The 67,901-nt window shown below is 39.6% G+C and overlaps 3 protein-coding genes across 3 annotated transcripts; 1 reads left to right on the forward strand and 2 right to left on the reverse strand.

Moving 5' to 3' along the window:
- The first annotated feature begins 22,798 nt into the window (after positions 1–22,798).
- Positions 22,799–24,366, forward strand: LOC108345294 (BAG family molecular chaperone regulator 2). Its single transcript, XM_017583883.2, has 2 exons — positions 22,799–23,176; positions 23,890–24,366. Exons 1-2 carry the CDS (start codon positions 22,918–22,920, stop codon positions 24,114–24,116), a joined length of 486 nt encoding a protein of 161 aa, XP_017439372.1. The 5' UTR covers positions 22,799–22,917; the 3' UTR covers positions 24,117–24,366.
- Positions 24,367–30,589: 6,223 nt separating this feature from the next.
- LOC128193709 (uncharacterized) lies at positions 30,590–32,127 on the reverse strand. Its single transcript, XM_052867790.1, has 2 exons — positions 30,786–32,127; positions 30,590–30,633 (listed from the first exon to the last, which is right to left on the reverse strand). The coding sequence occupies exons 1-2, from the start codon at positions 32,125–32,127 to the stop codon at positions 30,590–30,592; spliced, it is 1,386 nt and encodes a 461-aa protein (XP_052723750.1).
- A 19,106-nt stretch (positions 32,128–51,233) lies between these two features.
- Positions 51,234–52,646, reverse strand: LOC128193710 (uncharacterized). Its single transcript, XM_052867791.1, has 2 exons — positions 51,939–52,646; positions 51,234–51,860 (listed from the first exon to the last, which is right to left on the reverse strand). The coding sequence occupies exons 1-2, from the start codon at positions 52,644–52,646 to the stop codon at positions 51,234–51,236; spliced, it is 1,335 nt and encodes a 444-aa protein (XP_052723751.1).
- Positions 52,647–67,901: the final 15,255 nt, after the last annotated feature.

Genomic DNA, 67,901 nt, shown 5'->3' on the forward strand with positions numbered 1-67,901 from the left:
CTTTGGTTATTGGGTTAATGGGATTTAGTAGTTTTGCTGATTTTATTTTGCTTGATGAAGTTGACCGTTCGTCACTCTTTTTCGACAAAGTATATATGTACTTTGAACGAACGCTTGACAGACGAGCATCGGTCATTGATTGCGAAGACTCCATTTGGGTGGTTTTTAGATGTGAATGTGAATGTTAAACTAGGTAGAAATATATTGAGTGAGTTATTGGGTAAGTGGGACGACTCGAGTAGTGGTTTTGTAGTTGGAAATAAAGTTTTGAATATAAATGAAAATGATTTTTATTTAGGGTTGGGATTGAGTACAGATGGTGAAAATATTAACTTAAAGGAAGAAATGGGAAATATTGAATGTGTGAAATACATAGGCAAAGGAACAAAGGAATTGAATTCGATATACAAAATTCTAATGCAAAAACACAAGAAAAAGATCCCTTGTTCTCATTTTTGTAGCCTTTACCTATTGGTAGGGATAAGTGAGATTTTATTTCCAAAACGTAGCGGAAAAGTGTTTCCCGTAATGTTTAATATTGTTGACAACTTAAGTGGTTTGGGTAGTTATTGTTGGGGTAGTCTAGTTTATCGTTTTTTGTTACGTAGTTTGTGCAAAGCCTCAGAAGGCTTGAAGAAAGGCAAAGGTACAACTAACGTTTACGTGGATGGTTGTGTTTACATGCTGCAGGTAATTATTACTTGATGATGTAAAATGTAAATTGTTATTTTATTGTTGTGTGATTTTAGTTTCTTACTAGAAGTTAAGATGATTTATTTTTGTTAGGTATGGTTTTTTGAGCTATTTGTTCCACTGGAAGGTCCAATTGATAAATTTCCACGAATATTGCATTGGATGAATAAAAGTGTTGGAGACAAGTTCGTAAAACGATGTATGGAGACAGGTTTGGTATGTGGTCTGTTATCGGAAGTTTTGTTATGTTTTGATATATTGTCAAAAGTTGTGTAGTTTGTAATGTGTGGTTAAATTTCAGGTTTTTGACGATGTTTATGTTGATGCTTCAACGAAGGATAAGAAGGAATACAGACAACCACCAACAAGAAAGGATGGTAAACCAAGACCAAATAAGAAACAAAAAAGAAATTGAAGAGAAACTCTTATGCGTGCCTTAGAGGATCAAGAATTTCTAATTAAAGAACTTAAAAGGAGGGTTGCAAGTTTGGAGGCACAATTGGCTGAAAAGAAGGCAAGACGGCAAAATAAAGATGACGGTGGACAAAGTGTGCCTCGTACAGAACCATCCCTGAACACTGATTTTGTATCCCCTACTGACATTGACAGAAATGAACAACCTTTGAAGACGTATGTTAAGGTTGGATCACGAAGGCGTTACAAGGGAAGAGCACTTAGGACTCCATACACCAGAACCATAGTGCTTAGAATAAAAAATGATTGATATGTGTATTCAGTTTAATAATGGAAAGTAAATGATCATTGTAAATAGATTAAGAAAACAAATTGTAATGTATCGGATTTAGTTGAATGATATAAAATTTGAGTTTTTGGTTTGGTTGGTCACATATTTTATTTTTTCAATACCATTGTTATTATGATTTGTGGGTTTGTGGATTTGAGAATATGGTGAAGTTTTGTGTTTGATAAGTTGCATGCTTGTTTGCAAGATGTTGGTGTTTGAGTGGTCATTCAAGGTAACATGGGTTACCATTGTCAAAACCAGTTCATTTGAATCACATTTTGAGTGGGGGAGCAAGTTGTGCAAGGGATGAGTGATAGTGTTGAAAAAAGCCTGTGGTAATCGTTTACACAGGCCTGGTAAACGATTACCCGAGAGAATTTCAGGATTTGTACAGAAAGTTGAACTGAGGTAGTCAGTCAGGGTGACAGGGGTGACCATTGTCAAAAGAAGTGAGTTTGAGTGACTTTTGCACTTGTGTTTGGAAGCTCCTGGTGTTTCAGTGGTGGGAGATGGTGGTTAGTGATGTGCTGTGACCCCAAGGAGTGTGGGGTGAGCCCTCATGAGTGGGGGACCAAGTTGTGCAAGGGACGAGTGAGAGTGTTGAAGAAAGCATGTGGTAATCGTTTACAAAGGCCTGGTAAACGATTACCCGAGAGAATTTCAGGATTTGTACAGAAAGTTGAACTGAGGTAGTCAGTCAGGGTCACAGGGGTGACCATTGTCAAAAAAAGTGAGTTTGAGTGACTTTTGCACTTGTGTTTGGAAGCTCCTGGTGTTTTAGTGGTAGGAGATGGTGGTTGGTGATGTGCTGTGACCCCAAGGAGTGTAGAGTGACCCCTCATGAGTGGGGAGACCAAGTTGTGCAAGGGATGAGTGAGAGTGTTGAAAAAAGCCTGTGGTAATCGTTTACACAGTCCTGGTAAACGATTACCCGAGAGAATTTCAGGATTTGTACAGAAACTTATACTGGAGGAGTCAACTGTGGTAACCTAGGTGACCATAGTCAAAATTTTTAATTTTTTGGCATAAATCAACTGGTTTTCACTTAATTTTAGTGTTTGAGTGTGAGTATAGGCTAGAAAGTCATGTTTGGGCACCCCATGATTGAGGAAATGAACAATGTTTATGAGATGAACAACTTAGATGAAGTCTTGAAACTTCTGCACCAAAAAATACACTTGTAATCGTTTACAGATGCTTGGTAAACGATTACACGAACAAAATCTAGGATTTGTACATAAACTTGTACTGGAGGAGTCAGTTGTGGTAACCTAGGTGACCATAGTCAAAATTTTTAATTTTTTGGCATAAATCAACTGGTTTTCACTTGATTTTAGTGTTTATGTGTGAGTATAGGCTGGAAAGTCATGTTTGGGCACCCCATGATAGAGGAAATGAACAATGTTTATGAGATGAACAACTTAGATGAAGTCTTGAAACTTCTGCACCAAAAAATACACTTGTAATCGTTTACAGATGCTTGGTAAACGATTACACGAACAAAATCCAGGATTTGTATAGAAACTTGTACTAGAGGAGTCAATTGTGATAACATAGGTGACCATAGTCAAAATTTTTAATTTTTTGGCATAAATTCACTGGTTTTCACTTGATTTTAGTGTTTAAGTGTGAGTAGAGGCTGGAAAGTCATGTTTGGGCACCTAGTGATGGAGGAAAGAAACAATGTTTATGAGATGAGCAACTTGGGTGAGATAACATGCTGTCAACTTTGACCTTTGCTAGCTATTTTACTGATAACTTTTCCCACCGACCTCCAAATGATGTGATTCTTTTTTTATGAGAAACTAGACTCAAAAATATTTCCATGACTACTAATTTATAATTGTTGGACATCTGAGTTGGTACAGTTTATTCTTTGAAGTTAGCGTTTCATATATTCTTGCCAACTCTGACCTTTGCTTGTTCTTTTGCTCATAACTTTCTTCACCGAACTCCAAATGAGTTGAGTCTTGTTTTGATGGAATCTAGACTCAAAAACCTTTCAAATTATGCCTTGGAAATCAAGTTTACACCTTTTTTGACCCTGTAATCGATTACAATGACACTGTAAACGATTACACGAAAAGAAATCTGGTTTTGTACAAAAACTCGTGCTGTAGGAGCTAGTTGTGGGCACACAGGTAGCCAAAGACATTTTATGTTATTTTTCCATATTTATTTAGTTGATGAGAGTTGTTTTTAGTGTTTAAGTGTGAGTAGAGGGAGGAAACTAGGGTTTGGGCAGTCCATGGTGAAGGAAAGACCCAATGTTGGTGTCAAGACCAAGTTGGTTCAAGTATTGAAACAAGTGCAAGCCATTTTGTGTCTTGTAATCGATTACAAGATCCTTGTAAACGATTACATGAACAAAAGTCTAGTTTTGTACAAAAACTTGTGCTGCAGGAGCCACTTGTGCGCACATAAGTAGCCAAAGGCAATTTGAGTTAGATAACATGCTGTCAACTTTGACCTTTGCTGGCTATTTTAATGATAACTTTTCTCACCGACCTCCAAATGATGTGATTCTTTTTTTATTAGAAACTAGACTCAAAAAGCTTTCCAATGACTACTAATTTGTAATTTTTGGACATCTGAGTTGGTACAGTTTATTCTTTCAAGTTAGCATTTCATATATTCTTGCCAACTCTGACCTTTGCTTGTTCTGTTGCTCATAACTTTCTCCACCGAACTCCAAATGAGTTGATTCTTGTTTTGTTGGAATCTATACTCAAAGACCTTTCAAATTATGTCATGGTAATCAAGTTTAGGCCTTTTTTTCCATTGTAATTGATTACAAGGATCCTGTAAACGATTACCACAGTGTTTTTTTCTGCAGATTAGCTCTGCACTTGTCCAACTTGGTCCCCTAAGTAAGAATGGCTTCTTCTCCACTTCTTAGGGTCTCCTCCCATCACTTACCACTCTCTACCACCACTGAAACACCAACACCAAGTAAATACAAGTGGACTTGTGCCTGAAAGTAACAATTTTTGCCAATGATCACCCATGACACCACAGCTGACTACTTCAGTTCAACTTTCTGTACAAAATAGTGATTTCTCTCGTGTAATCGTTTATCAGGCCACTGTAAACGATTACCACAGTGTTTTTTCTGTAGATTAGCCATGGACTTCTTCAACTTGGTCCCTTCAGTAAGAATGGTTTCTTCCCCACTTCTTGGGGTCACCTCCCATCACCTACCACCCTCTATCACCAGTCAAACACCAACACCAAGTAAATACAAGTGGACTTGTGCTTTAAATTAATAGTTTTTGCCAATGATCACCCAGGACACCACAACTGACTACTTCAATTCAACTTTCTGTACAAAACAGTGATTTCTCTCGTGTAATCGTTTACGAGGCCACTGTAAACGATTACGACAATGTTTTTTCTGCAGATTAGCTGTGCACTTGTCCAACTTGGTCCCCTCAGTAAGAATGGCTTCTTCCCCACTTCTTGGGGTCACCAAACATAACCTCCCAACCAGTAATGACCCTTAAATTCACTTGTATGGTTTTTTTGGTCAATAAATTCCACAACTTATATTCATTTCTGAAACCATTGCCTACATTTTAAATACTTATTAATATTCTGCGTTCTTTTTTCAATATAACACCTTTATTCATTATAACACACACAACGTAAAAAGAATTAAATTCATGACACCCAAACCGCCACCAGACTTCGAATCAGAAAAAAGATACAAGAATAGGGTTAGAACGACAGAGAAGATAGAGGTTAGATCGAGAGAGAAGATAAAAGGGATGAAAGAAGTGTAGAGGTAAGAGCGAAAAAACGAAAACGAAAACCGCGAAACCAAAAATGTTAAACTTGTAAACTTTTCTTCCAATTTTGCCCTTAGTCTGGTAACCTCTCTCTATTTTCTTTTTATTAAATTTGGCCAATGTAAAGACACCACCTGGCGTTGTCAAATTGTTGGCAAAAAATCGTTGTCGACATACCATTTTCCTAACCCAATATAAGGATAGGGAGTCAATTGCTTCAATTTAACTTAGAAAATAATTACAATGTATATGACATTGAAAAACTTCAAACTCTAACGTTTTATAGCTCGTGAAATCCTTGGTTTTTTCCTCTTTCTCTATCCCTATCTCATAGGTAGAGCATTTGAATCAATAGAGAATCATTTCTTCTCTATTTGGATGAATCGATCTTATTACATTCCAATTCCTTCCCGATACTTCGGAACCGAACTGAATCCAAAATTGACGGGTCAGTGTGAGCTTATCAATGCGGTTATGCACCCTTCGAATAAGAATCTATTTTTTGAAAGATCCTAGCTTTCGTGCATTGGTGGGTCTTCGAGATCCTTTTGTGACCTCTGAAACTAGGGCATTTGACGTCATACGTGGGTACATTTTTACCTTTGCACATTTTCATGTATTTTCTCAATATGATGTCAGAAATTGAGAATTTCGATGTCTAATGAGCATATGACATCGAAAAAATATAAATTTTGATGTCAAAATTGAACATTTATTTACAAAAATGTCACTGATAATTTTTAACGTTGACTTTTTTGTATTCTGACGTTGAACGTGAGACATGGAAGGCTTATTCACACTAGTGAGTGCTATCATTACCATTGAGGTACTTGTGGTTGAAATGCTTTCAATTGAGGTGAAGTATAACAATGAGAAAGGGATTCACCATAAAGGAGAAATTATTTGCAATTCAAGTATGAGTCTAATTCCTACATTGAATAGATATGAGAAAATTTAGCACCATATAAACATATTGTCCCAATGTTTTGGGTTGAAGATATTATTAAGTCTCTTATATGGTTTGACTTAGGTTTCATTCACATTGTGTCTCATAGTAAATTTTTTTCTAAAAGATCCATAAAACATGTAAGAAAGAAAGGAATTCAAATATTTACAATGAAGAAGGAAGAAGTGTAACCTTTATACATATAAGTTGTAGGGTGAAAGTTAAGATAAACATGATTAAAAATTAAGGATGATTAAGTTAACAATATATCTTTAGGAATAAATAAAAATAATAAGTTGCTTAATATAACTTAAATTATAATTATTTACATAAATTTATGAAAATCTCAAAAAAAGTATAGATTTAGATATTACAATTCTTGGTATAAAACATATAATAGATAGTAAGAAATGGAAAAGAAAAATAAGGAGCATAAAATAGTTAATAAGAAAGAGAAAATGGATGTAGACGTAGTGAAAAGAATCGAAGAAGGATCTTTATAAGAAAAGAATATTATTTGTTTTTTTTATTTAAAGTAACATTTTATGAATATCGGGTGTTTGAAGTAAAATCAAGGAAGTAAAAGATAAATTGAAGTGTTTTAAATTGATGAAATAGTTTATTGATAAGTAGATCGATTTATCGAAGTACAGAATCAAAATTGTTAGCTAAAACAACTATGTTAAAGAATATTATAATCTAACAAGGAATGGGTAGAACTTTAAACTTAATAAAAATCATAAAGAAAAAAGAAAAATTATTATTGTTTCGACCGGATCTGGGAAGACCCTGTTAAAACACACAAGTTTGTCGAAGACCGGGCGGACGATCACGAACGGTAAAGGCTGGCGGGCGAGCGATGAAGCTGCTATGGACCGGGCAGACGGTTACCTCTTGGCCGAGGGTGGGACGCGCTGGGATGGGTTTCTCCTTATGCACTCTAGGTGGTCATCCTCCTACTCCAAGTCGGGCGGTCGGGTACCTGCCAAAGGCACTCCGATGCTCAAGTCAGTAATATGACAGAGCGCTATGTAATATATGTATATATTGCACTGTAATAAAAAAACTCCCCAGAACTCATACCTGGAACCTTTATTTATACTGATTGTAATGGGCTTTTACCTTTCGTGAGCCTGAAAAAGGCTCAATCATACCTTAATCTTCATTAAGGGCTTTAATGAGTCATTAGTATTTAACCGCGTAGTCGACACAGTGAGGGACAGTTGGGAAGGACGGTCGGCCAGGGATGTCAATCTGGGCGGACGGCCATCTGGTTCCGCTGTCTGGTCACATTGGGCGCATGGTCTTGATTGCCGACCTGGATGGACGTTCGGTTCCTGAATGGTCGGCCATGGAGGGTCACTCGGTCCATGTGTGGTCGGGCAGCGTTAACATGGACGTTCGGCATTGTCGGTCGTCACAGATGGACGACCTTAGAGAGCCGCTCGTTCTATGTACGGTTGGCCAATACGTCACCCAGATCGGACGTGCGGTCTTGATTGTGGCCGAGTGGGCGGCTTTGGAGGACTGTCGATCTATGAACGCTCGGACAACGTTCGCTAGGATGCTCGGTCTCGATTGTGATCTGGATGAGCGGCATTGGGTTATCCGCTCACTCGGCCTAGGTGTCGGGAGGACCGGTCGGTACAATTATTAAAAAAAAGAAAGGAAAACTACATTTAAAAAAAATGTAAATTAAAGAAAACGGGATGAATTATAAGAAGGGAATTGTCGTTCCATTACAAAATCTAGAGTACAAGTTATAAAACATAAAGTCCAAACTAATAAATAATTAGACTAGAAACCCTAATTCCTGTAAGAACACTATTTATAAAATATAAAATATAGATGTATCTAGAAATATCTTTTCACTTTAATAGCACTCTTCAAGAATTTATGCTTCAATTTTATAAAAACTGAAACATAAAAAGACGCGGTGACATTTCTGTAATAATAGCAAAGTTATATACCTCGGTTCAAAAAAAACCGTAGCAGAAAGATAATATTGCCTTGGTTTTAAAACTAACTGATGTCTATACCCTGCCAAAAGCATCTAGACATGTAGTAGATTGGTAAAAACCTCAATGTTTCAACTTTCTTTGTTATATAAATGTATGCTAAAGCAATTTTTTTTAATAGTTCCCTTACAACACATATGATGTTATCTGGGAGATCTACTGCTACAGCTAAAAAGCTTGCATGGGTTCCCCTTAAGGTTTAGTATTTTAGACCATACTTTTTTACATTTTGTTCCATTCCAATGATGTTACTTAACATTTTATAATTATGATGATATATTATAGTGTAATAGACAAACGAGATCATATGAATGTGGTTACTACATCATGTTTTGGATGATGACCATTATTTGTGCACATTACACCAATAAATGGCAAACGGTAATATTTAGGTTTGAATTCTATTTTCTCTATAGTTTAGATTTCATATACACTAATTGAAATCATTGTGTTTTATGCGGAGATTCAATATGACTGCTCCAATTCCAGAGAAGTCACTTAAACTCGTGAGGAAAGCACTGACTAAATATGTAATTCAATTATATAATAGTATGTAGTAGATATTAGGATATAGTAAGTTCTAAGTTTATGTTTATAAGTTGTTTTATGTTTTTGTACATTATTATTAGTTTAACTTTGTACATTACGTTGATTTATGCTTCAAAGTTGATTTATGATTACATTGGATTGATTTATGCTTCTAAGAAGTTGATTTATGATTACATTGAATGTATTTATGTTTTAATATAATTTTCATTCAAAATATATGCTTCTGGATTATTCTGAACTGTTCTGGATGTAAAGTTATATGTAGGTCTGTTTCTGCAGCTGGGAATGTAGTAGAAACAGACCTGATTTAAAAAAAAACAGGGAAATATGTCTCGGTTGAGACCATAATCGAAGTAGAAAACACCCGTATGGCATCGGTTAACGTCACAACCGAGACACAAATGTTGGTGGATGAAGCAAAAAAAAACAAAACAAAAAAGGACCCTACTGCCTCGGTTAAGATGTCAACCGAAGCAGTAGAGTGAGACATACTACCTCGGTTTAGAGGGAACCGAGGTATAAAGTCCTGTGAAAAAGAAATTAAAAAAATAAAAAACCCTACTGCTTTGGTTAACTTTGAACCGAGAAAAAATAAAAAAATATTACCACTTTTTGCCTCGCTTGGATATGCCTCGGTTCGGGAACCACTGCCTATTGGCGAAAATAACCGCTATCGTTTTCCTTGACTGCACTAGCTAGTGCTGTTTTAAATTTAATTTTTTTTATTCTTAAATATAAAATACATAAAAATAGACTATAAAAAGTAGTGTTGTCAAAATGGGTCACCCGGTCTAGCTCATCACAGGTTGATCAATTAGTGAGTCAACCCAATTCGACTCATTTTTTGGTGAGCCAAAAAAATGTAAACTCAGTCCAGTCCATTACGAGTTGGTGAATTAAACAGGTTGTCTCATTTTTTCACTTAATTACAAATTTATTTTAATTAAAAAATTTATAATGTTTTTGTAATTATAATATAAATAAATTTCACTATAAGATGATGTTAAACTTCAAAGATAATTAAAAAAAAGTGACATACAACTCAAATGTAATCCAAAAGCAAACTAAAAAAAGGAGCAAAAAGTTTCTAATATTGATAATTTTTATCTCATTTATTCATTTATAACATAAGAGTCTTGAATGAATAAATCTATACTATTTTGTTCTTTTGAAACATCTTTTTCTTTATTCTTGTTTACAATACAATAAAAAAATGTTAACTAATATTATTGAAACACAAAATAATAAATATAAAAATTAAACTAGGTAGATTGTTAAATCAATCCAACTCACCACCGGTTCAATCTTGATGAACCGAATTCTAAGTAGACCAAATTAAAAATTAATGCACATAAAAAAATTACATATTTTTAAAACCCAACTTAATCCAAACCTACAATAAATCGGATTGACCTATACCTTCTAATTTTAATGGTACTTAAAAAAGGAGTTTAAAACTAAGAAAATCAAATTATATGTGATTTATATGGTCGGTCCCATTGACTCGCTTTTATTTTAGACAAAAAAGAAAAAAAAAAGCTGGAATACATAATCTTATCGGAATCTAATCTTTTAAACTAATTAAATCAGTTGGAGTCAGCATTTGTATTATTACACATTAATTTATCTTTTGTACAAAGGAATGAGATAATTTATATAACATTTCATTCATACTGTATAACCGAGATCTGTGGAAGATGTTGTGGTACATGATATTTTTTTTAATTTTAACTTCACATGATTAATATAAAACTCAGTATATAAATACTCTCTTCGTCCCTATTTATAAAACAAATTCAACTATTAACATAATTTAAAAGTTAGTTAAACAAGATAAGAATAATTTATTCAATAGTTTGTATTATAATTTCAAAACTATTTTTATTATATTTAAATTTAAATTATTTGAATATAAGTTTATATCTTTTATGTATTTGTATTCTCAAAAAGAAAGAAAGAAAAAATATATACCTTCATTTTAAATATTTGTTATTTAAAACGTGTCAATTTATTAAAGACGTTTAAAAGAATTAATACATTATTCAATCATGAAGGATTAATAATATTTTTAAAAGTCTTATCAATAATTACTGTAATACAGTATTTTGTCGTCTTACATATTGGATAACTCAATAGTTTTCTTCCTCCAGATAATTTAACTGCTAGATGGCATTGTCATGTTTCGTTAAAATATACTTGGTTTCAGAAGAAAAATTAAACTATAATAGAAGAAGAATAAACTAAGAAGTTTCAGAAGATGATTAAGAGAAAAGGGTAAAGGACAAAATGAGAAGAAAGTTTTCAGTTTTTATTTCATATATATATATATATATATATATATATATATTATATATATATATATATATATATATATATATATATATATATATATATATATATATATATATATATATATATATATATATATATATATATATATATATATATATATATATATATATATATATATATATATATAAGGTTTAGTATTTAAGATGCTATATTTTTGTCCAATAAGTCTAATATAATTTTACTCTCATCCAGCCACAAAGTATCCTTGTGAGTTTCAAAATAATTATCATAAAAATTAATAAATTTACTGTGCGATAGTTTATGATGATAGGATGATGGTTTAACTTTTTTTTTTCTTTACCAAGTATTAAGTTTCATTTCTTTCATTTAAGATTATATATAACAAATGAATAAAAATAAAACATTTTGATTTTTAAAGTGCATTGTATTTTTTGAAAATACTAATTTCATTTTGTTTTGATTTTTCATCTATGTATATATATAACACACATATTAAAATGCGTAATTAATATATAAAAGAATTGTATTTTCAATAAATCTTTTTTTCTTGTATACATTTTATCATGCTCATTTATAGAAGTGTAAAATTAAACAATCATCAATTAAATGTCATCTTACATTTTCGTAATGATTGATAATTAAAAATATCATTTTTTTCTGCAAAAGGTTTGAACATAAGATATTATAAAATATCATTTTTACTTCACAATTTTGGCATGACAAGGCTAAAAAAATCATGTAGTGAATACGTTCTTCTTATAAAATACTCTGAGTTTCGTAATTCTCAACATGTAAACTTTATTAGTTACAAGATACTGGTATCAAGTATCAGTATAAGATATCCTAATGTTTGGTTAATCAATCATGTTATGTCATATAGAAGTGAAAGACTTTCAACTAGTACAAAAATATATATTATTTTGATAATAAATCAACAGTTTTACATATTATAAAAAACAGAAAGGTAAAGTGATAAAATTAATATTAGTTTATTTTTTTAATACTATATCCATTTAAAGGATTATATAAAGAAGAACAATTTTAAGAAAAAAATAAGTTAAAATGTGAGATCCCGGTAAATTAGAAGCGTAATTAGGTGTCAAATCAGCATTTATTACGCTGCTGAATCACCTGGCTGCTTCCATGAATGCGCCGCGCCACACGTCCCAGTGCATTAAAAACGCACAAAACTCTGCATGCACACACGCCACTTGTCGTTGGAAGCTTCTGTTTCAGAGTTTGGTATGCAGGTGTCCGTTTGGGAGACGTTCGTTCAAACGAATGTGAGTTAAACAAAAATCAGATTTTCGAAAACCCTTCCACTCACCTGCATCACTCACCTTCTTTCTCTGAAACCTAAAATCTTCCATTTTCTCTGATCTCTCTCTCTAGAACCAGTTGCCCTCTCTCTTCTGTAACTCATCTTCTTCTTCTCCGATTCACTTTCCAGAACCATAGGAACGTTCGTCCTGCTGTGATCTTTCATTTGGACCGAACAGAACTTGGATCGGAACTGGTAAGTTTTCCTTTCTACACGTCGTCTCCTCTGGTTTCATGCGAACCCTGGTTTTGGTTGCATGCATGAGTTCTAGGTCTGAATTATGTTGATTTTTGGTGTCTTAGATTTACGTGGGAACTGTTGAGCGAAGCCTGGGTGTAAGACGTGGTTAGAGGAAAACCTAAAATCTTGTTATTGGAAGTTCACTGCTATCCAGGTAAGGGAAGCTTATATATTTAATTTATACTGTATGTTGTATGATCTGAGTTGTATGAATGAAAAATATAAGGTTTGAGTTGTATGGATGATCACTGTTATTGTGCATGTATGAACTGCATGATGTTTGAGCTGTATGGTTGACCACTGTTATGGAATCTGGTTTTCTGATTTTGATTTATCTGTCATGAACGATCACTGTTTGCATGGATTGTATATATTATTGGTGGTTTGAAACGCATGTTGATTTGATTATGGATGAATGGAGTATGGTTATGGTAGAGTTGGAATGATTAAAATGTTGAAATCTGTATGAGAACGATGTTAATGGTGAATTAAATCTGGAATGAAAGTTATAAAGTTTATAAATTTGAAATCTGGAAAATTCTGTTAAACTTAGGAAACCTGGAATTTTAAATCTTCCCCTTTGATAAATGACGCTCGTCACTGCACGGTCTTAGACCGTTCGGTTTTCATTAAAATAACAGTTTGGAATTTATTCATTCGGAATGAATTCTGCTCAAGAACGAGCGTCCCCATTTTAGTGAATGAGCGTTCGGTTCAGCTCAGTTTAGATAAATATTTGAAACTTTATAAATACGTGACGTTCGGCCTTAAGTCGAACGTTCGTCCTCAATGACGTTCGACCTCATGTCGAGCGTTCGTATTTGATTACGTTCGACCTTATGTAGAGCGATTGCCTTTGATAGCGTTCGACCTCATGTCGAGCGTTCGTCCTTGAATTGCGTTCGACCTTATGTCGAGCGATTGTCTTTGAGAGCGTTCGACCTCATGTCGAGCGTTCGTCTTTGAGAGCGTTCGACCTCATGTCGAGCGTTCGTCTCTAAGAGCGTTCGACCTCATGTCGAGCGTTCGTCTTTAATTTCGTTCTGTCTTGTATCAAACGTTCGTTCTAAATCGCGCAAGGTCTCCTCTCAAGCGCTCGTACAATTGAATAATTATCTGATATCAAATAGCGTTCGTCCATACAGTTAATTAACGTTCGTCTTTTTGTGAAAGTGGAACATAGAATGAAAATGTGAATTTATGAAAGAGTTAAGGTGTGAGAACGATTTAAGAAATGAAGTTATGATATTGATATTTGAACGAGCGTTCCAAGGAGGAACGACTCTGATTTCTATATTGGATATTAACTTTGGTAAAGTATGACTGTGGATAAGTTAAGACTCGCTGTCCATCCTGATGTTCCGTGATACGCCTCTTCAAGTAGAAGGGGGTATTCATGTGTGGGAACGGCAGGAGGTCCTTAGTCCATAAGTTAACATGGGCGACGTAAGAACGGACTTACCTCGAGTGGCAGCTGTTTGGTGTATCCCAGTTACTACATCACTCGGGTGCAAGGACGCTTGTAACTACACAGATTCATACAGTCCGGACGGTCGGTCTAGTATTTGTAGATTCATGTGCTGATTGATGTATATGTATATGTGTTGATCGTGTGTTTGTTTGAATAGAAATGTTGAAGTATGAATTTAAATATTATAAGCTTACCCTTGCATTTCCATTGTGTTGTCTACTGTCCATGTTTAATCCGTCTTGTCAAAATGCAATGATCATCCGTTGTGGATGTGAGCAGATGGTGATGCATCCCTTGAGCAAATGCTGGAAGAAGAAAATTTGGATGAAACAAATCTGGTGGAAGTTGATGTGAAGGCCGAGCCTTAGAGCGCTCGTTAGAATAGATCTGTGAACGTTAGTGTAGTTTAAACGTTCGGCCAAGTATTTTGTAAGGTCGTTCGTCTTAAGCTTCAAATTTTTTTTATTTTGTCGTACGTTGTTCTATACATTTAAGAACGTTCGTTTCAGATTTCTCATGGCCTGCGTTTATGCGCCTTCTTTTGTACTGATGCCGTTCGGCTTTTAAATCCTAATTTTAATGCAAAGACTGTTTATGTTACTGTTAATTGTAATTAATTCTGAATTATGGTAATTACTGTATTTTGGGATGTTACATTAGTGGTATCAGAGCAGTTTTGTTCTCTTAAGGACGTTGTAGGGTTATGAGTGCACTGTGTTTTTGCTGTGTGCTTATTGCATGTTTAATGAGTTATTGTTATTTAACTCTTGGACATATCTAACGCTCGTTTTTTTCTCTGTATCCAGAGAACGAATGGCACCTAGACTCCCTCCTCCCCCGCAGCCTAACGAACCTGATGCGTCCAACAACGCTAGGTTGTTGGAGACGGTGATAGACCGCTTACAGCAACAAAATACGACCCTCATGGAGCAGAACGCCACTCTGATGCAGCAAAACCAAGCTGCTATGCAGAGTCTGGAGGCCTCTCGTGCGAATTCTGAGACCACGCAGAGGCAGTTGATGGAGATACTTGCAGCAACTAGAGGTGCGTCTGGAGCATCCTCTTCAAACGCTGCTCAACCAAATGCTGAATGGAGCTTGGAGAGTTTCCTCCAACATCATCCGGTTAAGTTCAGTGGGAAGGGTCTCCCAGATGAAGCAGATCAATGGTTAAGAGATATAGAGAAAATTTTCAATGCCAAGAGATGCCCAGACGAGAATAGATTAGCGTACGCGGAGTATCTGTTGACGGGAGAAGCGAGTCATTGGTGGACGAGCGCGAGAGCCATTCTCGCAGACGCACGACAGCCAGTCACTTGGGAAGTGTTTAGGGCTAAGTTTTATGAAGAATATTTTCCGGACAGCGTTCGGTTTGCGAAGGAAGTGGAATTTTTACAACTGGTTCAAGGAGGTATGTCTGTTTCCGAATACACCAATAAGTTCAAGCATCTCGTCAGATTCAATACCATGGCCACAAGTGAAGTATGGCAGTGTAGAAAGTTTGAAAACGGATTGCGGAGCGACTTGAAAGTGTTGATATCCAGTTTGTGTATCCGGACGTTTCCCGCTATGGTTGAGAGAGCCAAGGTTTTGGAGAGGAACATGGCAGAAGCGGAACGTCAGAAGAGGTCGCAACAAGTGAGTAGAGGACCGGTGGTGTCCAGGGGAGGTGCTGTACAGAGGAGACCTCCTTACGCTCGTCCAAATCAGTCTTCTCAGACGAGCGGATCTCAAGCAGTAATTCCTGTCGGACAGTCTGGGCAGGGAGGTGTTGTTTGTTTCCGGTGTGGAGGGCCACATTATAGGTCTTCATGCCCTCAATTGGTGGGGGTAAAGCAATGCAATCGTTGCGGGAGAAGCGGGCACTTGGATCACGAGTGCAATATGAGTGGGCGTGCGGTGATGAGGCCACCCAATGCTGGAAGGAATCAGGCGAGAGGAGGACGAGCCCAAGCTAGTGGGCGAGTATATGCTATAACGAGCGCGGAGGCAGCTAGCTCAGGTAACCTTGTAATTGGTGAATGCATGCTGTATGGTAGATCATGCTGTGCTTTGTTTGATTCGGGGGCGACGCACTCCTTCATCTCGAAGGCGTGTGTTGAAAAACTAGGATTAAAAGTGAGTGAGATGTTGTGTGATCTGGTGGTGTCTACCCCAGCAGCTGGTGAGGTTAGGACGTCCACTATGTGCGTCAAGTGTCCTACAGAAGTGGAGGGACGTAAGTTTAAGGTTAGCCTCATCTGCTTACCTCTTCAAGGTTTGGAGGTGATCTTAGGAATGGATTGGTTGGCTGCCAATCGTATTCTTATTGATTGTGGAGCGAAGGAGTTGATCTTCCCTGGTGAAGAAGAAGAAGTTCTTTCAGTGACGCTCGGTCAGCTGAAAGAAGACATTATGGAAGGCGCCAGCTGTTTCCTGATTATGACTCACGAGGATCAGGAATCCAGAGAAATGGTAGAAGAACGATCGTCCACTAGAAACGGTAATGGACGATCGGTTGTGGACGAGTTTGCGGACGTTTTTCCGGAAGAGATCCCTGGACTTCCCCCTCAGCGTGAAGTGGAGTTCACGATTGATTTGGTGACTACAGCGGCTCCCATCTCAGTTCAACCATATAGGATGTCGCCTGCGGAGTTAGCTGAACTAAAGGAGCAGATTGAGGAGTTGATAGAGAAGAAATTCATTAGGCCGAGCGTATCACCTTGGGGAGCGCCCGTGCTGTTAGTAAGGAAGAAAGATGGCAGCTCTCGGTTGTGTATTGACTACAGGCAATTAAACAAGCTGACCATCAAGAACAAGTACCCTTTGCCAAGGATAGATGACTTGCTGGATCAACTACATGGGGCTGCAGTGTTCTCGAAGATTGATTTGAGGTCCGGATATCATCAAATTAGGGTTAAAGAAGATGACATCCAGAAGACAGCATTCAGGTCACGGTATGGGCATTATGAATATGTAGTGATGCCTTTTGGAGTAACGAACGCTCCAGCCGTGTTCATGGAGTACATGAACCGCATATTCAGGCCTTATTTGGATAAGTTTGTGGTCGTCTTCATAGATGATATCCTCATCTATTCCAAGACCGAAGACGAGCATGAAGAGCACCTTAGACTTGTACTTGGAGTGTTGCGGGAGAAAGAATTATATGCCAAGTTGTCTAAGTGTGAATTCTGGATGAAGGAGATTCAGTTTTTGGGTCATGTGGTGTCGGCTGGAGGCATCTCGGTGGATCCAGCGAAAGTGCGAGCGGTACTGGATTGGGAGAGTCCGCGTTCGGTCACGGAAGTACGTAGTTTTGTTGGACTGGCGGGCTACTACAGACGTTTCATTGAAGGTTTTGCTAAGATAGTAGCGCCGCTAACTCAATTGACCCGTAAAGATCAGCCGTTCGCTTGGACCGATCGTTGTGAGGCCAGTTTTCAGGAGTTGAAGGTGAAGCTTACGAGCGCCCCAGTGCTGGTTATTCCGGATACGTCTAAACCGTTTGAAGTCTATTGCGACGCTTCTCATCAAGGTCTGGGTTGTGTTTTGATGCAAGAGAAGCGAGCGGTAGCCTATGCGTCTCGGCAGTTGAGGATTCACGAGAGGAATTACCCGACGCACGACCTGGAGTTGGCAGCGGTCGTTTTTGCGCTGAAGATCTGGAGGCATTTCTTGTATGGATCCGCGTTCCAAGTCTTCAGTGATCACAAGAGTCTCAAGTACCTCTTTGATCAGAAGGAGTTGAATATGAGGCAGAGGAGGTGGCTTGAGTTCTTGAAGGATTATGACTTCGAACTACTCTATCACCCAGGAAAAGCGAACGTGGTAGCAAACGCCCTAAGCAGAAAAGTGGTGCATATGTCGTCTATGATGGTGCGCGAGCTTAGCTTGGTGGAGAGTTTCAGAGATCTAAGGTTACAATTTGAGTTAGAACCGAGCAGCATCAAGTGTTGTAACCTTAGAATATCTAGCAATGTGTTCGACCGAATCAGAATGAAACAGCGAGAGGACGAAGAGCTGGTGAAGATCTTAAGCGCGCTCGGTACGGATCGAGCCAAGTGGTTCAATACAGGAACGGACGGCATGCTGCGTTACCAGGGTAGGACGTGCGTTCCTAACGATGGCGAGCTGAAACGGATCGTTTTGGAGGAAGCTCATCACAGCCGTCTTAGCATGCACCCGGGTATGACTAAGATGTATCAAGACCTCCGGAAATCGTTTTGGTGGCCTGGAATGAAGAGTGATGTCGCTCGTTTTGTGGCATCATGTCTGACCTATCAACGAGCGAAGGCAGAATATCAAAGACCTGGCGGATTGCTTCAACAGTTGGAAATTCCCGAATGGAAGTGGGATAGCATATCTATGGATTTCGTGACTCATCTACCACGCACAGTCAGAAATCACGATTCAATCTGGGTGATCGTGGACAGACTAACGAAGAGCGCCCATTTCCTGCCCGTGAACTTGAAGATGTCAATGACTAATTTGGCCAAATTGTATATAATTGAGATCGTTCGTCTGCATGGAGTGCCTTCAAGCATAGTTTCTGACCGAGACACGAGATTTACATCTCGGTTTTGGCAATCCTTACAAGGTGAATTGGGAAGCAAGCTGCAGATGAGTTCAGCATATCATCCACAAACGGACGGCCAGTCTGAACGTACCATCCAGACGCTGGAAGATTTACTGAGGACGTGCGTCCTAGACCACTTGGGCGCATGGGATGAAGTCTTGCCACTCGTGGAGTTCACGTACAACAATAGCTATCAGTCGAGCATAGGTATGGCGCCGTTTGAAGCTCTCTATGGGAGGAAATGCCGAACACCACTTTGCTGGTTCCAAGAGGGAGAGAAAGTGCTGACTGGACCCGAGCTCATCCAACAAACGACCGAGAAAGTCAAGCAAATCCAGGAGAGATTGAAGACGTCCTTGAGCAGACAGAAGTCGTATGCAGATAAGAGGAGAAGACCGTTGGAATTCGCTGCAGGAGACCATGTGTTTCTTCGACTCAATCCAATTACTGGTGTAGGACGAGTCGTTCGACCAAAGAAGCTGTCTCCCAAGTTCATAGGGCCGTACCAGATTTTGAAGAAGATTGGACCCGTAGCGTACGAGCTTGCATTGCCGCCCCAACTATCCAACCTTCACCCCGTTTTCCACGTCTCTCAACTTCGAAAGTATATAGCAAATCCGACACACGTACTGGAGTTAGAAGACATTCAGCTACGTCCAGACCGAACGTTAGAACTGCATCCAGTCCGTGTTGAAGATAGACGCACCAAGTACTACAAGGGCAAGGAAGTTCGCTTGGTGAAAATGGTGTGGGACGCTAAGACGGGTGATTCAACGTGGGAAATTGAGAGCGCCATGAAGGACTTGTATCCTAATTTGTTTCTGGGTGAGTCTCTAATTTTCGAGGTCGAAAATTTTTGTAGATAGGTGGAATGTGAGATCCCGGTAAATTAGAAGCGTAATTAGGTGTCAAATCAGCATTTATTACGCTGCTGAATCACCTGGCTGCTTCCATGAATGCGCCGCGCCACACGTCCCAGTGCATTAAAAACGCACAAAACTCTGCATGCACACACGCCACTTGTCGTTGGAAGCTTCTGTTTCAGAGTTTGGTATGCAGGTGTCCGTTTGGGAGACGTTCGTTCAAACGAATGTGAGTTAAACAAAAATTAGATTTTCGAAAACCCTTCCACTCACCTGCATCACTCACCTTCTTTCTCTGAAACCTAAAATCTTCCATTTTCTCTGATCTCTCTCTCTAGAACCAGTTGCCCTTCTCTCTTCTGTAACTCATCTTCTTCTTCTCCGATTCACTTTCCAGAACCATAGGAACGTTCGTCCTGCTGTGATCTTTCATTTGGACCGAACAGAACTTGGATCGGAACTGGTAAGTTTTCCTTTCTACACGTCGTCTCCTCTGGTTTCATGCGAACCCTGGTTTTGGTTGCATGCATGAGTTCTAGGTCTGAATTATGTTGATTTTTGGTGTCTTAGATTTACGTGGGAACTGTTGAGCGAAGCCTGGGTGTAAGACGTGGTTAGAGGAAAACCTAAAATCTTGTTATTGGAAGTTCACTGCTATCCAGGTAAGGGAAGCTTATATATTTAATTTATACTGTATGTTGTATGATCTGAGTTGTATGAATGAAAAATATAAGGTTTGAGTTGTATGGATGATCACTGTTATTGTGCATGTATGAACTGCATGATGTTTGAGCTGTATGGTTGACCACTGTTATGGAATCTGGTTTTCTGATTTTGATTTATCTGTCATGAACGATCACTGTTTGCATGGATTGTATATATTATTGGTGGTTTGAAACGCATGTTGATTTGATTATGGATGAATGGAGTATGGTTATGGTAGAGTTGGAATGATTAAAATGTTGAAATCTGTATGAGAACGATGTTAATGGTGAATTAAATCTGGAATGAAAGTTATAAAGTTTATAAATTTGAAATCTGGAAAATTCTGTTAAACTTAGGAAACCTGGAATTTTAAATCTTCCCCTTTGATAAATGACGCTCGTCACTGCACGGTCTTAGACCGTTCGGTTTTCATTAAAATAACAGTTTGGAATTTATTCATTCGGAATGAATTCTGCTCAAGAACGAGCGTCCCCATTTTAGTGAATGAGCGTTCGGTTCAGCTCAGTTTAGATAAATATTTGAAACTTTATAAATACGTGACGTTCGGCCTTAAGTCGAACGTTCGTCCTCAATGACGTTCGACCTCATGTCGAGCGTTCGTATTTGATTACGTTCGACCTTATGTAGAGCGATTGCCTTTGATAGCGTTCGACCTCATGTCGAGCGTTCGTCCTTGAATTGCGTTCGACCTTATGTCGAGCGATTGTCTTTGAGAGCGTTCGACCTCATGTCGAGCGTTCGTCTTTGAGAGCGTTCGACCTCATGTCGAGCGTTCGTCTCTAAGAGCGTTCGACCTCATGTCGAGCGTTCGTCTTTAATTTCGTTCTGTCTTGTATCAAACGTTCGTTCTAAATCGCGCAAGGTCTCCTCTCAAGCGCTCGTACAATTGAATAATTATCTGATATCAAATAGCGTTCGTCCATACAGTTAATTAACGTTCGTCTTTTTGTGAAAGTGGAACATAGAATGAAAATGTGAATTTATGAAAGAGTTAAGGTGTGAGAACGATTTAAGAAATGAAGTTATGATATTGATATTTGAACGAGCGTTCCAAGGAGGAACGACTCTGATTTCTATATTGGATATTAACTTTGGTAAAGTATGACTGTGGATAAGTTAAGACTCGCTGTCCATCCTGATGTTCCGTGATACGCCTCTTCAAGTAGAAGGGGGTATTCATGTGTGGGAACGGCAGGAGGTCCTTAGTCCATAAGTTAACATGGGCGACGTAAGAACGGACTTACCTCGAGTGGCAGCTGTTTGGTGTATCCCAGTTACTACATCACTCGGGTGCAAGGACGCTTGTAACTACACAGATTCATACAGTCCGGACGGTCGGTCTAGTATTTGTAGATTCATGTGCTGATTGATGTATATGTATATGTGTTGATCGTGTGTTTGTTTGAATAGAAATGTTGAAGTATGAATTTAAATATTATAAGCTTACCCTTGCATTTCCATTGTGTTGTCTACTGTCCATGTTTAATCCGTCTTGTCAAAATGCAATGATCATCCGTTGTGGATGTGAGCAGATGGTGATGCATCCCTTGAGCAAATGCTGGAAGAAGAAAATTTGGATGAAACAAATCTGGTGGAAGTTGATGTGAAGGCCGAGCCTTAGAGCGCTCGTTAGAATAGATCTGTGAACGTTAGTGTAGTTTAAACGTTCAGCCAAGTATTTTGTAAGGTCGTTCGTCTTAAGCTTCAAATTTTTTTTATTTTGTCGTACGTTGTTCTATACATTTAAGAACGTTCGTTTCAGATTTCTCATGGCCTGCGTTTATGCGCCTTCTTTTGTACTGATGCCGTTCGGCTTTTAAATCCTAATTTTAATGCAAAGACTGTTTATGTTACTGTTAATTGTAATTAATTCTGAATTATGGTAATTACTGTATTTTGGGATGTTACATAAAACATTAATATATTGAATAAGAAAGAAAAAATTTAAAACCAAAACTTAAAAAATTTAAAATTAAATAGAAATATCAATATATTAAAAATATAAATTTATATTCTTTATCATATTACTAATTATATATATATATATATATAATTTAATTTTAATAATATAAAATATATAAATTTATTTTTATCAAACTTCTTGTTAATTAGCACTAACCAGAAAAGGTTATCATAAAAGTTTAATTAAAAATAGATCGTACATATTCTTATCTTAATGAACATTTAATGAATCTTTTAAGCAATTTAATGAGTTAATTCATTCGAATTATGATTTCCAATAAAAGAATTTATTGAGTGATTACGTAACTCTTTGTGATTCTTTAAGAGGTGTAGTTAGAGTGATGAGACTTATGACACTTGTTCAGCATTAATTAAGGTACACTGATTGTTTTGAGCCAAGAAGAGAAAGAAAAAAATAAAAGAACCAAATTGAAAGGCATTGTTAATTTTGGCCCACCAATCAAGCAATTAAATGAATATGTTGCTAAGCACCCACTAACTCCCCATGTGCCCTAGAAAAGACAATTTGCCCATATTGTCCAATGTCTCCCCATGTGTTCCTTCAACTCTTGCTTTTTTGCAACACTAGGGCGGCTTCTATTTTATTCATGTTCTTCTTTCAGCCTTTTCAACACTTTCCCTCTATTATATAAGGGCCTAACCTCATCACCTTCTCTTTGCTCCTTCACTTTCCAAACCAAAGAAGAGATCAAAGAGTGTGAGAAAGATGATGAAGTTGAGGTCAAAGAGGTTTTCAAGAAGCAGCTCCAAGCTTGGCAACAATGGCAGCAAAGGAGCAGCATCATCCCCAGAAAAGGATGCCAAAAACAATGGTGAAATCAAGTGGGAACTTAGGCCTGGTGGCATGCTTGTTCAGAAGAGGGAGAGTAATAATAACCAAAGTTCTGGAGAGGGAGTCATTGCTGTTAGAGTCTCCACTGTCTCACAATGGCATGACATTTCCATTGATGCCACTTCAACTTTTGGTAATGCTCTTCTAATGAAATATCATTTTAGTTACAAATACTTTTATTGAGTTTGGTTTCACATTATATATATAAGAAAAAAGATTCAAACATCTGTTACTTCAAAGTTTTGGGTTTAAAAAATGTATTAATTAAGTTTCTTTTATATAAAATGTTTTTAGTTTATTGGTCAACAATCTCCTTAAAGTTTTCCCTAATGAAATTTGTTTTTTCTTATCAATTTGTTGTTCATGCATACCCTTTTCAAAGTCTACTCCAAATTTTCATTTTTAGTTAAAAGGGTGTTTTTATTAATAAAAAAGATTCAAAATTTTGGTTTATAATGTTGACTTTGAAATCATTAGTTTTTTTCTTTTTGGTATTTCTCTTTAAAATACTTGACCTTTAATCCTTTTCCCCTTTCAGACAAAGGTAATTAATGTATGGTGATTAATGATATATATATATATATATATATATATATATATATATATATATATATATATATATATATATATATATATATATATATATATATATATAACATTCTAAAAGTTGGAGACCAAAACAAAAATTCATAAGGGTGGATAGAGGGATGAATCATTAAATCAGATAAGATACTGAGAATAAGTTCTCTAAATCAGAGATCAGAAATGATTAAACTTTTCATTTCTTGAAAATTGGAGAGACCACAGAGATTTTGATACTAATTTGTGAATGATAAAAACTTGCAGGGGAACTAAAACTGATTTTGTCACTGGTGACAAATTTGGATCCCAGAGAGCAGAGGCTTCTGTTCAAGGGCAAAGAGAGGGAGGACAGTGAATTCCTTCACATGGTTGGGGTGAGAGACAAGGACAAGGTTCTAATGCTTGAGGATCCTGCAACAAAGGAGATGAAGCTTCTTGGCATGGCAAGAGGCCAACCCATTAACAATACTTGCTGTACCATCGCTGTATGAACACCCTTTGATTTCATCAAACTTCTTGTGAATTAGCACTAACCAGAAAAGAAAAAAAAAACAAAAAGTGAAGTAAAGTTTAATGTAACGATATGGTCTTTCTTCACTTTTGTTTGTCTTAGAATAGAAACTTAATTATGTACTTATCTGTTGGGTAGAACCTCCCTTCATTTAAAAATGTACAACATGATGCAATGCCATGTCATTTTGCAGAGGTTTCTCTTGTAATTCAAGTATCCATTCTCTCGTATGTTTTTTGTACTCTCCTTCTCTAGTGTTTTTAAAATATATTTATTTTGATACATTAAAAAAGTTTTTAATATGCTTTAAAATATAAAAATTAATATAAGTTAATGTATTTTTAAGGTTCATTAGATAAACAACACAAAAAATATAATTAAGAATCAAAATTGTTTCATCAACATTGTACAATCTTTTGTTTTTTGTTTTTTTTTGGTGTCATAATTTTTGTTGTACTAGCGAGTAAAAAACACACAATAAAAAATCAAAACATAGTGTTGTACAACCTTTTTGTTCTTTGTTTTTGTTTTATTTTATTTTTTTTCTTGTGATGGTTTTGGTGTGTGTCCTTTGTTCAATTATATAAAACCCATGCGTGCACGCCGACAAGAAAGAAAAAAGATTAACAATGCTAGAAGTAGGGTGGAAGCTTTGCTAAGGTATAGGTTGTAAAGTTCGAGATGTTTGGGTCAAAGATGGTATTCAAATCGAGGGTCTACATTTTAAATTTCTTAAATAATTAGAAGAAAAAAGTGCTAATCTCAATTCATAAAGAATGGTTTTATGTCATTAAAAGTTTATGTAAGTGGTGAGTTATTATTTTCTTAAATAAGTTATGCAAATTTGGAATCAATAAGTGAGTTATCATTATCCTTAGGTACCATGTTTATAAATGGCATATTGTAACATCCCAAAATACAGTAATTACTATAATTCAGAATTAATTACAATTAACAGTAACATAAACAGTCTTTGCATTAACACAGGTTAAAAAGAAGCCGAACGGCGTCAGTACAGAAGAACGTACGCTCAAAATATAATTCAGTGATAAACAGGACGAACGGTTTTACAAAACATTTAACCGCACGTCCAACTATTCTACCATTTACATCACTACTCTAACGAGCGCTCTAAGGCTCCGCCTTGACTTCTACCTCAACCAGATTTGCATCTTCCAAATTTTCTTCTTCCAGCATTTCTTCAAGAGATGCTCCACCATCTGCTCACATCCACACGGATGATCATTGCAAGACAAGACGAACGTACATGGACAGTGGACAACACAATGGAAACGCAAGGGTAAGCTTATAATATTTAAATTCATACTTCAACATTTCTATTCAAACAAACACACGTTCAGCACATATACATATAACATCAATCAACACATGAATATACCAATACTAGACCGACCGTCCGGACTGTATGAATCTGTGTAGTTACAAGCGTCCTTGCACCCGAGTGATGTAGTAACTGGGATACACCAAACAGCTGCCACTCGAGGTAAGTCCGTTCTTACGTCGCCCATGTTAACTTATGGACTAAGGACCTCCTGCCGTTCCCACACATGACATACTTCCTCTACATGAAGATAGTATTCACGGAACATCAGGATGGACAACGAGTCTTAACTCATCCACAGTCATACTTTACCAAATTTAATATTCAATATAAAAATCAGAGTCGTTCCTCCTTGGAACGCTCGTTCAAATACCAACATCATAACTTCGCTTCTTATATTGTTCGCACTGTAATTTATCATAATTCATAATCAATTTCATCTTTAACTTTAAGAGTACAAGAGAACGAACGTTCAGTCCTTTGAAGAAATAGGACGAACGTTCAAATATAGTACTGGACGGACAGACGTGACTCTCTGTTTGACCAGTTAAATGCATTGACTCAATTTGAAGTGTATTGGTACTTAGAAGATTTCAAAATGATTACCTTGGACCAGATTCAATATAAGAAGAATACTCAATAAGACTTAGAAATTTTATTTGTAAAATTTGGTATATACTGAACTGATGTCAGTATTTGAACGAACGTAAGAGAATGAATATTGAAATATTTGGACGAACGCTATTTACGTTCGTTAAGGAATTAATAATAAGGACGAACGTTCGACATGAGGCCGAACGATATTTAGTACGAACGTTCGACATGAGGCCGAACGCTATTAAAAACGAACGCTCGACATAAGGCCGAACGCTATCAAAGACAAACGCTCGACATAAGGCCGAACACTATCAAAGACGAACGCTCAACATAAGGCCGAACGCTATCAAAGACGAACGCTCGACATAAGTCCGAACGCTATCAAAGACGAACGCTCGACATAAGGCCGAACGCTATCAAAGACGAACGCTCGACATAAGGCCGAACGCTATCAAAGACGAACGCTCGACATTAGGCCGAACGTTCAAACATTCAAATGGGGACGCTCGTTCACGAGCATAATTCTTTCCAAATGAAGGAATCCCATTCTATGTTATTTTAAGGGGAAACCGAACGGTTTAAGACCGTACAGTGACGAGCGTCATTTATCAAAGGGGATGAATAAAATTTCAGATTTCTCAACCTTAGAAAATTCTTCCAGATTTCAAATTTATAAACTTTATAACTTTCATTCCAGATTTAATTCACCTTAAATATCATCATCATATAGATCTCATCATTTTAATCATTCCAACTATACAATAACCATACTCCATTCATACGTAATCAAATCAACATGCATTTCAATCAAAGTCCACAACGTATTCAATACATACAAGCAGTGCTCGTTCATGACAGATCAATCAAAACCAGAATTCATACCAGATATCAGTAAACGTCCCTAACAGCTCAAACTTCATACTTTTCATACATGCAATCCAGATTACACAACATGCAAGTATAAATTAAACATATAAGCTTCCCTTACTTGGATAGCAGTGTACGCCCTAAAATATGACTTCCACACGTTCAACTACAGCTCTTCTATGCGCAACAGCCACTTAAGTTCCTTCTACTAAATCTAACCCTTTATCTAAACACCAAAATCAGAGATTGCTCAGAAACAGTCCATGCATGAACTGAAGACATGGTTTAGAATGAAACCCTAATGGACGAACTACTAGAGGAAGAAACTTACCAGCTTAGAATCAAATTCTGTTCGGTCCAGACTAACGTTCGTGTCTCCAGAAACGTTCCTATGGTTCTGAAATTGAAATCGGAGAAGAAAATGAGGAGTTGCAGTAGAGGGAAGGTGACTGGTTTCAGAGAGAAGTTGGAGAAGATGAAAGGTTTGGTTTCAGAGAAAGAAGGTGAGTGATGCAGGTGAGTGGAAGGGTTTTCGAAAATCTGATTTTGTTTAACTCACATTCGTTTGAACGAACGTCTCCCAAACGGACACCTGCATACCAAACTCTGAAACGGAAGCTTCCAACGTGACAAGTGGCGTGTGTGCATGCAGAGTTTGGTGCGTTTTTAATGCACTGGTGTGTGACGCGGCGCATTCATGGAAGCAGCCAGGTGATTCAGCAGCGTAATAAATGCTGATTTGACCCTTAATTACGTTTTTAATTTACCGAGATCTCACATTCCACCTATCTACAAAAATTTTCGACCTCGAAAATTAAAGACTCACCCAGAAACAGAGTTGGGTACAAGTCCTTCATGGCGCTCTCAACTTCCCACGTTGAATCACCCGTCTTAGCGTCCCACACCATCTTCACCAAGCGGACTTCCTTGCCCTTGTAGTACTTGGTGCGGCTATCTTCTACACGAACTGGATGCAATTCTAATGTTCGATCGGAGCGTAGCTGAATGTCTTCTAACTCCAGTACATGTGATGGATTTGCTATATATTTCCGAAGTTGAGAGACGTGGAAAACGGGATGAAGGTTGGATAGCTGGGGCGGCAATGCAAGCTCGTATGCTACTGGTCCGATCTTCCTCAGGATCTGGTACGGCCCAATGAATTTGGGAGACAGCTTCTTTGGACGAACGGCTCGTCCTACACCAGTAATTGGATTGAGTCGAAGGAACACATGGTCTCCTGCAGCGAATTCCAACGGTCTTATCCTCTTATCTGCGTACGACTTCTGTCTGCTCAAAGACGTCTTCAACCTCTCTTGGATTTGCTTGACTTTCTCGGTCGTTTGCTGGATAAGCTCAGGTCCAGTCAGTACGTGCTCTCCTTCCTTGAACCAACAAAGTGGCGTTCGACATTTCCTCCCATAGAGTGCTTCAAACGGCGCCATTCCAATACTCGCCTGGAAACTGTTGTTATACGTGAACTCCACTAGCGGCAGGATCTCATCCCATGCGCCTACATGATCTAGGACGCACGTCCTCAGTAAATCTTCTAACATCTGGATGGTCCGTTCAGACTGACCGCCCGTCTGAGGGTGATATGCCGAACTCATTTGCAACTTACTACCGAGCTCGCTTTGAAGGGACTGCCAAAACCGCGAAGTGAACCTTGTGTCTCGATCGGAAATGATGCTCGACGGTACTCCATGTAAGCGAACGATCTCTTGGATATACAACTTGGCTAGGTTGGTCATTGACATCTTCAAGTTCACAGGAAGGAAATGGGCACTCTTCGTTAGTCTGTCCACGATCACCCAGATTGAGTCATGATTCCTAACCGTTCGTGGTAGATGAGTCACAAAGTCCATGGAAATGCTGTCCCACTTCCATTCAGGAATCTCCAATTGTTGAAGTAATCCACCTGGTCTTTGGTGTTCGGCCTTAGCACGCTGACAAGTTAAACAGGATGCCACAAAACGAGCGACATCACTCTTCATTCCAGACCACCAGAACGACTGCCTAAGATCCTTATACATCTTAGTCATACCGGGATGTATGCTAAGACGGCTATGATGCGCTTCCTCCAATATGATCCGCTTCAGCTCGCCATCATTAGGAACGCACGTCCTATCCATGTATCGTAATAGGCCGTCCGTCCCCGTATTGAATTCTTTGCTTGATCCGAACCGAGCGTTCTTAAAATCTTCACCAGGTCCTCGTCCTCGCGTTGCTTCATCCTGATACGATCATATACATTGCTGGATATTCTAAGGTTACAGAACTTGATGCTGTTCGGTTCTAATTCGAACTGTAACCTTAGATCTCTGAAACTCTCCACTAAACTTAACTCTTTCACCATCATAACCGAGACATGCACTGACTTCCTGCTTAGAGCGTCCGCCACTACATTGGCCTTCCCGGGATGATAGAGCAACTCAAATTCGTAGTCCTTCAAGAATTCTAACCAACGTCTTTGCCTCATATTCAGCTCCTTCTGATCAAACAAATATTTGAGGCTCTTGTGATCACTGTAGACTTGGAATGTAGATCCGTATAAGTAGTGCCTCCAAATCTTCAGTGCAAAAACGACCGCAGCCAATTCCAGGTCGTGCGTTGGATAGTTGCGTTCGTGAATCTTCAACTGACGAGACGCGTACGCTACCGCTCGTCTCTCTTGCATGAGCACACAACCCAACCCTTGATGAGAAGCGTCGCAGTACACTTCAAAGGGCTTGGACGTGTCCGGAATGACTAGTACAGGAGCACTCGTCAACTTCACTTTCAACTCTTGGAAACGTTCCTCGCACAAGTCAGTCCAAGCGAACGGCTGGTCTTTCCTTGTAAGCTGCGTCAGCGGTGTTACTATCTTAGAAAACCCTTCAATGAAACGCCTATAGTAGCCCGCAAGACCAACGAAGCTTCTCACCTCCGTAACTGAACGCGGACGTTCCCAATCTCTAACCGCTCGTACCTTTGCTGGATCTACCGAGATCCCTCCAGCGGACACAATATGACCCAGAAATTGCACCTCCTTCATCCAGAATTCACACTTGGACAGTTTGGCATACAACTCCTTTTCCCTCAACACGCTCAGCACTGCCCTCAAGTGTTCTTCATGTTCGGCTTGTGTCTTAGAGTAGATGAGAATATCATCTATAAAAACGACCACGAACTTATCCAGATACGGTCGGAAAATGCGGTTCATATAATCCATGAACACTGCAGGAGCGTTTGTTACTCCAAAAGGCATCACTACATACTCGTAGTGTCCATAACGCGACCTGAAAGCAGTCTTCTGGATGTCGTCCTCCTTCACCCTGATTTGGTGATATCCCGAACGCAAATCAATCTTAGAGAACACCGTTGCCCCATGCAGTTGATCCAACAAGTCATCAATCCTTGGCAACGGGTATTTGTTCTTGATGGTCAGCTTGTTCAATTGCCTGTAGTCTATACATAACCGAGAGTTGCCATCCTTCTTCTTTACTAAGAGCACAGGCGCTCCCCATGGTGACACGCTCGGTCTTATGAATTGCTTCTCCATTAGTTCCTCAATCTGCTTTTTGAGTTCAACCAACTCTGCAGGCGCCATACGGTACGGTTGAACAGATATAGGGGCTGCTGTGGTCACCAGATCAATGGTGAATTCAACCTCACGCACAGGAGGTAGTCCAAGGATCTCTTCTGGAAAGACATCCTGGAATTCGTCCACAACCGTTCGTCCTTCAGTGCACTTATTGGACGAACACTCAAAATTCTCATCCGCACTCTCTCGGTCTTCATGTGTCATGATCAAGAAGCAAGACGCGCCCTCCATAATATCTTCTTTCAATTGACCGAGCGTCACACCTACGCATTCTTCATCTTCGTCCGGAAATACTAACTCCTTATTACCACAATCTATGAGAATGTGGTTGGCAGCCAACCAATCCATCCCTAGAATGATTTCCAAGTCCTTCAAAGGTAAACAAATTAAGTTCACCTTATAGCTATGCCCCTCAACCACAATAGGACATCTAATGCACACGGTAGATGTCCTAAGCTCTCCAGCCGCTGGTGTTGATACCACCAAGTCGAACTGCATATCTCTCTCCACAATCCCCAGCTTTTCAACACATGCCTTCGAGATGAAGGAGTGTGTCGCCCCAGAATCAAATAACACACAGCAAGGTATTCCATGAACTAGGCAAGTACCAGTGACAAGCGTACCTGAGCTCGCTGCCTCCGCTCCAGTGATTGCATATACCCGTCCAGTAGCTTGGGCTCGATCACCTCTCGCCTGATTCCTTCCAGCATTGGGTGGCCTCATCACCGCATGCCCACTCATATTGCACTCATGATCCGAATGTCCGTTTCTACCACAACTATTACAGTGCTTGACTCCCACCAACTGAGGGCATGAAGACCTATAATGTGGCCCTCCACACCGGAAACAAACGACACCTCCCTGCCCAGACTGTCCGACAGGAACTACTGCTTGAGATCCGCTCGTCTGAGAAGACTGATTTGGACGAGCGTAAGGAGGTCTCCTCTGTACAGCTCCTCCCCTGGACACGATTGGTCCTCTACTCACTTGTTGCGACCTCTTCTGACGTTCCGCTTCTGCCATGTTCCTCTCCAAGACCTTGGCTCTCTCAACCATAGCAGGGAACGTTCGGATACACAAACTGGATATCAATACTTTCAAGTCGCTTCGCAATCCGTTTTCAAACTTTCTACACTGCCACACTTCACTCGTGGCCATGGTATTGAATCTGACGAGGTGCTTGAACTTATTGGTGTATTCGGAAACAGACATACCCCCTTGAACTAGTTGTAGAAATTCCACCTCCTTCGCAAACCGAACGCTGTCCGGAAAATATTCTTCATAAAACTTAGCCCTAAACACTCCCCAAGTGACCGGCTGTTGTGCGTCTGCGAGAATGGCTCTCGCGCTCGTCCACCAATGACTTGCTTCTCCCGTCAACAGATACTCCGCGTACGCTAATCTATTCTCGTCTGGGCATATCTTGGCATTGAAAATTTTCTCTATATCCCTTAACCATTGATCTGCTTCATCTGGGAGACCCTTCCCACTGAACTTAGCCGGATGGTGTTGGAGGAAACTCTCCAAGCTCCATTCAGCATTTGGTTGAGCAGCGTTTGAAGAGGATGCTCCAGACGCACCTCTAGTTGCTGCAAGTATCTCCATCAACTGCCTCTGCGTCCTTTAAGAGAACAAAACTGCTCTGATACCACTAATGTAACATCCCAAAATACAGTAATTACTATAATTCAGAATTAATTACAATTAACAGTAACATAAACAGTCTTTGCATTAACACAGGTTAAAAAGAAGCCGAACGGCGTCAGTACAGAAGAACGTACGCTCAAAATATAATTCAGTGATAAACAGGACGAACGGTTTTACAAAACATTTAACCGCACGTCCAACTATTCTACCATTTACATCACTACTCTAACGAGCGCTCTAAGGCTCGGCCTTGACTTCTACCTCAACCAGATTTGCATCTTCCAAATTTTCTTCTTCCAGCATTTCTTCAAGAGATGCTCCACCATCTGCTCACATCCACACGGATGATCATTGCAAGACAAGACGAACGTACATGGACAGTGGACAACACAATGGAAACGCAAGGGTAAGCTTATAATATTTAAATTCATACTTCAACATTTCTATTCAAACAAACACACGTTCAGCACATATACATATAACATCAATCAACACATGAATATACCAATACTAGACCGACCGTCCGGACTGTATGAATCTGTGTAGTTACAAGCGTCCTTGCACCCGAGTGATGTAGTAACTGGGATACACCAAACAGCTGCCACTCGAGGTAAGTCCGTTCTTACGTCGCCCATGTTAACTTATGGACTAAGGACCTCCTGCCGTTCCCACACATGACATACTTCCTCTACATGAAGATAGTATTCACGGAACATCAGGATGGACAGCGAGTCTTAACTCATCCACAGTCATACTTTACCAAATTTAATATTCAATATAAAAATCAGAGTCGTTCCTCCTTGGAACGCTCGTTCAAATACCAACATCATAACTTCGCTTCTTATATTGTTCGCACTGTAATTTATCATAATTCATAATCAATTTCATCTTTAACTTTAAGAGTACAAGAGAACGAACGTTCAGTCCTTTGAAGAAATAGGACGAACGTTCAAATATAGTACTGGACGGACAGACGTGACTCTCTGTTTGACCAGTTAAATGCACTGACTCAATTTGAAGTGTATTGGTACTTAGAAGATTTCAAAATGATTACCTTGGACCAGATTCAATATAAGAAGAATACTCAATAAGACTTAGAAATTTTATTTGTAAAATTTGGTATATACTGAACTGATGTCAGTATTTGAACGAACGTAAGAGAATGAATATTGAAATATTTGGACGAACGCTATTTACGTTCGTTAAGGAATTAATAATAAGGACGAACGTTCGACATGAGGCCGAACGATATTTAGTACGAACGTTCGACATGAGGCCGAACGCTATTAAAAACGAACGCTCGACATAAGGCCGAACGCTATCAAAGACAAACGCTCGACATAAGGCCGAACACTATCAAAGACGAACGCTCAACATAAGGCCGAACGCTATCAAAGACGAACGCTCGACATAAGGCCGAACGCTATCAAAGACGAACGCTCGACATAAGGCCGAACGCTATCAAAGACGAACGCTCGACATAAGGCCGAACGCTATCAAAGACGAACGCTCGACATTAGGCCGAACGTTCAAACATTCAAATGGGGACGCTCGTTCACGAGCATAATTCTTTCCAAATGAAGGAATCCCATTCTATGTTATTTTAAGGGGAAACCGAACGGTTTAAGACCGTACAGTGACGAGCGTCATTTATCAAAGGGGATGAATAAAATTTCAGATTTCTCAACCTTAGAAAATTCTTCCAGATTTCAAATTTATAAACTTTATAACTTTCATTCCAGATTTAATTCACCTTAAATATCATCATCATATAGATCTCATCATTTTAATCATTCCAACTATACAATAACCATACTCCATTCATACGTAATCAAATCAACATGCATTTCAATCAAAGTCCACAACGTATTCAATACATACAAGCAGTGCTCGTTCATGACAGATCAATCAAAACCAGAATTCATACCAGATATCAGTAAACGTCCCTAACAGCTCAAACTTCATACTTTTCATACATGCAATCCAGATTACACAACATGCAAGTATAAATTAAACATATAAGCTTCCCTTACCTGGATAGCAGTGTACGCCCTAAAATATGACTTCCACACGTTCAACTACAGCTCTTCTATGCGCAACAGCCACTTAAGTTCCTTCTACTAAATCTAACCCTTTATCTAAACACCAAAATCAGAGATTGCTCAGAAACAGTCCATGCATGAACTGAAGACATGGTTTATAATGAAACCCTAATGGACGAACTACTAGAGGAAGAAACTTACCAGCTTAGAATCAAATTCTGTTCGGTCCAGACTAACGTTCGTGTCTCCAGAAACGTTCCTATGGTTCTGAAATTGAAATCGGAGAAGAAAATGAGGAGTTGCAGTAGAGGGAAGGTGACTGGTTTCAGAGAGAAGTTGGAGAAGATGAAAGGTTTGGTTACAGAGAAAGAAGGTGAGTGATGCAGGTGAGTGGAAGAGTTTTCGAAAATCTGATTTTGTTTAACTCACATTCGTTTGAACGAACGTCTCCCAAACGGACACCTGCATACCAAACTCTGAAACGGAAGCTTCCAACGTGACAAGTGGCGTGTGTGCATGCAGAGTTTGGTGCGTTTTTAATGCACTGGTGTGTGACGCGGCGCATTCATGGAAGCAGCCAGGTGATTCAGCAGCGTAATAAATGCTGATTTGACCCTTAATTACGTTTTTAATTTACCGAGATCTCACACATATGAATTTTAAGTGTCTTTAAACTTGAACAAAAATTATTAATTGAACATTAATGCTGTCATTACATTTTAAATATTATTAGTTTGAATTCATTGAAATCTAAAATTAATAAAGGAATTTGTAGCTTTTAATAAATTTTAGAAAACCTTAAAAAGTGTTATCAGCATTCCTCTTAATTCTTTATTCAATCCAAATGTACAAATCCTATAATTGTAAAAGGAGAAGTTTTACTTAAAACTTTGGTTAAATTATAACTTCGAATTTCTTTTTAGTTATTGATTGTAATTTTAATCTCCTATTTTCTCAGAATTCTAGTCCAAATATTTTACAAAATTAAAAAATTATCAAAATGATAGTTTTTAAGGTATGTAAGACAAAAATCGTAATGATAATAATAACCAAAGTCTATATAAAAAAAATAGAAGAGACAGAAATCTTATTGAGTAAATATTTATCATTCTTCAATGTTTTTGACCTAATTATTTTTCCACAAATACTTATTATTTTAAGTGTACATAGAATAATGATAGAAGGGTGTTAACAAAACTTAATAATAAATAGTAATGATGTGAAAAGGTGAAGTGGTGGTACTGTAGAAGGTCTAAGTGGGAGGCAAAAGAGGTCCGTGACAGGCATGGAGTTCTCTTATCTAGGAAGCAATTTCAATGAATTCAGCACAATCATTTTTGGGTACTCATCATGCACTTTATTTTCGTACTTTTCTACATTCTAAGTATTTCTCCCTACGCATAGAAATGAGACTGGGTGGGATACTGTGTTGGATATCCGTATATTTTTCAATTTTAAAACTTGTGGATATTCATAAATATTTTAAAAAAGATAATTTATATACTTTTAGAATAAAGTCTAAAATAAAATTAAAAAAAAAGTATAAATATATAAATTTAATTAAATATAAATTAATTTTTTATTTTAATTTTTAATAAGTAATAGATATTTGTGGGTATGAGTAGTATAATATTCATGTCCAATTTGTTTATAAACAGATATTAAATTGTTTTTTATTCACGAGTATCCGTTTAAAGTATCTATTTACTAGTGAATTTTATCCGTAGATAATTACGTATATAAGTATTTTCTTAATACCTTAACTTTGACCCTAATTGAATTATATTTTTATCTAAAACTTTAATACATTTTAGTCATTTAACTTTAAAAATGAGTGGATGTAGTATTTTTAACCTAATCATATTAAATATTTTTACGTATCAAAGTGTTTTTAGCATACATTAAAGTGAAAACATGTCAAACGGTGTAAACAACTCAAATACTAGCATAAAATGCGTTTGATACATTAAAAAAACATAATGTAATTCGGATAAAAGCACAATATCAATTCCTTTTTAAAGTTTGGGATTTCATTTTTAAAGTTTAGGGACCAAAATGTATCAAAGTTTCGAACAATGACGAATTTCAATTTCACTTCAAAGTTGAGGGACTAAAACATTAACAAGGTATATTCTATTACATTTTTATTAGTTATAAGAGATTGACTAGTCTTGATTATTTTCCTTTTATAAAGGGATTGTTGAGGATCATAGGTTTACCACCATTTTCTTCAAGAAAAACATTTTTTTGTGCCCTGATCCATATCTTCCAAACACTTTTTAATGATCTCACCCTCTTTATCAATCCACCCTTCAAGTTGATTTGTCACAACTTTTTCTAGGGGGTCAATCATTGGAACTTTTCCTTTAATTTTCCAACATACCTTATATAGTATAAATTATGAATCAATCCTTTTGTCATTAGGATGCTTCACGACTTCAAACACATTAAAATTGACTTCATCATCCTAGACACATGTTTTTAACTTGCCATTGTCAACATATATGTTGATCTTGACTGTCTTCATGAAAGGTCTTCCTAGAATGAGAGGTACTTTAACATTTTTCTCAATATCCATAACTACAAAGTACACTGGGAAGAATAATTTATCTACCTTCACTAATGATAATGACATATTTTACCATGAATTCAGTAATGAATTAAGAGAAAATGTCAACCCTTCCTTAACTTGCCTTGTAAATCCTAGTTTTCTTTTAGTTTGTTAAGTGGTTGCACCTTAAGCTTTAATGAGATATTTTGATCACTAATCCATGCTTTCATGTGCTTAAAGTAGTTGGAAGAAGTCTATGCATCAAATGAAGACATTGGAAAGCAAGGAAAGCAAGAAAAACAACAAAAATGAAGAACCAAAATTCTGTTGAAGCTAGCCCGGGCGCCCCTGGTCTATGGGGGCTTGAGCGCCAGTGCATCAGGACTGTCGTGCGCCTGAGCCCCCCTCTTTCTGGGGGCTTGAGCGCCAACTTTGCTGACATGGCAGATTTGCCTTGTTTAACTCAGAGGCGCGAAGAGCTTGACATCTTTTGACACCCAGACGCGTTTTCTCTCATTTGGAGCACTTGGAGGTGAGCTAGGAGCTGTGGAAACAGTGCATCTTCTTCCTTGGGTCTTCTTTCTTCTTCCATTTCCACCATTGTTGTAAGCTCATGGAGAGCTAGTTTCATTGTTGTTGGGGGATTGATGTAGCCACTAAAATCTTATGTAAACTACTTTGTTTTGAATGAATATATGCATCTTCCATTGATTGTGAGTGTTTAATTCCTTTTCTTAATGCTTGTTGTGAAGTAGCTACTCATGACACGATTTTAGGGTTTGCTTGATATTGGGAAATGTTAGGTAAATCTGGACTTGGATTAAACACCTAAAGGAAATAGTATCTAGGGATAGAACTAGACTTTTGGTTGTCTTAAATCTCAAATCTTAATGCGGAAATAATTGTTAGGTCTTCCAAGGGATGGGAGCCTAATAAAGAAGTGTAGGCTCTCTCTACCAAGGGATTGGATTTGAGTAATTTAGTATATTGACATTGGCATATTAATGAAGAGGAAGTGATTTTCTTTACATAAGAGTGAAGTAGGTGAAATCATACCCCCGACAATACCATTCCATATCATTTCAAATCTTATCATTTCCAAGTGTTTGAGTATCAAAGATCACTTTTATCATTTACTTTGCATGTTTACTTTAATTGCACAAAAAAACCTAAATTATGAAGCATTCTTTAGTCTAAGTTAGTTGGAAATTATACGATTGTTTGGTGACACGAGTCTCTTGGGAAACGATATCCGGTCTTGCCGGTTTTATTACTTGAAACAATTTGGTACACTTGCTAAAGTCTCAATGTCAGACCCTGGAAAATAACGTACAAGTACGCGTGGCAGCCGGAGAGCGAAACACCTCAGCAACACACGTGGCGACCGCAGAGCGAGACACTTCACCAACGGACGCCAGGTGTCACGCTGCATGGAGTCTAGAGTGACGAGCGTAGTGCAGTCCGCGTGTCACTCGGAGAATGTGACATTTCATTAACGAACGCCAGGTGTCATGCCAAGGGGAGTCGGGAATCGATAGTGGAAAGCACGTGTCCGTCGAAGAGAGGACGTTCGTTCGGCGTTGGAAGCAAAACTGAAATTTCTCAGAAAAACGCTTCACTCTCTGCACGCAACCCCTTTTTCCGATTTCTGAAGAGAACCTTTATCTCCTCCTTCTCTCTGCGTTTTCTTAACCTTCTCTCTAAGAAAACACCTGTTTCATCTACTCCGATCACCGTTCAGGCACCGTGGAAGCATTTCCGGCGCCTCAAGCTTCATCTTGATCTGATTGAATTTCCAGTTTGAACTGGTAAGTATTCTCCCCTTAGTCATTCGCTCTTTTGTTACATGCAAACCACGTTTTGGTTTCATTCGAGGGTGTAGTCTAAGTTATCTTGGTTTCTTACTATTTGGTTTAGTTTGGAAGAGTGGTTGAGCGTTGAGAGTAGAAGAAATCTTAAGTCCGTGAAGTGAGATTTATTCTGAAGGACGTACGTTCACACTAGAGGTAAGGGAAGCTTATCTGATTTAATTCGTATGTTGTGTTTTGTATGAACGTTCGTTAATTGACTGCATGAGTATAATGCATGATGTTTGATGAGATTGAATTGTATGAACGTTCACTGATTTATGATTGGGAATGAAATACATGAATTTACATGATATGGATTGTATGAAAGGTGAGAGTTGATGTTGATATGAACGCATCAAACTATGAGATTGCATGATGAGAAATGAACTGGAATGAAAATTGATTGTGTCACAACCGGAATCGCGACGGGACGACGATCCAATAAAAGAATAAATATATTGAAAAGAGATTTTGGAGTCGCCACCATAGTTTATTCTGGAAAACTACGGAAAAACCATAAAATGATAAGGCATGGTCAAATTGAACCAGATTCTTGGTTCGGGAGTCGGTTACGTGTAGGGAAGGTATTAGCACCCTACAAAGCCTGCCCTAAGGCAGTACCTTTAACTAAATGCGCGAATGTGGATGTGGTTTTCAAAGTGTTTAACTTTCCCTTAAAATAAAACTTGAAAGAAACAAACAATATTTTTTTTAGTTTTTTGGGCCCGACAAGGATTGTCCTTGCTCCTACGTATTCTCATTCAAAATGAGAAATCAGGGTTACGTAGTTCTTTTAGAAACTGTTTGAGAAACTTGTTTGAAAATTTGTTTGGAAAATTGTTTGAGAAATTGTTTGGAAAACGATTTGGATTTTTGGGAGAGTGAGCCCTACAAGGACTGGCCTTGCTCCTACGTATCTCCACTTTAGATGGAGAATCAAGGATCACGTAGTTCTGCAAGGCGATATTGTTGGGTGTTCGAAAAGTAGATGTTTTTAGTTTTTGAGGATTTATATTTTTTGGTATTTTTGTTGTAATATTTATATTTTTTGCGTAATGAGTACTAGGCTGATGCGTACGATCGCACGAGCACTCACACGGCTTTCTCTTTTTATTGTTTTGCGTAATGAGTACTAGGCTGATGCGTACGATCGCACGAGCACTCACACGGCTTTCTCTTTTTATTGTTTTGCGTAATGAGTACTAGGCTGATGCGTACGATCGCACGAGCACTCACACGACTTTCTCTTTTTATTGTTTTGCGTAATGAGTACTAGGCTGATGCGTACGATCGCATGAGCACTCACACGACTTTTTATTTATTTATATTTGGGCAATAAGTACTAGGCTGATGCGTACGATCGCACGAGTACTCATACCGATTTATTACATTAAATGTTTTTTAACGTTTTATATATATTTTTTATTATTTACAATTTTTATAATTTTTATATAAAATACCACAAATAAGCTTACTAAATAAAACAAAGGGGTGAGGATTACTGTACAAGGGGTTACAAAGAGAAAACTTTGTTTTTTATCATCTTTTTTTTTTGACAGGGGGTGCGTGAGTGAAATATGGGGTGTGCAGGTGAAAAATGAGGGTGCCAAGGGGACTCGGCCCGAAATGTTTATTCAGAAAGAAGCGTTAGGGGTCCCCCCAAGTTCAACTCAGTATCAGCATTCCATTTTATCCTCTGAACGAGAGACTCCTGAGACACCTACCTCGTCCGAAGCTTCGCCGGCGATGTCAAGCGCTACCAGGACCGCTGCCGGCGATGCCGTTCACGCCCGTCGGAGCAGTTCTGGCCGCCGCCTCCTCCAAGCAGACCGCCGCAAGTTGCTTCTGGTTTCTCTCCTTCTCTTCTGTCCTCGCGTGATGGAGGTGTTCGGTGCAAGCTTGAGAGGTACGATGATCCGAGAATGGAAGTGCTCTCATGAGGTGAAGGAAAGCCTGGGATGCGGATGGCGCGGATGGAAGGATTGCATGCGCTTTGGTGGTTGTTCTGGTCGTGGCGGAGACGTTGAAGATAATAAAAAAAAAAGCTTGTCCGATAGAGGAACCAAACGGAGGTTTTGATAGGGTAATGAGGACAGCTGGCGCTAGTGAGATTGAGAGAGCAGCAGTGGTGATGGCTGGGAAGTAATGGTTGACAAGTAGATTGGAGTCACGGTAGTTAAGGAGTTTGGTGATAATGATGAACGGGTTTCACGGTGGTAGCGGGGTTGAGAAGGTGATGGCATGCGGAGGGAAGTGAGCTGCGGTGGTGACTGTTACATTGATTGTGGAGGCGCTGTTGTCGCATGGCACAGTGAAGAAAGTGGTTTCGGGGGTTGCTTACGGTGACTGTCACTGTGGTGTAGGGTTAGATGGGAATATGATGAAGATGGGTGAAGATAGGTAGTGGACGTGAGAAGAAAGGGAGAGCCCGTGAGGCTCGGTGGTTACGACACAGATTAACACTTTTAGAGCTCTAATGCGCAGTGGTGCCTAGGAAAAGATGATGAATGTTTTCGGGAAGAATGTAGAATGGAGAAAGGGGAAGACCCCTACCACCATACATGACCAAACAAAGCGACCTCAAGCATAAAAATGAAATAATGCAGCAAGCTTACATGACTATGCCTACAGGATTGAGTACGGCGTACTTACCTCTGGGAGCTCTGCCGTCCTCCTTCTCTACTATTCAATGCTAGGACGTAACTTGTCTGCTGCCATTGCTCCAGCCGTGATAATGATTCAGCTCTCCACTGTGCCACTTTCTGAAACGTGGCCTGCTGAACTTACTACTATAACCATTTCCTACCCTCCTTGCAGTTGTGTTAGTTGAGGTTGAACCGAAAATCCTCAAACTGAACCTCCTTTACGTTCTGCCGAAGTACTGCGTAGTGCTGCATCCTTCTCTGCTTCTTCCATCTCATTCCCGTGACACTCCAAGCTGTTGGACCATTTGCTGGACCAGCCGGCTGGCGGCGAACGTATGCTTTATAGGTGGCTTGCAGACTAAACTCAACTTGCGTCTTCTACCTTGTAAGAATGACCATGTTCTTCCCTGAATATTGGCAGCTGGTAGTATACGTTCCAGGGGCAGCTGGATGCAGTCCTGGTGCCTCTCCAAACAACTCTTGAAGCTTGGTTTATCTTTGTTAAGCCCTGGGTCCTCTTCGTGGCTGGCTTTCCTCTTTCGATAAGGTGCTCCTCCCTCTGAATGCGGAGTATTGTAGTGGTCTCTCAGTCGTTGGAAGTGCCGGTGTAACGTGCTGCTGGCAACACCTCTTCCAGGCACTCCTCTAGCCGTTGGATGTTCCCTGCTGGGATGTTGTAAAGCGTTTTTAATGTTGGATGAAGGCTTACTGGATGAAGATGAGTGCGATGGAGCTGGAGTTGCTATGTTTGTTCGAGGGGAATATCAGTGATGAAGCTGGAGCTTCTGTCTGGTTTTTTTTCGGTGAGGATCCCCCTATAGTGAGTGATGGCCGTGTCTGGTTTCGCTGTGGTTGGTAACGAGTGAGGAGTTTTTTTTGGTTCAGAGATAGATGATGGGTTCGAGGCAATGGACGTTGGAGATGAAAAATGAAGAAGATGAAGGTGATGGAGACGGTTTTGTTAGGGGATTCCTTTTTTTTTTTAGTGATGGTCCTCCAGTGGTGAGGTTCAGCTGGTGGCTCAGGTAGTGGATGAATGCTGTAGTGGCGTCGCAGGCTTTACAGATGCTATCATGAATCTGTACAGGTGTCAGATGGGGGCTCGTGGGAGACCAACTCAGGTGGACCTCCAGCGGATTTATTCTCCTCTTTTTAAATTCCAAAGACCCATACTGTAAGTGGTTTCTCCTACTGGCCGCGTGTCTGCTTCACCATGTGCCCAACAATTGTTCTGCCGCCTTGGTGTTGAGTGGAAGCCAGGGTGTTGAAGGTAAGTGGGAGCAAGATGAATGGGAGGCAGACTCAGGTGCCAGCAAAAATGATTCTCTGGTTCCCCTTTTTTTAATTTAAAACGCTGCCAGAAACCCCTACTGTGAGTGGCTCTTCAGACGGCTAATGGCGGACAGTGGCAGCAACTGAAGGTGGGAATCTTTGCTGTGACGCTCAGACAAATTTAAAACGCAGCCATCAACTTTTTGGACGCTCGGTCAATACAAACGAACGTTCGTCCAAATTACACGACCGAACGCTTCTACCAAATGTTCACACGGAAGCCTCTGATCTGTGACGAACGCTCAATCGGACGTTAATAAGACTAAACGGCCGACCGTTCAAAATGTCAAATCTCATCAAGAGCGAACGTCACTAATACGTTAGTGACCGAACGTCTGGATAAAATCTCGAGACGGTCGAGTGGAACGATCAGGACGAGCGTCAATAGAGGACGAACGGTCGAGCCATGCAGAGGACGAACGCGCTCAGTTGGGGACGAACGGTTGATCAAAGAGGACAAACGCTCGCAAGCTTGAATACCGGGACGAACGCTTTAAGATGAGGACGAACGTTCGCAATAGGCAGAGGACGAACGATCCTCGAGAACGAACGCGAACGCTCGTCCTAAAGCTGAGGCGATGATGAACGAACGGTATAGGGCGAACGTTCAGCAATTGGAGCGCTAGATGTCGCTTGGGACGGACGGTTGCACAGTTGAAGAAACCGAACGGTCAGTCAGGGAAGAGGACGAACGGCTTGAAACGAATGTTCGCATAAAGGCGAGGACGAGCGTTTCGAAATTGGAAGGATCAGGACGAGCGCTTGGGCTGAGAAAAGACGAACGCCGATTGCTCACGGTTGAACTGTTTGGACGAGCGGCCACAGCAACAGGACGAACGGTCACAACAGTGGGGAAGGACGAACGCGAGATCAAAGAGGACGAACGTCTGATACCCTTTTTTTTTTATATTATTTATTTTTTGCTATTTTATTTTTTTAATTTTTGTTATTATATACCTTTTTTTATTTTTGATATTTATTTCTTTTGTTGGTGAAAATAAATATTATTTAATCAACCCGGACGAAATTGAGTGTTGACAGCTGCCCCTCTTTACTTAGATTTTACTAGATCATATGATAAACAAAGTTTTCATATTATCAGAGTAAAAGTTAAGTAAAGATAGAAATATTAATTTCGTCTGGATTTCAAAATACACAAGAAACAAACAGAGAATAAAACAAACAAACAAAGCTGAGGATTGAAGTGTGACAACCTCGGAGGGTGTACCAACGCTACAGATGAAATGAACGAGGAACAAAATTTGTTTTGCCCTTCTCTTCTTCTTCTTTTTTTTTTTTTTAATTAAAAATTTTTATTTTTTATTTTTTATTTATTTTTTATTTATTTTTTATTTATTTTTTATTTATTTTTTTATTTTTTTTTTTTTTGAGTGCATAAATAAAATGAACAAGATTAAATGAATGGGAAACCTGACTTTGATTGGTTTGACCATTGCCATGCAGAGGGTCATTTGAGAAAATTAAAAATATGTACTGACCATTGCCATGCAGAGGGTCATTTGAAAAAAATAAAAATGGGCTCGACCATTGTCTTACAGAGGGCCGAGATACCAATGGCAAAAAGCAAAAATGGGCTCGACCATTGTCTTACAGAGGGCCGAGATACCAATGACAGAAAGCAAAATTGGGCTCGACCATTGTCTTACAGAGGGCCGAGATACCAATGACAGAAAGCAAAATTGGGCTCGACCATTGTCTTACAGAGGGCCGAGATACCAATGACAGAAAGCAAAATTGGGCTCGACCATTGTCTTACAGAGGGCCGAGATACCAATGGAAAAAAAGCAAAATTGGGCTCGACCATTGTCTTACAGAGGGCCGAGATACCAATGGCAAAAAGTAAAATTGGTTGATTGTTTTGAAAATTGAAATTTTTGAATTTGTTGAAATTTTGAGAACCTTTTTTGATTTTGATTTTGATTGATTTTTTTTTTTTGAAAATTTTGCATAAGGTTGAAATTAAAAACAAGGTGCTGCATTTTTGTACAAGGATTTGAAATCTTGATATGCAAGAGAAACTTGGTTGATGTAAATTTTGAAATTTGGAGAAGAAAAGTTTGATGCATGTTGATTTTTTATGTCTTTTTGAAGAAGAAAAATTTGATGAAATTTTGAAATTAGAGAGGAAAACTTTGATGCATTTTTTTTTTGTCTTTTTTGAAGGAAGAAAAATTTGATGAATATACATGGAGGCAAATTCAAAGTTGATGAAAATATGTACATGATGTATTGGAAGATTATGAAACTATGACATTTTTTTTTTGAGTCAATTTGCTTTCTTTGAAATCATCAAATTTATGACGATCTAGACTTCCAATTTCCTTCAATGGATGACCAATCCTAAAGTCAACTGTGCAAAATGAAACTTGTGTGCTACGCATTTCTTGACGAGATACTAGTGTGTACATGCCTGATATCAGGGGTTGGAAAAAATATGTGGAGGATGATTGGAAGGATTTGGAGAGTACCGGGATGGCTACTTGGGCCTCTTACTCCTTAAAACGGCTACAAAGGCCAATGTGAGGTAGTAGATACCCAGAAGCTGCTCCAGTTTGGAGCATGGTAAAAGTATTTCCATGGATAAATGTATCTGTGAATTGTGAGGGAATAAGTCACGAACCCGGGGAGTGAGAATATCATGTGGGATTTGCAAATTGCCCCAATTTTGGTGGTTTTAGACTTTTGAAGTTCGGGGCGAACCAAGATCATGCAAGGCCCAACAAGGGATGCCTCAGTCTTTGTATGAACTTTGAATATTCAGATGAAAAAATTTGAGATTTAACAAAATTGCTCAATACTCTGAATGAGCTGAAGCATATGAAAGTCACGCCTTGGTTTTGGGCATGAGTCAATTAAGCGAGGTTCCAAAAGAAGTTTCCCCCCCACTTTGGGTTTACGAATGATAAGATGGACTCAAAATCATACAAAGCCCCAAAGCGTCTGCCCCTGTTTTGAGGGTGGATCTATGAATTTTGGTGCGGACAAAAACTGAGAGGCCCAACAAGGGATGCCTCGGTCCTGGTACGAACTTTGAGTATACAGATGAAACAAATTTGAGACAAACAAAGTTGCCCCAAGTTTGGGACCCGGGGGAAGAGTTTGAATGGGATTTGAATGTGTTCAGGAATTTGTGATGGATATGAAAAGGATTGGCTTGAAAAGATTGCCCCAAATGGTTCGATTTTCCTTTGTATAAATTTGATCAATAGGGAGTTCCCTTCATCCGAGGACATTTTTTTTCATCATTTTTTTGTCATTTTTTTTTTTGCATTGTTGGTCATTTTTGTCTTGTCTCAAAATTAAGCTTTATGAAAATTTAAGCAACCAATATTCAATCTGTGTGGGCTTTTATTGGGCTTGTAATGTGGCTTGGGCTAAGGGTATTGAAAGAAAGGATACAAAGGCTCAAATAAATTTTTGTAGGTATTTTTTTTTTGAAAAACAAGGGTTACCATCTGCGCTTTGTATCAGTTATTCGTCAAAACTGTTTTGACTACTTTGCCCTTTTCTCAAATTTCATTCTTTGCTTGCCATCACTTTTGTGATTCTTTGTATTTTTGCTTCACTTTTGAGGAGTTCGCTTCATTTGATCAATAAGTGTGTTCTTCCTGCAATTTGAGTTGATTTCTACCATGATTGTAACCTCTGTTTGGGTAAAATTTTGAAAAGAAATTTCTTATTGGCTCAAATTGGGTATCAAAGGATATATTTTTGTTTTTTTTTTTTTTTTTTTTTTTGGATGAAGAAAAATGGCCACACGTCATTTCAAATATTGGTTGTTTCATTTTCAAAAGATTAATTAGGAGACAAAGACTAAATGATCTCAACAGAGTCATTTTTCATTCTTTTTTCATTTTTTTTAACGGATTCTAGGATCTCCCAAATGAAAGCAGTGGAGGTAATGGAAAATCTGCCCCAGTGTAAAACTTGGTATTTATTATTTGGGCTCAAGAACATGATTGGGCCAATCTCTTGGTATAGCGAAGGCTAAAGGATGATGCTTTCAAGCAATGCACACACAAATATCTCTTAAGAATATGCGATTTGATCATTTGACTCCAGGAGATTATGACATCCATTATATATATTTTTTGAAATCTCATAAAATGGATGATTTGCATCGAAAACAAATGACTCAATTTTTGCGTATTTTTTGGTTTTATGCATGAAGAAAAGTAAAATGAAAATGATGATACTAGTTGAAAAACATGTTTTTTTTTTTGTTTTAAGAGAAAATTACGTATGGTGGCCAGTATGAAAACTGGGCTTGGGGGCCAGTGTGAGAACTGGGCTTAGAGGGCCAGTGTGAGCTGGGCTTAGGGGGCCAGTGAGAGAACTGGGCTTTTGGGGGCCAGTGTGAGCTGGGCTTAGGGGGCCAGTGTGAGCTGGGCTTAGGGGGGCCAGTGTGAGCTGGGCTTGGAGGGCTAGTGTGAGCTGGGCTTAGGTGGCCAGTGTGAGCTGGGCTTAAGGGGCCAGTGTGAGCTGGGCTTAGAGGGCCAGTGTGAGAACTGGGCTTACGGGCCAGTGTGAGCTGGGCTTTTGAATTTTGAGAATTTTTGAAACTTGTGATTTGAAAAATATTCGCCAGTGTGAAAACTGGGCTTAACGGGCCAGTATGGAAACTGGGCTTGGGGGGCAGTGTGAAAACTGGGCTTTTAGGGCCAGTGAGAGCTGGGCTTAGGGGGCCAGTGAGCTGGGCTTAGGGGGCCAGTGTGAGCTGGGCTTAGGTGGCCAGTGTGAGCTGGGCTTAAGGGGCCAGTGTAGGAACTGGGCTTAGAGGGCCAGTGTGAGAACTGGGCTTTTGGGCCAGTGTAGGAACTGGGCTTTTATGGGCCAGTGTAGGAACTAGGCTTTTATGGACAATGCAAAGAATTGATATGAGAAAAATTTGATTTAGGAAAACGTTTGAAAAAAATAAAAATGTTTTTTTTTTTTTTTTTTACCTTCTGACACGGGAAAATCCAGATCGGATCGGCCTTGAGGAGAAATAACATAGAAGGAAGTTGGACTTACCAGGCACATTGACCCAATGGATCAGATGACCTAAGCCGTGTGAACTTGTCACAAGAAGAAATGACAAAGAAAACACATTTTTTTTTGCATTTTTCAAAGTTTATGGAACAAGCTAAAAGAAAAATCATTTTTTTTAATTTTTTGCTATGAGAGGATTTCACAAATTTGAACTAAAGAAAATTTTGCAACACAACTAGACTCAATGGGCCCAACACTATTCCTTTTACAACCATGACAAAATCTTTAGACAAGGGTCAGAATTCCTTAACTTTATTTTTATTGCACAAATACTTATCCTCACAAATGAAAAGGGAAAAATTTGAATTGAAAACACAAAATCTACATAAACATGCATTTTTTATTTTTCAGAAATTCAGATGCACTGGTTCAAGAGAAACCACATATGCCGAAAGGGCCTAATGGGCTCAAAAACTGTTCATCTTTCATTCTCAGATTTTTTTCTTTTTTTTCTTTTACTACAAATTCAACGAAAATCACACAAGACAATTTGAACAAATGTACAAAACATCATTCAACAGCAAAAATGTGAAAACAAAATATTTTTGACATATTTCCAAAAGAAGTATACTCGAGAGAAAAACCACGAAGGCCAGTGGGCCTAATGGGCTCGAGCATTGTTCCTCTTTTTTTTCAATATTTTTGATTTATTCAAAATGTAGAAGAAGAAGGAATAAAAATCAAACAAAATGGTGATGTGAAATTACAAACATGCCGAAATAATTCTTCACTCAAATTTATATTTCAGAAAGAATTGGGTTCAAAGAAGGCTAACATGGTAATGAGGCCCAATGAACCTGAAAATTTCCTTTATCATGCAAATGAAAAACAATTTTGAACACTTCAAATTTTACATCACTCCACTCATATATTTTTTTTTTTGGAAAAATTTTCTATTTATCATTTTTTTGATTTTTCTGTGTTTTATTATTTTTTTGGTGAAATCGGATCATCCAAGAAGTCTTGAATTGGGCCGGATTGACCCAATAAACCCTACCCATTTTCATTTTTCATTTTTCATTTCATTTTTTTTTATTCAGAAAGAACGGGACCGACACCAAACGGTTGCAGTGACCGGAACTGTAGCTACAGTGGATTTGCTTGGCTATAAGTCGAGAGCTCCTCCGCGTTGGGCGACATTTTCTGATCTTTTTCTCTCTCTTCCTCTCCCTTTCTCTCCTCTCTCTCTTCCTTGAGCGTCCTTTGAGAGCGTCTGAGTTCCTGCGAGGAGCTTCTGCCCCCGCGTGCCTTCGAAGGCGTCTGAGTCCTCCGACAAGCTTCTGCAAGCCCTTCTCCTTCCAGGTAAGTCTTCTGAACTCTAAATCTCTCTTCCTTTCCTTTAGGCTTTTTCGCTCTTCCTCTTCACTTCCCTTCATGCTTTCCCACTTTCCTTTTTTGCTTTCCCTTACGCTTTTCTGTTCTTGCCCTTTACTCTTTAGCTTTCTGCTTCTGCTTTTCTTTTTATGCTTTCGCTTTCCATTTTTGCTTTCCTTCCCCTCTCCCCTTTATGTTTTTTTTTTCTTTTCTGCAAGCTCTTCTATTCTTCCTTTTGATTTATCTGCTTTTATTTCTGTCTTGCCTTTCTCTACCTTTCTTTCTGAGTCCTCTCTTCTCTTTTCACTTTTTTTTTTAAAAAAAACTTAAAACACTTAAAAACACAACTGTCTTAACTTAAGGGGTATATAGGCTGGAAACCAGACGTTAATCTCCCTTCGATTGAAGGTATGGCAGAGACAATCGGGTAGAACAACGCCACGTACCCCATAAAATCAGAAAACTTAAAAAGAGAATTTTATTTGAATGAACCGGACATGGACAAAATGGACGAGGACAAAAGGACAAGGACAAAAGGACATAGATCCGTTTAGGACCCTCTTGCAAGGACCGTGAAACAGATCCGAGACCGGACATTGAAATAACAAAGACTGACCGGACAAAATAAACTAAAAGGAAACAAAAACGAATAAAGAAAACACTGAAAATACTTTTTTTTGTTTTATGCTTTTGTTATGTTTTTGCTCTTTTTATTTTTATATATTTTTTTGTGAAAACTTAGAGAGGAAAGATGAGCGAGATGGAGATGGAGAGGTATACCGGTCAGCGGTGGAGACCTACTGACGATCAGGTCAAAATGATGACCCATATCTACAATTACGGGGTCACACATCCCAGCAGAGCTCAAGTCGTCGAGATTGCATCTCGACTAAGGGCTTTCGCAGATGCCACTGAATACAATGTGCACTGCTGGTTTAACAACCACGGCAACCGGGTCAGGCGCTGGCAAGCGGAGATAGACCCTACTGGCACTCAGTTTTCACAACTGCCGCTATACATGTATGGTAAGCATCCTGACCACCTCCATCCCTTTTTTCTTTTTTTTTATTACATTTTTTTTTTTTTGAAAATTTCTCTTCTTCTTATTATTGACAAAATTTTTTTGTTTTACTTTTTTTTTTTGGAAAGAATACGACTGGGTGATCATGAGGGCGCCGAGGCTGCTGAACTTGTTCCCCGTTCCGATCATCATTGACGACGACAGGGACGGACGACAAATCGCTCCACCCATGCTTCTCACATTCCGGACCAGAGCTCCCTCGACGGAGCTCTCCCTCAGACCACCGCAACCAGCTCGGGAATTTTTTCGCTGAATTGTTGTTTTGTTGCTTTTTTTTATTTTTATGGTTTGTAATATTAACGATCACCAGTGATCGAACCACGAACAAACTTTTATTTGCCTTTGTTTTAATTGCTTTTCTTTTTGTTTTTTTTTTTAATTTGTGACCTTGCTTCTTTGTTATATCCGCTTTTTTTTCTTTTTTATGCATTTTTATTTTATTTATTAAGATCGTATGAGTATATTCAGAATGATGTCTTTGTTCAAAAACATCTCTCCGACCTTACTGTAAATCTTGCTTTTGATGATGAAATAAAATGGATTTTGATGCTTTTTCTTTATATTTGGTCCAAAGAAAAAAAAAATTCTAATCGAATAAACAAAGAAGAAGAGGACTTTTGAAAAAATTTACAATGAACGAAGATAGGGAAAATTAACTTCGAAAAATGAGAACGAGAGTAAAACTCAATTATTTGCATGAAACAACGAAGAAATGGGCTCAAGATAAGCCTTTGATGGAAAACACGATGAAATACACGCTGACACCACTGTAAAGATGGAAAACATGCCTCGCAATAAATTGGGGAAAATCTGACACTGTAACCTTGTTTTTGATTTTCAAATTTGCTATTTTTTTTATTTTTTTTTTTTGAAAAAAACAAGAGTTTGGTAATTTGCAAGACAAGCGACTCAAGATTTTTTCTTCAAAATTTTTTTGTTTTTTTTTTATTTTCTCCATGACACCCTATTAGGACATGATTTCCAGTAAACCTTGGAGATTACCAAGTAATGAAAGTTTACATTAAAATTCATGGATGAAAACGTGATATCAATGAGCATAAACCTCATAGCGAGGCAAATTAAAGCTCGAGCAAAACAACATCAGTTCCAACTTATGCTTTCCAAATAATCTGATAGTCCTCTTCACTCGTCCATGGCATTTGTAGAGGTGAACTCACGCCTTGCCGCAGTGCTAGATTACATTTCTTCAAACTTTAAACATCCTGAATCGATCAAAGATTGCACTTTACGTTTTAGAGCCTTGCATGCCTCAGTTGAATGTCCACACGCTCCTGCATGATAATCACACCTGACATTTACGTCATAGCTCTTTGGGTACGGAGGTCGTATAGGCCTAGTTGGACAAATCTTCATGAGGTTTCTACGGAGAAGATCTGGTAGTAACTCCGTATAGGTCATGGGGATAGGAGTGAAATTGGCGACCCTCTCATCACGATTGTAATTTCTTCGTTCAATGGCTCGACTAGACCCATAGGAATGTGACATTTGAGGATAGGCAGTAAAATGGGAATTAGCTCTTCGCTTCTTACCTTTCTCATGTCTAAGACCATACCCGTTTAGACTGGCTACTAGCTCTGGGCCTAGTGCAATTTTTCCACTTCTTATGCCACTCTCAACCCTCTCTCCAATTACTACTATGTCAGTAAAACTTAAGGAAACGCTGCCTATCATGTGTTCATAAAATGGGGTTTGCAGAGTATTCAAAAATATGATAGTCATCTCCTTGTCGCTCAGAGGCGGTTCTACTTGAGCAGCAATTTCTCTCCACCTTTGGGCATATTCTCTGAATGATTCAGACTCTTTCTTCACTACGTTTTGCAGTTGTAATCTGTCAGGTGTTAGATATTTATTATATTCATACTACTTTAGAAATGCGCTAACCAGATCTTTCCATGAGTAGATGTGAGTCGATTCCAAACGCATGTACCAAGTTAGAGCCATGCCAGTTAAACTTTCTTGGAAGAAATGAATCAAAAGTTTTTCATCGTGGACATAAGCTGCCATTTTCCTGCAGTACATAGTTATATGGCCCCTCGGGCAAGTATTTCCCCGATATTTCTCAAATTCTGGCATCCTGAACCTTGGAGGTATCACCACATCATGAACTAAACACAGTTTTTTAGCATCTTCAAATTCAAAACTTCCTTCACCCTCTATGGCTCTCAACCTCTTCTCAAGGACTTCTAATCTGCTCTTATCATCTTTAAAATCTCCTGGTGTAATGACACAAGATGGAGACTTCGTCTTAGGTTGTTTTTTCATCATCATGCTTTCAATATCTGGTCGGATAATCTGCCCAGGAATTGTGAAAGTGGTTGCCCCAGGCTCGTCTTCTACTTCAACTGCATTATCTTCGGCCCTTTGAGTGTCAAGATGGCCCAAGTCTACTCCTAAGGGTGGAGTATAATTCGGGGGAAGACGATGGGAAGGGAAAGTTTGTGCTCCCGGAACTTCTTGTTGTAGTCTTTGTGCGGATGGATCTCCGGGGATTTGTAAGGCATTCAAGGCTTCTAAGATTCGACTGATTTGTCCTTTCAGCTGTTGGATATCGGCTTCTATTCCCTCTTGAACTTCTACTTGGTTCTCCATGATTTTGCCACTGGTTCGTGTCCTTTAGGGTGTCTTAGACGTTTAGTTGTATATATTTTTTTTTGTGAAACAAATTAAGAAAAAAAGAAAAATAAAAAAATAAAAAAGAAAGGAAAAGAAAAGAAAACAAAGTTCAAATTCTCTAGTCAGAAACTATAAAGCTGCGAAAATATTTGCCCCGGTATAATTTTGGAAATTAACACGAAACAGAGTCAATAAGGTGGTTCATCATTCTGAAATCCCCAAAATGCTAGACATAGGAATTCTTGGTCAACCATCGCAGGCTTTAGTCATCACTTTCTTCATTTGTCTGATCAGTTTTTTCGCAGCAATCGAGGAATATTTCAATCCCCTTAGGCGGGTTGATGATTGACATTACAGACCCAGCATCAGTTAATAGCTTAGGAACATTTTCAATGATTTCATTGATGAAGAAAGCTAATTGTGAGTGACTTGTCCTTCTTCAACGACATACACTTCATCTGACTCATCAATCTTTATGTCCCCTTTTAGCTGAATGGCAACATTCCTTCTAGTTTTGTCACTGCTGCTTCTATTCACTGCTCATTATTTTGAAATTTCTTTTCGCAATTTGGGTAGGGGAAATTAATGTGAATTACAACTTGATTTTCTTAACCCTTTCTGCGATCCATTGGCTAAGGGAAACTTCCATTAATAGTCCCTAATCTTGGGTCTCCCTTGAAGCGAACAACATTGCCCCCAAGTGTCTTTAACTTGATGAAACATTTCACCCAAAAGTTCATTCCTCACAAGATAAAATGGCCATGGAAGAAGATGAAGAATCCAAGAGGAAGAAGGGAGTGTTCCCATGAGCCCTAGCAGCCCTCCAAACTCTCCTCTAAGTGAGATGCACCTCCAACGAACCAAAGACAGTAACCCCTTCGAATTTCTGGACTAAAGCGCCCATAGAAAAATCAAAAGTGGACGAGCGTCCACTGAAATCTGGACGAGCGTCCTATTCTCTGGCCTGGACGAGCGTCCTAAATCTTAGACGAGCGCCCTCTTATCCACTGGACGAGCGTCCTCTGATAATGCTAAATTATACCATATTTTAAGCATCATTTTAGTGGCAAAATCAACTCCTTTCTAACTTATAACTTGCTTAATCCTCTTGTTTTGTCTTGTTTTCTATTTATTTGTGTTTTTGGCTACTTTGATGTACTTTCATCAATAATCCCTTATTTTGTAGCTAAAAATGAGCTTGGAAGAGTCTCCAACAAATTATAGAGCAAACCAAAGCATGCACATGCAGAAACGCTCGTCGCCAGCAAGAGTACGCTCGTCCAGGACGTTTAGAGGGGACGCTCGTCCAGAAAAAGACAAGAAAGGACGCTCGTCCAAAAGGGAAGAGGACGCTCGTCCAGAGGAGAGGACGTTCGTCCCAGGCAGTGGACGCTCGTCCAGCCAGGCAGAAGTGGACGCTCGTCCAGCCAGGCAAAGGACGCTCGTCCAAGTTGCAGAGAGGACGCTCGTCCAGCCAGACACGAGGGACGCTCGTCCATGCAGAAGAAACGAGAGGACGCTCGTCCATGCAGAAGAGGACGCTCGTCCGAGGACGCTCGTCCCAGAAGCGGGCGCTCGTCCAAGATAAGAGGACGTTCGTCCAGCGAGATAAGAGGACGCTCGTCCAGCGAAACACGCAGAGGACGCTCGTCCACCCAGGACGCTCGTCAGTGGACGCTCGGCAGCGAGAAGTGGACGTTCGTCCACTTTCAGCTTCCAGAGAGTTTCACGCCCGGGCGTGAGAAATGGGGCGCCCGGGCGCGACTTTTCGCCAGTTTTCAATTTTTCCAGAGAGTCTCGCGCCCGGGCGCGACTGACAGAGGGCGCCCGGGCGCGACTTTTACTGATGTGGCAGACAGCTTATTTAACCCAGAAACGCGAAGGGTTAAGGGTCTTTGGTCATTTGGAGGCGCGATTTCACGGCTGGAGCTCATGGAGGGCGTGAGGAGCTTGTGGGAACATCTCCTCCTCTTCCTTTGGGTCTCCTTCTTCTTCCATCTTCCATGTTTGTAAGCTTAGGGTTCTCCATGGAAATGGAGAACCAAACCCATCTTGTTGGGATTAGTTGTAGCCTTTGAATTCTTGTGTAATTGTTGAATGATTTGAATATATATATGCCTTTTCTATCAATTGCTAGTATTCTTGTTTCCGATCTTAAAGCTTGCATGTAATGGGAACGTTCATGGCTTGATTTTGAGGTTTTATGGATTATGGGAACGTAAGATGAAATCTTGAACTGAAATAAGAGTCCTTGTGGGTCATTGATTCTAGGAATGGAAGATGATTCGCATGTTGTCTTAGATCCCAGCTCTTTAATGCGGGTTTTGCTTGTTAGATTGCCAAGGAATTGGGATTTGATAAGGAAAACCTAGGCTCTTTCACCTAAGGAATTAGGGCTAGAGTGTTTTAGTGGATTGACTTTAGTAAATTGATAGTGAGGAGATAAAATTGGTTATACACAAGAGTGCATTGGTGAAAACTAATCTTAACAATGTCATTTCATACCATTTCTTGTCTTTTCCATTTCCAAGTGCCTTCAATACCAAAGTCCAACCTTGTAATTATGTATGAATTTACATTCCTGCACTTGTTCTGTATATTGATGTTATGTTATTGAGTCTATATGAGTTGTTAATCGCACAATTCTCTAGTATTACGAGTCTCTTGGGAAAATGATACCCGGTCTTACCGGTTTATTACTTGAACGATTCGGTGCACTTGCCGAAATCGAGCCCAACAAGTATTTTTTGAGCTAACAAGTTTTTAGCGCCGTTGCCAAGGATTTGGGGATTGAACCCGAGTCCTAGCAACGGCTAATAAGTTAAGTTGGGCCTCATCAAGTTTTTGGCGCCGTTGCCGGGGATTCGTGTCAATACTAGACTTTTGTGAGGTTTCTAACTTATGTAGACTTGATTTTGTATATAGAACTAACTCTTTTGTTGTAAATAGATTTTCAGTTTTGTTTGGGCTAATTTGTGGCTTTAGCCTAGTTGTGTCTAAGTGTATGCAGGGAGATGTTCATACGAGGACTGCAGCCTCAAAAGCATCATGAAGACCCTGGGATTGAAGGAATTATAGGACACAAGGAGACAACTATGTTGAGCATCACAAGCTGCCCAAAATTCTCCCTTCATTGAAGATGCTCCAAGTGCTAAGTAAGATGAAGAAGAAAGGGAGAAGGAAAAGAGAAATTCTAGTCACCACCACCCTTTGATGAGAGACAAGGAACTCAAGCCTAGCAAGCCAAAGTTGATCAAGAGGATTGAGTATTTAAAGATGTCAAGGTAGTGGAAGGACTAAGATGAAGAGAATTCAAGCTTTGAGAGTTGATTTGGTGGCTAGAAAATGGTTCAAGAAGAGTTGGTGGAAGGAGCACACCAACATCAACATCTGCACTTCATTGAGTAATCCGTCAAGCTAATGACGTTAAACAAGCGCTTTTGGGAGGCAACCCAGTTTTATTATCTATTTTACTTGTGTTTGTGTGATTTTTGTGTTATTTGCTTTAGTAGCTTATGTTTTGCATGTTTGTGTAGTTTTGCATTCTTGTGATTTTTGAGTTGTGATGTTGTTTTTGTGGTTTGTATAAGTGTATTAGGTTAGTTTTAGCTTGTTTGGTGTGTGAGTGCATTGAATGAAGGTCTAGAACCAAAAATCACATGGTGAGTGGCCAATTTCGCAGAAATCTGCATTATGCAGAAAACTGATATGGCGCCCAAGCGCCCCCTGCTGAGGGGCGCCCGAGCGCGAGCTGCACGAGGGCCATCCTGCACCAACTTGACCGAGTGGCGCCCAAGCGCCCCCTGCTGAGGGGCGCCCGGGCGCGCGATGCACCAGTGGCGCCCAAGCGCCCCCTGCTGAGGGGCGCCCGAGCGCGAGCTGCACCAGGGCCGCCCAACACCAAAAATTCTGGTTCTGCACTTTTCGTTTTTTCTTGATTTATGATGAGTTTCCCATTCTTTTGCACTCTTTCACACACTCCTTTTGTTGTGTTTTTTTACCTTTTCGTGTTGTGTTACCTTTTGGGAAGCTTAATTCTAAGACTTCCCTCTTTGTTCTTGTACTTTTGTCTTTGTTTGTTTTGGATTTCTTTGTCTTGTTTCTTTGCTTTCTTGTGCATCTTTCTTTTAGTTTGTTTTGTGGATTCTTCTCTTCAGTTGTTGACTATGGGATACTAATTTTGCTTTGAGCTTTCTTGTTACAGGACAAGATCTTCCTTAGGAATTAAAGAGTTTAAAACCACCAGTGGCCAACCTATGAGCCAGGCTAGAGCAGAGCAACCTATGACTTGAAAATTTTGCTGCTCGTGTAGCATGGCCTGGGGGCCAGGCCCCTACTGATGGGGGAGGTGGAGCAGTTGCGGAGTATAAGCTACTGTGGGAGGAAGATGTTTCAGATGGAAGTGAAGCTAGTGTCTTACACTGCTGGAGCTGCAAAGAGTCCATTTTAAATCGGTTTTTCCGTTTTAATTTCCAGTTCTTATTTGCTTTCAGTTTTTTTTGTGATTTGGATTTCTTTTTGACTTGCCTTGTGGATAGTTCTTGTGCAATTGGTCTTGTGATTTGAGTGAATCATTTTCTATGCTTGAATTGAATACAAATCTCTTGTGCTTGCTCTTTATCCATGAGAGTTGTTTTGAAAATCTGATTGAGATTATGTGGTTGAGCTTGTTGAACAAAGATTGTGGTTGCTTGTATCTGTTTAGATAGATGCTTGGTTTTAATTGTGATCAATATTCTTGGCATGATGTTTATCAAATTTTGGAACCTTGAGTAAACCTGTGAGATGTTGTGCCTCAGAGTTTATTGCTGAATGTTATTACTTTGGAATCACAGTTGATTTTGCCTAAGTTTCTCTATTTGAACTAGTTACTTGCATGTTACAAATGATCAAGGCCATCTTGTTCTTCCACCTCTTCTACATTTTGAGCCTAAAAGCCAATGTATAACCTTTGAACCTTAAAGAAAACTTTCTCATTCCCGAAACCTTAAGCTTATTGAAAAATCCTTAACCTCCTTACCTTGAGTTGAGATGATCATATATTTTAGAGTGAGGAGAATTGTCTAAGTTTGGGGGAGTTCTTCTTGTCAAAAGGGGAGCATTGAGAAAAACAATAAGTTGAGTTAAAAAGAAAGAAAAAGAATAAAGAAGAAGAAGAAAAACAAAAACATGAATTCAATGAAAAAGAGTTGGGAAATAAGTTAAGAGTGGTTTATTCAATTTTGGAGAAAAAGAGATATTATGCTATATCATGAACTAAATTGTTTGGTCTCTTATCTCAAGGTGCTTTGTTGTCCAGAAAAACCAATTTTTCTTCTTAGCCTAGCCACAATACAAGCCAATCAAAGTCCTTGTGATGTAACTTGTTTGTTAATGTGTTTGAAATTGTTGAAACGAAAGGCAAAGTTGATTTGTGTAACATTGTGATATTTGAGAGTTAGACACACATCCTTATACACCATTGTGCTTGAGTGAAACACTTTCTTTGGTGAGGATTGGTTCCATGCACTCATTGAAAACAACTTGCCATGTTTGTTGATCTATCATTTGCATCTATCATGTGATTTTGAACTGTTAGCACCATGATTGAAGTTTAGCTTGCTAAGACTATATGGTCTCTTGAATGTGTTTTCTAAGTTGAGCAAGCATGATTGATTTTGTTTATTTGATTGAAATTGACTCTTGGATTGTTAGACCATTTTTTTTTCTTTTTAAATTTCTGGACTAAAGCGCCCATAGAAAAATCAAAAGTGGACGAGCGTCCACTGAAATCTGGACGAGCGTCCTATTCTCTGGCCTGGACGAGCGTCCTAAATCTTAGACGAGCGCCCTCTTATCCACTGGACGAGCGTCCTCTTAACTCTCTGGACGAGCGTTCTCTACTGCCTGGACGATCGTCTTCTCTAAACGTCCTGGACGAGCGTCCCAAATCTTGGACGAGCGTCTGGGTTTTGGACGAGCGTCCACTTGTACGAGCATTCTGGACGAGCGGCCTGCAACGAGCGTCCTCTTCTCCGCCTGGACGAGCGTTACTGGACGAGCGTCCCATGTCTGGACGAACGTGCAGACAAAAGTGGACGAACGTCCTCTTCTGGACGAGCGCTGTGTTCGGCGAGCGTCCATGTACGAGCGTTGGATGTCTGGACGAGCGTCCACTATCTGATCGAACGTCTTCTACTACACGAGCATCCATTTTCATTGTCAACGAGCGTCTGCTCACCATGAAACGAGCGTGCGCTCGCTAAGTGACGAGCGTCCTGCACGAGCGCCCTTTCAGAACGAGCGTTAACATGTCTGAACGAGCGTCTAGGACGAGCGTCCACTTGTGCCAGAGGTCTGGTCGAGCGGGCACTCTTGCGACGAGCGTTCTGTGCTTCTTTTGCCGTTCGGTCTCTATCAACGAGCGTCCGCGATACTTGTGTACGCTCGCTATGTGACGAGCGTCCATTTCTACCTCGACGATCGTCCTCTCTAAGAGTCCTGAACGTCCTCTTCTCACGAACGTCTTCTTCAAAACGAGCGTCCTCTTCTGCTTCAGGACGAGCGTTGTCTTTTGAGAGCTGGACGAACATTCACTTGGCGTCACCCTTGCGCCAAGCGTTTCTGCATGTGTAACGAGCGTTTTTGCGTGCCTTGTTGAATCATCTCTATAATTTATTGGAGACTCTTCCAAGCTCATTTTTAGCTCCCGCAATGATATATCATCTGCGATCTACGCTGCCAAGGGACACACCATTTAACTTGTTCTTCGTTTAAACTTGCACAAAGTTGCGCCCATTCATTTGCTCCTTTCTCATTTGGTTTACTCTGTAATAACTCGTCTGTGGGATACGGGGAACTTAAGGCGTCTCGGGAAATGAACCACATATACAACACTGGTAGACAACATAACATCTTTCCCCCTTAAGTTCGTAACAACGATTAAGGGTCCCATAAAACTCAGCCAGGATGGCACTGACTGGATTCTCACAGCGCTCTTTGTCTCCCACAAATGCATTCATAGCGGCATAATCGACGAGATTTTTGACATTTAGGAGAAAGCATGACACCATAGAGGAGAAGAGCTAATACATCCGTAAACATTTCCCAATTTTCCTCTTAAGCCAAATGATGTAGGTATTCCTATAAGTATCTTTGAGGAAGGCCCCTCACTTTGCCCTTGATTATGAACTCGCTTTCCAACTTCATTGGGTGTACTTTCCTAAGCCTTGCTAACTGTAAGACAGGGATATACTGCTCAAGGTAGTTGTATGTAGCTTTTTCCATATTTAAGACTTGCTCGAATTCTTCCACTGGTGGAACTAGTTGGAAATCTTGGAAAGTAAAGCACTTTAGTGGTGGATCATAGTACTGGGCTAAAGTAGTAATTGCTGATGTTTGGACCTCCACCTCTAACAGACTCAACAAATTCTTATACCCCACCAATATTATCCTCCTTTACTCAACGTGCATCTTTTCGTCAAAATGTATGAACTCGAATACCTCTTGACTCAAAATTCCATGTTAATTCCCCTTTTTTAGCTTAAGGCCTTAATCACAACTTTATAATTTTTGACTAGAATCCACAAAACGTGACAAGACTATATAAAAAAAAAAACATGAGCTAAGCAAGAAGGAAAAAGTAAAAAGAAAAAAAAATGGATAAAGAGGTATGTACAAGGTGCGTGATTTTTATTAAGCGAACATGAGGGTTATAGGAATACACATTTCTCCCTTTTGTGCCTTATCAAAGGTTGGATGACTGAAGTTCTAAGGCCAAATATATGCACTCACAAGGATAGCTTCCTAATGCTTAAATCAGGCCACCAGAGCTATGGCTCTTTTCACTGTTTCTCCACAACAGTCAGAGTAATCAACTAGGTGTGGAGACACAAATGAAAAGAACAGACTCTGGTTGGGGTTCTCACGATAGCCAAACAGGAAGTACATCCCAGAGTGACACCGCTACACAACCCCTCTATTTCTAAGTTGTGCTCAGACCTGGGTATAGGGCCTCACTCATGATATGCATATTGTGTGTGTGTGTGTGAAGGGAGAATGCAATTATACACCCCAAACCCTCACCTGCAAAACAACCAGAAAATTCCCAGGCAGATATAACATGTTTTCTACCCTAGGGTTCAATATAATCAAAACAAACAAACATACAATTATGACAAATATCAAATAAGGACAAAGAAAGAGGGAAGAGAAACACAAAGAAAAACCACATTGAAATCGCACATCTAATTAAATGGCCTGACTCTCTGGTGTTCCCCAGTGGAGTCGCCATCTGTCGCAACCGGAATCGCGACGGGACGACGATCCAATAAAAGAATAAATATATTGAAAAGAGATTTTGGAGTCGCCACCATAGTTTATTCTGGAAAACTACGGAAAAACCATAAAATGATAAGGCATGGTCAAATTGAACCAGATTCTTGGTTCGGGAGTCGGTTACGTGTAGGGAAGGTATTAGCACCCTACAACGCCTGCCCTAAGGCAGTACCTTTAACTAAATGCGCGAATGTGGATGTGGTTTTCAAAGTGTTTAACTTTCCCTTAAAATAAAACTTGAAAGAAACAAACAATATTTTTTTTAGTTTTTTGGGCCCGACAAGGATTGTCCTTGCTCCTACGTATTCTCATTCAAAATGAGAAATCAGGGTTACGTAGTTCTTTTAGAAACTGTTTGAGAAACTTGTTTGAAAATTTGTTTGGAAAATTGTTTGAGAAATTGTTTGGAAAACGATTTGGATTTTTGGGAGAGTGAGCCTGACAAGGACTGGCCTTGCTCCTACGTATCTCCACTTTAGATGGAGAATCAAGGATCACGTAGTTCTGCAAGGCGATATTGTTGGGTGTTCGAAAAGTAGATGTTTTTAGTTTTTGAGGATTTATATTTTTTGGTATTTTTGTTGTAATATTTATATTTTTTGCGTAATGAGTACTAGGCTGATGCGTACGATCGCACGAGCACTCACACGGCTTTCTCTTTTTATTGTTTTGCGTAATGAGTACTAGGCTGATGCGTACGATCGCACGAGCACTCACACGGCTTTCTCTTTTTATTGTTTTGCGTAATGAGTACTAGGCTGATGCGTACGATCGCACGAGCACTCACACGGCTTTCTCTTTTTATTGTTTTGCGTAATGAGTACTAGGCTGATGCGTACGATCGCACGAGCACTCACACGGCTTTCTCTTTTTATTGTTTTGCGTAATGAGTACTAGGCTGATGCGTACGATCGCACGAGCACTCACACGGCTTTTTATTTATTTATATTTGGGCAATAAGTACTAGGCTGATGCGTACGATCGCACGAGTACTCATACCGATTTATTACATTAAATGTTTTTTAACGTTTTATATATATTTTTTATTATTTACAATTTTTATAATTTTTATATAAAATACCACAAATAAGCTTACTAAATAAAACAAAGGGGTGAGGATTACTGTACAAGGGGTTACAAAGAGAAAACTTTGTTTTTTATCATCTTTTTTTTTTGACAGGGGGTGCGTGAGTGAAATATGGGGTGTGCAGGTGAAAAATGGGGGTGCCAAGGGGACTCGGCCCGAAATGTTTATTCAGAAAGAAGCGTTAGGGGTCCCCCCAAGTTCAACTCAGTATCAGCATTCCATTTTATCCTCTGAACGAGAGACTCCTGAGACACCTACCTCGTCCGAAGCTTCGCCGGCGATGTCAAGCGCTACCAGGACCGCTGCCGGCGATGCCGTTCACGCCCGTCGGAGCAGTTCTGGCCGCCGCCTCCTCCAAGCAGACCGCCGCAAGTTGCTTCTGGTTTCTCTCCTTCTCTTCTGTCCTCGCGTGATGGAGGTGTTCGGTGCAAGCTTGAGAGGTACGATGATCCGAGAATGGAAGTGCTCTCATGAGGTGAAGGAAAGCCTGGGATGCGGATGGCGCGGATGGAAGGATTGCATGCGCTTTGGTGGTTGTTCTGGTCGTGGCGGAGACGTTGAAGATAATAAAAAAAAAAGCTAGTCCGATAGAGGAACCAAACGGAGGTTTTGATAGGGTAATGAGGACAGCTGGCGCTAGTGAGATTGAGAGAGCAGCAGTGGTGATGGCTGGGAAGTAATGGTTGACGAGTAGATTGGAGTCACGGTAGTTAAGGAGTTTGGTGATAATGATGAACGGGTTTCACGGTGGTAGCGGGGTTGAGAAGGTGATGGCATGCGGAGGGAAGTGAGCTGCGGTGGTGACTGTTACATTGATTGTGGAGGCGCTGTTGTCGCATGGCACAGTGAAGAAAGTGGTTTCGGGGGTTGCTTACGGTGACTGTCACTGTGGTGTAGGGTTAGATGGGAATATGATGAAGATGGGTGAAGATAGGTAGTGGACGTGAGAAGAAAGGGAGAGCCCGTGAGGCTCGGTGGTTACGACACAGATTAACACTTTTAGAGCTCTAATGCGTAGTGGTGCCTAGGAAAAGATGATGAATGTTTTCGGGAAGAATGTAGAATGGAGAAAGGGGAAGACCCCTACCACCATACATGACCAAACAAAGCGACCTCAAGCATAAAAATGAAATAATGCAGCAAGCTTACATGACTATGCCTACAGGATTGAGTACGGCGTACTTACCTCTGGGAGCTCTGCCGTCCTCCTTCTCTACTATTCAATGCTAGGACGTAACTTGTCTGCTGCCATTGCTCCAGCCGTGATAATGATTCAGCTCTCCACTGTGCCACTTTCTGAAACGTGGCCTGCTGAACTTACTACTATAACCATTTCCTACCCTCCTTGCAGTTGTGTTAGTTGAGGTTGAACCGAAAATCCTCAAACTGAACCTCCTTTACGTTCTGCCGAAGTACTGCGTAGTGCTGCATCCTTCTCTGCTTCTTCCATCTCATTCCCGTGACACTCCAAGCTGTTGGACCATTTGCTGGACCAGCCGGCTGGCGGCGAACGTATGCTTTATAGGTGGCTTGCAGACTAAACTCAACTTGCGTCTTCTACCTTGTAAGAATGACCATGTTCTTCCCTGAATATTGGCAGCTGGTAGTATACGTTCCAGGGGCAGCTGGATGCAGTCCTGGTGCCTCTCCAAACAACTCTTGAAGCTTGGTTTATCTTTGTTAAGCCCTGGGTCCTCTTCGTGGCTGGCTTTCCTCTTTCGATAAGGTGCTCCTCCCTCTGAATGCGGAGTATTGTAGTGGTCTCTCAGTCGTTGGAAGTGCCGGTGTAACGTGCTGCTGGCAACACCTCTTCCAGGCACTCCTCTAGCCGTTGGATGTTCCCTGCTGGGATGTTGTAAAGCGTTTTTAATGTTGGATGAAGGCTTACTGGATGAAGATGAGTGCGATGGAGCTGGAGTTGCTATGTTTGTTCGAGGGGAATATCAGTGATGAAGCTGGAGCTTCTGTCTGGTTTTTTTTCGGTGAGGATCCCCCTATAGTGAGTGATGGTCGTGTCTGGTTTCGCTGTGGTTGGTAACGAGTGAAGAGTTTTTTTTGGTTCAGAGATAGATGATGGGTTCGAGGCAATGGACGTTGGAGATGAAAAATGAAGAAGATGAAGGTGATGGAGACGGTTTTGTTAGGGGATTCCTTTTTTTTTTTTAGTGATGGTCCTCCAGTGGTGAGGTTCAGCTGGTGGCTCAGGTAGTGGATGAATGCTGTAGTGGCGTCGCAGGCTTTACAGATGCTATCATGAATCTGTACAGGTGTCAGATGGGGGCTCGTGGGAGACCAACTCAGGTGGACCTCCAGCGGATTTATTCTCCTCTTTTTAAATTCCAAAGACCCATACTGTAAGTGGTTTCTCCTACTGGCCGCGTGTCTGCTTCACCATGTGCCCAACAATTGTTCTGCCGCCTTGGTGTTGAGTGGAAGCCAGGGTGTTGAAGGTAAGTGGGAGCAAGATGAATGGGAGGCAGACTCAGGTGCCAGCAAAAATGATTCTCTGGTTCCCCTTTTTTTAATTTAAAACGCTGCCAGAAACCCCTACTGTGAGTGGCTCTTCAGACGGCTAATGGCGGACAGTGGCAGCAACTGAAGGTGGGAATCTTTGCTGTGACGCTCAGACAAATTTAAAACGCAGCCATCAACTTTTTGGACGCTCGGTCAATACAAACGAACGTTCGTCCAAATTACACGACCGAACGCTTCTACCAAATGTTCACACGGAAGCCTCTGATCTGTGACGAACGCTCAATCGGACGTTAATAAGACTAAACGGCCGACCGTTCAAAATGTCAAATCTCATCAAGAGCGAACGTCACTAATACGTTAGTGACCGAACGTCTGGATAAAATCTCGAGACGGTCGAGTGGAACGATCAGGACGAGCGTCAATAGAGGACGAACGGTCGAGCCATGCAGAGGACAAACGCGCTCAGTTGGGGACGAACGGTTGATCAAAGAGGACGAACGCTCGCAAGCTTGAATACCGGGACGAACGCTTTAAGATGAGGACGAACGTTTGCAATAGGCAGAGGACGAACGATCCTCGAGAACGAACGCGAACGCTCGTCCTAAAGCTGAGGCGATGATGAACGAACGGTATAGGGCGAACGTTCAGCAATTGGAGCGCTAGATGTCGCTTGGGACGGACAGTTGCACAGTTGAAGAAACCGAACGGTCAGTCAGGGAAGAGGACGAACGGCTTGAAACGAACGTTCGCATAAAGGCGAGGACGAGCGTTTCGAAATTGGAAGGATCAGGATGAGCGCTTGGGCTCAGAAAAGACGAACGCCGATTGCTCACGGTTGAACTGTTTGGACGAGCGGCCACAGCAACAGGACGAACGGTCACAACAGTGGGGAAGGACGAACGCGAGATCAAAGAGGACGAACGTCTGATACCCTTTTTTTTTATATTATTTATTTTTTGCTATTTTATTTTTTTAATTTTTGTTATTATATACCTTTTTTTTATTTTTGATATTTATTTCTTTTGTTGGTGAAAATAAATATTATTTAATCAACCCGGACGAAATTGAGTGTTGACAGATTGTATAAGAATTTTCCCCATAATAATGTACGTTCGTCGTTGAATGGTCTTTGACCGTTGGGTTTTCCCTTGTAACATAGAAAAATGGGATTCTTTCATTTGGATAGAACCCTAGTTGAGGACGAGCGTCCTCGTGTTATAATACTATGCTTGAGCGTTCGGCCAAGCACAGTTATATCTGGTATTCTTTAGATAAAATTCCTTTATATATATATGTAATAGTATATGTTCTCTGTTCGTAAACACCACTTCGATAGTCTCTTAGTATATTTATCAAGTCTGTATTTATAAGTTAAATGGTGCTCGGTCTTATACCAAGCGCTCGTAATGAGTAGTGCTCGGTCTTACACCTAGCGCTCGTTCTAAGTGGTGCTCGGTCTTACACTAAGCGCTCGTACTCATTCCTTGAAAAATTAGTCTTAATGAAATAGCGTACGTCCAACTTCAGAAGAACTTTCCCTTACCACGTTCGGTCATTGACTGGCAGTGGATTTCAGTATGAGAATTATTCTAAATATGCTTCGTTAATGTCTTGAGGTTTCTACACTCTATGTATTCTGTCTGGAGCCTCTACACTTAAATTATTCCTTGAAGTATTGGTATGAACTCACGAGGGTCAGTTCATTAAACTGATTCACATGGTAAATAACGTTCGTCCTTTGGACCTGATATTATTCAATTCTGATAGTAACTCTGTCGTTCGTACTCTAATCTAGAACGGGCGTCTTCTTGGTCCCGTCCACAGTGTTCGTCCTCGTTCTTATTGGGGACAGAACGTTCAGTATTTTTTATGATTCTCATAAATGATTATGAAAATGACGTTAAAGTGAAAGATTATAAAGAATGAAGAGTTTTTGAGATGAATATGAGATTATGGATTTGAACGAGCGTTCCGGGGAGGAACGACTCTTGGATGAATATTGATATTGTAAAGTATGAATGTGGACAAAGCTTGGCTGACGATTCATCCTGATGTTCCGTGAGTACTCGTTCTCATGTAGAGAGGGTATGTCATGTGTGGGAACGACAGGAGGTCCTAGTCCTTAGGGGTACTTTGGACGAAACGGACTAACCTCGGGTGGCAGCTGATGAGAATTCCAGTTACTACATCACCCGGGTGCACGAACGTTGTAGCTACACGGAATTCATACAGTCCGGACAGTCGGTCTAGTATCAGGGTTTTGATTGAATTGATTATTGGAATGTATTTGACTGTGCTTGCATATGAAATTGTATGTTATTACTTGAATTAAATTACATAAGCTTACCCTGCGTTTCCTGTCGTGTCTGGTTTTGTACGTCCGTCCTTGTCATTGCAATGATCATCCGTGTGGATGTGAGCAGAAGGAGACGAGAGGCTGGAAGAGACGCTGGAAGAAGAAAATTTGGAAGAAATCGAAGTCAAGACTTGAGAGTAGGACGTTCGGGCAATAGTCTAGTTGTAGTAAGGTGGACGTCCGCTCACCTTTCCTTTTGTTTAAGTATGAACGATCAGTATTGTTATTTTTGTAAATCGGTCGCATAGTTTGGGTAGTGAGGTACGGTTTTAAATTGTAATTCTTTTGTAAGGACGTTCATCTTTGTGCGTTCGTTCATTAGTGGAAAAACTGTACTGAATTAATATTAATGTGATTATTCTAATATATAGTTTATTGCTGTATTTTTGGGATGTTACACTCAACAACTAGCAAGGCTTCCACAACTCCATATGGATACTTAAAAGATCTATCATCCAATTGAATTGTCATTCTGGTTGGCTAAATCTCCACATTTTCAATTCTTCTCAAAATAGATAAAGGCATTAAATTGAATGGTTGAGAAGAACGGTTGAGGCTGAATAGTACAACTAAATTTTTAAGCCTGCAAATTCGATAGAGAAATTGAGGTTGAGAGATTGAGGCAGAATAGTTGAGCACAAATACAAATGGTTGAGGCTGAATGGTTGAGGCTAAATGGTTGAGATCAAATGGCATACCATAACGATTGAGGCTGAATAGTTGGGATGAAAGATTCATTCTTACACAAAGGTTCAAGAATATTTCTGAAGAATGTGAGCAGACCTATAGTGAAAGTGATGCCATAGAAGTCCATCACTTAAACTAAGGAGGATCATGGATTGGATTTTTCAATGTCTAATCTAGATATAATAAAATAGATTTGATATATAATCAAATTTAATTTATCCACTTAAAAAATATATTGATTAAAATCTAAATCCATTTTAACTAAATCAACTAAATTAGGAATTTATCAATCCAATTTAAGTTGGATTCG

This window comes from Vigna angularis, chromosome 8 (genome assembly GCF_016808095.1).
Source record: "Vigna angularis cultivar LongXiaoDou No.4 chromosome 8, ASM1680809v1, whole genome shotgun sequence".
NCBI classification, from domain to species: domain Eukaryota; kingdom Viridiplantae; phylum Streptophyta; class Magnoliopsida; order Fabales; family Fabaceae; genus Vigna; species Vigna angularis.

Coding starts and splice junctions, on each gene's coding strand:
- LOC128193710 (XM_052867791.1), bottom strand. CDS start 52,646: ATGGAGAACCAAGTAGAAGTTCAAGAGGGAATAGAAGCCGATATCCAA. Junction 51,861..51,938: donor TCTACTCATGGAAAGATCTG/GTTAGCGCATTT, acceptor AACGTAGTGAAG/AAAGAGTCTGAATCATTCAG.
- LOC128193709 (XM_052867790.1), bottom strand. CDS start 32,127: ATGGAGATACTTGCAGCAACTAGAGGTGCGTCTGGAGCATCCTCTTCA. Junction 30,634..30,785: donor CGAAGATGAAGAATGCGTAG/GTGTGACGCTCG, acceptor GACGAATTCCAG/GATGTCTTTCCAGAAGAGAT.
- LOC108345294 (XM_017583883.2), top strand. CDS start 22,918: ATGATGAAGTTGAGGTCAAAGAGGTTTTCAAGAAGCAGCTCCAAGCTT. Junction 23,177..23,889: donor TGATGCCACTTCAACTTTTG/GTAATGCTCTTC, acceptor AAAAACTTGCAG/GGGAACTAAAACTGATTTTG.